Raw genomic sequence first — 61,074 nt, forward strand, 5'->3', positions numbered from 1 at the left:
GATCCCATGAAAAATATGGCCTCTAGAGAGGTCACAAGGTTTTTTCATTATTTGACCTACTGACCTAGTTTTTGAAGGCACGTGACCCAGTTTCGAACTTGATCTAGACATCATCAAGGTGAACATTCTGACCAATTTTCATGAAGATCTTGTGAAAAATATGGCCTCTAGAGAGGTCACAAGGTTTTTCTATTATTTGACCTACTGACCTAGTTTTTGAAGGCACATGACCCAGTTTCGAACTTGACCTAGATATCATCAAGGTGAACATTTTGACATATTTTCATGAAGATCTTGTCAAAAATATGGCCTCTAGTGAGGTCACAAGGTTTTTCTATTTTTAGACCTACTGACCTAGTTTTTGACCGCACGTGACCCAGTTTCGAACTTGACCTAGATATCATCAAGATGAACATTCTGATTAATTTTCATAAAGATCCCATGAAAAATGTGACCTCTAGAGTGGTCACAAGCAAAAGTTTACGCACGGACGCACGGACGCACAGACGCACGGACGGACGCACGGACGACGGACGACGGACGCTGCGCGATCACAAAAGCTCACACTGTCACTTTGTGACATGTGAGCTAAAAATGATAAGTCTCCAGGTTCAGATGGATTTACTGTAGAATTTTTAAAGGTTTTTTGGATGAAACTTGGTCATTTTGTTGTAAGATCTATTAATTATGCATTTACTATTGGTTCCCTATCTGTTACTCAAAAACAAGGAATAATAACATGTATCCCAAAAGAAAATAAACCCAGAAAATTTTTAAAAAACCTCAGACCACTTACATTGTTAAATGTTATCTATAAGTTAGCCTCTGGATCTATTGCAAATAGACTGAAGTCTGTATTACCAAAACTAATAAATCATGACCAGACTGGTTTTTTACAGGGTAGATACATAGGAGAAAATACTAGGCTACTGTATGATATAATGAAAATAACAGAAGAAAGAAAGATTCCTGGACTATTAATTACAGTAGATTATGAGAAAGCATTTGATACATTATCCTTCAATTTCATTGAAAAAGCTTTCGATTTTTTTAATTTTGAAATTCGATGAATTGGTATCCCCCGCCGAAAGGGTTTGTGGTGAGGAATGGCAAAAAAATATATCCGGCAAAAAGTTAAGGATGTTAATAAGAAGCAAATAATTTCATTAGTCAAAATCAATTTAACAGAAAACAAATGTTTAATAAAAGAGTACATAATAAATGTATGATACTTTGATCCTGACTAAAGAATTTATTTTGAATGGGATATGCTTACTGTAGTAAGCTTAGCTTTTAAAATTAAATGCAGTTAACTGAAATGTGAGCTTGAAGTTTAACTGGAACGAAATATTGTCTTTGAGTGGTTTGGCACCAGGTGTTGTTGTGTTAACATGTATATTTGAACTTAAAAGAACAGATGTTCTTAAGAGAACACAGGTAAGATATCTTGAACATGGCTGAGGACAAGGTTTGTGCAGTCACAACTTAATATATTTATTTTTTTAGGGGGTGGGGGTGTGGGGGAACAGGAGAGGAAACAAAATTTCACATGTTGATTATAAATATTGATGGAAAATTAAAAATTAAAAAAAAAAAGGGTAAAAGAAAGGGTGAAGTTGGCGGGGGGGGGGGGGGGGGGGGGGAAAAGGGGGCAGAGGATGCATGATCAGTGGTGGGCATGACTGGGTGGAGGAGTGAGGTGGGGAAATGGTACAACTTGCATGTTGATAAACAATCATGGAAGGTTTGAAAAAAATCTAAAACAAGAAATGAAAAAAAAAAAAAATTTTTTTTGGAGGGGGGTGGGGGGAGGGAAAGTGGGGGGGGGGGGGGGGGGGGGGGGGGGGGGGGGGGGGGGGGGGGTTGGGAGGGTGTGTGACCAAGGCAAGTGGGTGACCAGGTGTGGGTGTGCAACTTCACATGTTTATAATAAATGTTCACAGAAAAGAATGAAAGAAATTTAATGAAATTCTGCCAAATGGTAAATTTGTTATGTACAAATATGTGGATTTTTAGAAAATTAAAGGGCAATAACTCTAAAGTTACAAAACAAACCCGTTCGAAATTGTGTGTGCACAACCACATTATAGTGCTTTAATTCTGTTAAAGTTTCATAGTTCAAGGTCAAATATATCAAAAGTTATGATGCAGAAATTGCCATACCTATAGATCTATAGTACCCTATATAGTTAACACTGGAAACTTCTAAGGGCCATAACTCTGGCATTACTTGGGCAATCTGTCTGAAACTTGATGGGCCCCATAACCTCATAGTGGTGAACACGTATATAAGTTTGTTTAAAAAAATTTAAATAAGAATTTTTTTTTTTTTTTTTTTTTGGGGGGGGGGGGGGGGGGGGTGGTGGGGGTGGTGGTCGGGGGATAGGGAGGGATGTAATCAAGGTAAGGGGGTGACCAGGTGTGGGTACACAACTTCACATGTTTACAATAAATTTTCATGGAAAAGAATGGAAGAAATTTAATGAAATTCTACCAAATGGTAAGTTTGTTATGTACAAATATGTGGATTTTTATACAATTAAAGGGCAATAACTCTTAATTTACAAATAAATCCGAACAAAATTGTGTGTACACAACCACATTATGGTGATCTAAATTCTGTTTAAGTTTCATAGTTCTAGGTCAAATATATCAAAAATTATGATGCAGAAATTGCCATATTTATAGTACCCTATATAGTTAACACTAGAAATTTCTAAGGGCCATAACCCTGGTGTTACTTGGGCAATCTGACTGAAACTTGACGGGCCGTAAGAACTCATAGTGGTGAACATGTATATGAAGTTTTAAAAAAATATTCCCAACCATTTCCTAGATATGGCTCTGGACGGATGAGCGGACGGAAAGACGGACGGACAACGCCAAAACTATATCCCTCTGACTTTCATCAGGGGATAATAACAAGAGGGCCATGAAGGCCCTGTATCACTCACCTGACCTAATCAAGATTAACATTCTGACCAAGTTTCATTAAGATATGTTCATAAATGTGACCTCTCGAGTGTAAACAAGCTTTTCTTTTGATTTGACCCGGTGACCTAGTTTTTGACCCCAAATGACCCAGATTCAATTTTGACCTAAAGATTATAAAGGTTAACATTCTGATCAAGTTTCAAGAAGATACATCATAAATGTGGCATCTTAGAGTGTTAACAAGCTTTTCCTATGATTTGACCCGGTGACCTAGTTTTTGACCCCAAATGACCCAGATTCAATTTTGACCTAAAGATTATAAAGGTTAACATTCTGACCAAGTTTCATTAAGATACGGTCATAAATGTGGCTTATACAGTGTTAACAAGCTTTTCCTTTGATTTGACCTGGTGACCTAGTTTATGGCCCCATCTGACCAAGATTTAAACTCCACCTAAAGATCATCAAGATTAACATTCAAACCAAGTTTCATTAAGATATGGTCATATGTGGCCTCTAAAGCGCTAACAAACTTTTCCTTTGATTTGACCCAGTGACCTAGTTTTTGACTGCACATGACCCAGATTCAAACTTGACCTAAAGATTATCAAGAATAACCTTCTGACTAAGATTCATGAAAATAAAATCATAAATGTGGCCTCTAACATGTTAACAAGCTTTTCATTTGATCTGACCAAGTGACCTAGTTTTTGAACCCACCTGACCCAGATTTAAATTTCAACTAAAGATCACCAAGATTAACATTCTAACCAAGTTTCACTAAGATATGGTCGTAAATGTGACCTCTAGAGTGTTAACCAGCTTTTCCTTTGATTTGACCTGGTGACCTAGTTTTTGACCTACATGATCCAGATTCAAACTGGACCTAGAGATCATCAAGACTAACATTCTGACCAAGTTTCATGAAGATACAGTCATAAATGTGGCCCTTACAGTGTTAACAAGCTTTTCCTTTGATTTGACCTGGTGACCTAGTTTTTGACCCCAGATTACCCAATATCGAAATCATCCAAGATTTTATTGAGGGTAACATTCTGACCTAGTTTCATTAAGATTGGGCCAAAACTATGACCTCTAGAGTGTTAACAAGCTTTTCCTTTGGTTTGACCTGGTGACCTAGTTTTTGAACCTAGATAACCCAATATCGAACTCATCCAAGATTTTATTGAGAGTAACATTCTGACCAAGTTTCATTAAGATTGGGCCAAAATTGTGACCTCTAGTGTGTTTACAAGCTTTTCCTTTGACCTAGTGACCTAGTTTTTGACCCCAGATGACCCAATAACAAACTAGTCCAAGATTTTATTGAGGGTAACATTCTGACCAAGATTCATTAAGATTGGGCCAAAATTGTGACCTCTAGGGTGTTAACAGTCAAATTGTTGACGACGGACAGACGGACAACGGACACAGGGTGATCACAAAAGCTCACCCTTAAAATACTTTCAGATTAGAATATGGCAGTTGGATACAAAACATGAGCTAAAAACTTAATAGGGAGGTTGATCATGACCAGCAGATGATCCTTATTGATTTTGAGGTCAGTAAGACAAAGGTCAAGGTCGAAGTGACCTGGAACAGTTAAAACACTTCTCGTTGATATCTTGAGAACGCTACGGCCTAAGATCATGTAACTTAATATGCAGGTTGATCATGACCAGCAGATGACCCATATATATTTTGAGGTCAGTAGGTCAAAGGTCAAGGTCACATTGACCCAGAACAGTAGAACTTTTTTTGCCAAATAACTAGAGAATGCTTTGGTCTAAGATCACATTTGATACAGAGTTTACTTATGACTGGTATTAACACATTTATATTATTGATTTGAGGTCAGTATGTCAAATGTCCAGTGCACAGTGACCATATAATTTCTGTTCCTTTTGCAATTACTGAATGCATCAAGGGGGGCATTTTTGTATAGCTCTTGTTACAATTTTATGTAAAGATCTGTAAAATTAACTGTGCTAAACATAAAACGCATATAAAAAAACTTACATTTTTTATCTGAAGGCTTTTGTATATTGGCTGAGAAAAGATGCATTTTACCTTGAATCATAAACTTGTCAATAACTCTGTGAAATACACTTCCTTTGTATCCAAAACCAAGTTCAAAGGTAGACAGTTGCACAAAGTTTTCAACTGTTTTAGGTACTATGTCTCCAAATAAACCAATTTCAATTCTTCCAGCAAGTTCATCACCAATTGCTATATCGAAGTAGACAACTTTTGTCACATGCGCTTGTTTTGCAGTCTGAAAATAAAGTAGTATGATCCATGATGATGTTACGTCTAAGGGTAACAATTGCCTGTTACTTAACAAGAGCTGTCACAGGAGATAGCTCGATCTACTATTTCAGTGCTGGATAGTGAAATTGGGCACATCTGAGGAAGCTGAAGCTGTCACTGGAGTGTTTAATGACTCAAATGTGGATGAAGATATTGGACAATAGTTTAAGTCTCAAAAAATTAAATCAGTATTAAAAGGAACATAATTCATAGAAAACTTCTGCAAAAGTAATGCACCATGTGTCATATCATGCGGCTATTTCGGAACAACTATTTCAAGTTTGAATCAAATCTATTTAGTAATACTGGAGATACAGCAAAAGTGCATCACAACTTGAACCGGAAATTCTATTAGTAACAAGAGTAGCAGACTGTCACAAAATACGCTCGTCATCGAACTTGACCTAATTCAAGGGCCATAATCCAAGAGTGCCTGGGGTGATTTGGCTGGTTATCGAACTTGGCCAAGATATTTAATATGCCCACAAACACTGTCAGCAAGTATGGTGGAGATCGGATGAAGACTGTTCAATTTTGAGAGCGGAAAAAGCTAAATTCGCAGATTTGAAGTAATCCAAGAGTGCCTGGGGCGATTTGGCTGGTTATCAAACTTGGCCGAGATATTATGCCCAAAAATATTGTCACCAAGTTTAGTGAAGATCGGATGAAAACTCTCTGACTTAGAGGGCAGACAAGGCTAAATTTGCAGATTTCGAGTAATGCAAGGGCCATAACTCAAGAGTGCCTAGGGCAATTTTGCTTGTTATCGAACTTGGCCGACAAACATTGTGAAGATCAGATGAAAACTCTTTGACTTAGAGGGCGGACATGCTTTTGGACACCCGACCGCATGCCTGCCCGCCACAGGTGTTCACATAATAATATAAAAAGAGGGCGTAACTCAGAACAGACTCATACCAGCATTATCAAACTTGTGTTACATGATGTGAATGATGATGTGGAACAACCATTTTCAGTTTGATCAAATCCATAAATTTAAACTGAAGTTCTAAGTAACAAGGGATCACAGAGTGATCTTGGCTCCCACCACTGAGCCACTTTTGATTGTTCCAAATTTCAAGACTAGCTCAAGGTCAAAATCAAGGTCAAATTTCCTTTCAGTACACATCATTGTGCATGTGGTCCATGCATATGGTCAAAATTTGGAAGCTGTAGCTTGAGAAATGTGAAAGTATGTCACAAGATCAATTTCAAGGTCAAAGTTCATTTCGGTATACAAAACTATGCATGTGCTTCAAATTTGGAGGCTGCAGCTTGAGAAATGTTGAAGTAGGTACTAGATAAAAATCAATGTCAAATTTCAATTCTGAACACAAAAATATGCATGTGGTCCAAATTTGAAGCCTGTAGCTTGAAAAATGTGAAAGTAGGTCACTAGGTCAATCTCAAGATCAAAGTTCATTTCGGTACACAAAACTATGCATGTGGTCCAAATTTGAAGGCTGTAGATTGAGAAATGTGAAAGTAGGTCACTAGGTCAAAATCAAGGTCAAATTTCATTTCAGAACATAAAACTATGCATGTGATCCAAATTTGAAGCCTGTACCTTCAAAAATGTGAAAGTAGGTCACTAGGTCAATGTCAAGGTCAAAGTTTTTTTTTCGGTACATAAAACTATGCATGTGGTCCAAATTTGAAGGCTGTAGCTTGAGAAATGTGGAAGTAGGTCACTAGGTCAATGTAAGGTCAAAAATTTTTTCGGTACACAAAACTATGCATGTGGTCCAAATTTGAAGGCTGTAGCTTGAGAAATGTGGAAGTAGGTCACTAGGTCAATGTCAAGGTCAAAAATTTTTTCGGTACACAAAACTATGCATGTGGTCCAAATTTGAAGGCTGTAGCTGGAGAAATCTGAAAGTAGGTCACTAGGTCAAAGTCAAGGTCAAATTTCATTTCAGAACACAAAACTATGCATGTGATCCAAATTTGAAGCCTGTACCTTCAAAAATGTGAAAGTAGGTCAGTAGGTCAATGTCAAGGTCAAACTTTTTTCCGGTGCACAAAACTATGCATGTGGTCCAAATTTGAAGGCTGTAGCTACAGAAATGTGAAAGTAGGTCACTAGGTCAAAATCAAGGTCAACTCATGTCAATGTTCATCTTGCCACTCAAAACTATACATGTAGTCCAAATTGAATGTTGTAGGTTATTGACAGGAAGATTTTAAAAGCTTTTCCCTATTTAAGTCTATATGAACCATGTGACCCCCGGGGCGGGGCCATATTTGACCCCAGGGACATAATTTGAATCATTTTGGTAGAGGACCACTAGATGATGCTTCATACCAAATATCAAAGTCCTAGGCTTTGTGGTTTGGACAAGAAGATTTTCAAAGTTTTTCCCTATACAAGTCTTTGTAAACCATGTGACCCCCAGGTCGGGGCCATATTTGACCCTAGTGGGATAATTTGAACCACCTTAGTAGAAGACTACTAGATGATGTCACATACAAAATATCAAAGCCCTAGGCCATGTGGTTTTGGACAAGAGGTTTTTCAAAGTTTTTCCATACATATGTCTATTTAAACCATGTGACCCCCAGGGCGGGGCCATATTTGACTCTAGGGGGATAATTTGAACAATCTTAGTAGAAGACCACTAGATGATGTAACATGCAAAATATCAAACCCCTAGGCCCTGTGGCTTTGGACAAGAGGTTTTTCAAAAGTTTTTCCCTATATAAATCTATATAAACCATGTGACCCCGGGGCAGGGCCATATTTGACCCCAGGGAAATAATTTGAATCATCTTGGTAGAGGACCACTAGATGATGCTTCATACCAAATATCAAAGCCCTAGGCCCTGTGGTTTTGGACAAGAAGATTTTCAAAATTTTTCCCTATATAAATCTATGTAAATTATAAAAATAAACAAAGGGCCATAAGTTAACTCACTCAAAAATTGTTGAACCAGTCTGATTTTCAGGGGGACACAACTAGGGTACCAATACATCATTCTGACAAAGTTTGGTCAAAATCCCCCCTGTAGTTTCTGAGGAGATGCGATAACGAGAAATTGTTAACGGACGGACGAACGGACAGAATGACGGACAGATGGACCGCGGACGCAGTGATTTGAATAGCCCACCATCTGATGATGGTGGGCTAAAAAGGGGATTTAACTCATAAAATATTTGCACCAGAGTTACTGACTTTGTGTCATATGATGAGGATGATGATCTGGAAAAACTAATTTAAGTTTTAATCAAATTCATTAAAAGATTCAAAGATATAGTGAAAGTGCACCACAATTAACCTAAAATTCTCAGTAAAAAGGGGACATAATTCATGAAATATTGATGCAACCTAACTAGATCTTGCTGGTGACAATGTATTAAATTTAAATAAGAATTTCAATTAAAAACAAGAGATCACAGAGTGATCTTGGCGCCCACCATTGAGCCATTTTTGATTGTTCCAAATTTCAAGACTAGCTCAAGATCAAATTTCATTTAAGTACACATCACTGTGCATGTGGTCCATGCATGCGGTCCAAATTTGAAAGCTGTAGCTTGAGAAATGTGAAAGTAGGTCACAAGATCAATTTCAAGGTCAAAGTTCATTTTGGTATACAAAACTACCATAAAAACTCGAATATATCACGCTAGCATGTATATTACACACCCCCGATCTTGCATCAAAATCTTGGGAAAAATGCTTACATTGTAATATATTATGCACCAAAAAATCAGTCAGAAAGCGTTGTTTACAAACTCGAAATCGGCCATTAGCAGCATGCGTAAAAACAATTTCTCGTGAAAATTGCAATTGCTGCATAATCGGTTACAGACAACAGTGACAATATCAGAGACAAATTCTTTCTCAATCTGTCAACACCTTAGTACGCTTTAAAGCCCTGCTCCACGGCTATTCAAATTCCATTGTATGTATGCAACCAATGATAACAATAGGTAACAGTTAAGGGCCACGCGTCACACTTTATTTCATAGTTCATAGTCATGATTTTCATGCTTTTTCAGTGACAATTTAAGGTTAAAAGGTAGGACTGGAGCAGGTCTTTAACAATAACAGACGTGCTAACAAACCTCATAATTATGGGCATCAAACGAGAAAATCGCGGTTAATTGGCATGTTTGTTTGCCAATATACGAGCGGCTGTAGTGATAAGTAATAATTGGCTGGAAATAAAGAAATAACAAACAATCTGTTTCAATTGCAATTTATTTGTGCATCCTTGAAAGATAATGATTTTAATGATCAAACACCTACAACACGGAACTGCGAAATTTTATATTTTGCATAATTATTAAACTGACACACTATCCGCTGCATATTTATTAACTAAATTTACAAATACAAAAATTTAAACTCTCAATCAAAACCAACATTATCATCAGAGGTTCGGTTCCATACGTGTTTTTAGACCCACCCAATAAAACGCTCTTCAAGATGAGGTTAAAAAAGCACGGCCAAAAATGTAAACACATGAGAGGTGACAAAATTGTCCGATTTTCGCCGATATTTTCGGGTTTTCAAGCTGGGAAAAAATGTTTGAAGCTCTACCTTGGTGTATACACAACCCTTTGAGAAAATGAAAAAAAAATCGTAAAAAAACTGCGTAATATTTTCGAGATTTTACGGTATGCATGTGCTTCAAATTTGAAGCCTGTAGCTTTAGAAATGTGAAAGTAGGTCACTAGGTCAATCTCAAGATCAAAATTCATTTCGGTACACAAAACTATGCATGTGGTCCAAAATTGGAGGCTGTAACTTGAGAAATGTGAAAGTAGGTCACTAGGTCAAAATCAAGGTCAAATTTCATTTCGGAACACAAAACTATTCACGTGGTCCAAATCTGAAGCCTGTACCTACAAAAATGTGGAAGTAGGTCACTAGGTCAATGTCAGGGTCAAAGTTTTTTTTGGTACACAAAACTATGCATGTGGTCCAAATTTGAAGGTTGTAGCTTGAGAAATGTGAAAGTAGGTCACTAGGTCAATGTCAAGGTTAAAGTTTTTTTTTTGGTACACAATACTTTGCATGTGGTCCAAATTTGAAGGCTGCAGCTTCAGAAATATGACAGTAGGTCACTAGGTCAAAATCAAGGTCAAATTTCATTTCGGAACACAAAACTATGCATGTGGTCCAAATTTGAAGCCTGTACCTTCAAAAATGTGAAAGTAGGTCACTAGGTCATTGTCAAGGTCAAAGTTTTTTCCGGTGCACAAAACTATGCATGTGGTCAAAATTTGAAGGCTGTAGCTACAGAAATGTGAAAGTAGGTCACTAGGTCAAAATCAAGGTCAACTCATGTCAATGTACATCTTGCCACTCAAAACTATACATGTGGTCCAAATTTATTTTGTAGGTTATTGACAAGATTTTGAAAGCTTTTCCCTATATAAGTCTATATGAATCATGTGACCCCCTGGGGCGGGGCCATATTTGACCCTAGGGGGATAATTTGAACAAACTTAGTAGAGAACCACTAGATGATGCTACATAACAAATAACAAAGCCCTAGGCTTGGTGGTTTAGACAAGAAGATTTTCTAAGTTTTTCCATATATAAGTCTATATAAACCATGTGACCCCCAGGGCGGGGCCATATTTGACCCTAGGAGGATAATTTGAACAATCTTAGTAGAAGACCACTAGATGATGTCACATGCAAAATATCAAAGCCCTGGGCCCTGTGGTTTTGGACAAGAGGTTTTTCAAAGCTTTTCCCTATATAAGTCTATATAAACCATGTGACCCCGGGGCGGGGCCATATTTGACCCCAGGGATATAATTTGAATTATCTTGGTAGAGGACCACTAGATGATGCTTCATACCAAATATCAAAGCCCTAAGCTCTGTGGTTTTGGACAAGAAGATTATCAAAATTTTTCCCTATATAAATCTATGTAAATTATAAAAATAAACAAAGGGCCATAACTCACTCAATAATTGTTGAACCAGTCTGATTTTCAGGGGGACACAACTAGAGTACCAATACATCATTCTGACAAAGTTTGGTCAAAATCCCCCCCCAGTAGTTTCTGAGGAGATGCGATAACGAGAAATTGTTAACGGACGGACGGACGGACCACGGACGCAGAGTGATTTGAATAGCCCACCATCTGATGGGCTAAAAACAAGAGGGCCATGAAGGCCCTGTATCGCCCACCTGACCTACTGTCCTAAAGATCATCAAGATTAACATTCTGATCAAGTTTCATTAAGATATGGTCATAAATGTGGCCTCTAAAGCGTTAACTAGCTTTTCTTTTGATTTGACCTAGTGACCTAGTTTTTGACCCCACATGACCCAGATTCGAACTTGACATAAAGATCATCAAGATTAACATTCTGACTAAGGTTCATGAAGATACAGTCATAAATATGGCCTCTAGAGTGTTAATAAAGGTTTTCCTTCAAACTGACCTAGTGACCTAGTTTTAGACCCCACCTGACCCAGATTTGAACTTGACCTATAAATCATCAAGATGAACATTCTGACCAGGTTTCATTAAGATATGGTCATAAATGTGGCCTCTAGAGTGTTAACTTGTTTTTCCTTTGATTTGACCTGGTGACCTAGTTTTTGAAAACTGGACCTTGATATCATCCAGATTAACATTCTGACCAAGTTTCATGAAGATACAGTCATAAATGTGGCCTCTACAGTGTTAACAAGCTTTTCCTTTGATTTGACCTGGTGACCTAGTTTTTGACCCCTGATGACCCAATATCGAATTTTTTCCAAGATTTTATTGAGGGTAACAGTCTGACTAAGTTTCATTAAGACTGGGCCAAAATTGTGACCTCTAGAGTGTTAACAAGCGTTTCCTTTGATTCTACCTGGTGACCTGGTTTTTGACCCTAGATGACCCAATATCGTACTTGACTAAGATTTTATTAAGGGTAACATTTTGACCAAGTTTCATTATGATTGGGCCAAAATTATGACCTCTAGAGTGTTAACAAGCTTTTCTTTTGATTTGACCTGGTGACCTAGTTTTTGACCCCAGATATCAAACTCATCCAAGATTTTATTGAGGGTAACATTCTGACCAAGTTTCATTAAGATTAGGCAAAAATTGTGACCTCTAGAGTGTTAACAGTCAAATTGCTGACGACAGACAACGGACGTATAGACGACAGACACAGGGCGATCACAAAAGCTCACCTTGAGCACTTCATACTTAGGTGAGCTAAAAAGACTTTTAAAGGTATTTCTATTTTAAGCTCTAGCAGCCCCTAACAGGGGCCAAGTACCCCTAACTGAACAAATTTGGGAGAGGACCATACACATTGTAATGATGCTACAGACCAAGTTTGATGAAGATTCATCAAGCGGTTCATGAGAAGTTGTTTAAAGGTATTTCTATTTTTAGCTCTAGTGGCCCCTACAAGGGGCCAAGTGCCCCCATTTGAACAAAGTTGGGAGAAGACCTGATAATGATGCTACAGACCAAGTTTGATGAAGATCCACCCGGCAGTTCATGAGAAGAAGTTGTTTAAAGGTATTTCTATTTTTAGCTCTAGCGGCCCCTAAAAGGGGCCAAGTGCCCCCATTTGAACAAACTTCATAGAGGACCTCACCAGGATGCCTCATACCAAATTTGGTGTTATTCTGACCAGTAGTTTCAAAGGAGATGTTTAAGGATAAATGTGGATGCCAGACCATCCACACCATACTACCAGTCTGTAGAATGTCCAGGGATTTCCATGGAAAAGTACTCTGGTACACCTGGAAATATTCCCTAGTATCCCTGGAAATATTCCCTGGTATCCCTGCAAATATTCCCTGATACACCTGGAAATATTCCATAGTATCCTGGAAATATTCCCTGTTACACCTGGAAATATTCCCTGGTATCCCTGAAAAATATTCCATGGTACACATGGAAATATTCCCTGATACACCAAGTTTCTTACTGAAAAATCATGTTGTTAGTAGCTCAGTCAGAAACAAAAGATTTCTAATGATTAATTTCTTTGTTCAAACTTTGACATGTGCACAATTTGTATTGAGTCTCAGGTCAGTCTGAGATATCTTTTCATCTTTTAGCATGTTCATTGAAGCACTCAAATTTCTCTGACCATATAAATTCATACATATGTGTTGAGGACATACTTCTTATAAAACTTTATATGCACACACTATTATTTGAAAGTTAAAATTATAACATTTAAAATGCAATTAAGACAGTGGTTCAAAGTGATTTAAGTAATAATTACCTTAATTATGTACTGAATATGTCATCAAGTATTAGATAAACTGTTGCTAGAGAAGTATATTTATTATCTATCATTCACACATACCTGAATAGAAATTACCTGAAACCAGATGAAAGTTTATGCCATTGAGATGAAGAGTTCCTGCTTCAATCTATAATTTCGGTTCAGGTGAGCTAAAAACTATCGTGCAAGAGTTATTGTCCTTGTGTCATATGATGTGGATGATGATGTGGTACAATTGTTTAAAGTTTGAATCAAATCTGTTTGGTAATATTAAACAAGGATAGAGAGAAAGTGCATATAAGAGGGTCATGATGACCCTGGATCGCTCACCTGAGTAATATGAGCTACATGTTTCAAATGTCAAACTGATGATAAAATATTAAGAAAGTCAGTAGGTCACATTCATGGTCAATAAAATTCAGTTATATGATTTGTGTGCAAAACTGTGTATGTCATCGTGCTTCGCACTCGTGATTTAATTATTACGCATCCAAACTCCTGCCCATATTTTATTAACTGATAAAATATAGGAACAGATTTATTATTTCTTAAATAAACATAGGGGGAGGACTTCTTAAACCTTAGCAACTTGTATGTGAAATGGTGGCAATCAAGCTAAGACTCCTAGAAGAGTCTAAGAGATTACAAATCAACAAGTTAAAAATACTAAGTGACAGTCAGTCTGCTATAGACATTGTTAACCTTGGATGGGAGAACAAAATGCACAAATTCTTGTCATCAGAAATACTGCAACTGTGGCAAGATCTTAAAATGACTGGAGTAGACATCCACCTTTGAACCCCTGGACATGCTGGTATCAGTGGGAATGAGACAGCAGACAGACTGGCCAAAGAGGCAGTTATAGAGGCAGAAAGCATGACAGATGATGAGATAGTTACAAGTCAAGCAGATATCTGTTATGCTGCTAGGGATTCGGTGAGTATGAAATGGCAAAGAAGGTGGGATATCAGTGAGAATGGATGTCATCTATATCAGTTCAGGCAAGAAGTTAAACCTAAACACATCAATTTCCAGAGATTAAAAAATCAGAAAACACTGCTCCAGCTGCACAGTGGTTATTTCTTTAAAGAATATCAAAATAAAGTTGGAAATAAAGAAACGCCATTCTGCAGATGCCAGAGAACCAGACAGAGACTGTGATCCATTTTATAGATGAGTGTCCAATATATGAAGCCCACAGAGAAAAGCTGAAGCAGGAGTTTTTCCTTAACATGGGTATCAGAGACTTCAGCGCTGAACTTTTTCTTGCAAATACAGCAGATGATCCCTAACAAAGAACACTGGGAAAACTTGTCAGCTATAATTGATGACTTCATTGAAGCATCCAAAAGATTTGTTTAAGTCTTTTTTTATTATTTATAAAATAAACACAACTGAATTTTGCGAAATATTATACTAAGAGTCTTCAAGAGTACAAACTAGAGAAGAAAAACGTATAATGTGTACGGTATATACTGGAGAGATGGTGAAACATCAGAGGAAGTTCCAGTAACGTTCGGAGTCCCACAGGGCTCTGTCCTAGGCCCCCTTCTATTCTTACTCAACATTAATGACCTGCCTGAAAATCTGATTTGACAGGTTTGCTTATTCGCCGATGACACTGCTGTCTATTTAACTGTAAATAGTTCTGCCCAAGAAAACATCCTCCAGCAAGACTTAAATAGGTTACAGCTATGGGAAAGTTAAGTGGGACATGGAGTTCAACCCCTCAAAATGCACTGTTATGAACATAACAAGGTCAAAAAATCCTTTCAAATCAAAGTACACACTCCATGGCCAAGTCTTGGAAACAGTTCATGATGCAAAGTACCTTGGGGTCACTATATCCTCAGATCGTAATTGGAATAAACACATCAATTTAGTCACGTCCAAAGCTACCCGAACACTTAACTTCATCAAGCGAAATATCCCATGCAAAAACCTGAAAGTTCGAGAAGTAGCTTATAAAGCCCTAGTCAGGCCACAGCTAGAATATGCTAGCTGTGTTTGGAACCCTTACACCCAACAAAACATCCATCAGATCGAAATGATTCAGCGGAAGGCAGCGTGATGGGTTAATCATGACTACTCCCCTTACAGCAGTGTCACAAACATGCTATGTCAGCTGAGATGGCATACCCTTGAAGACAGGAGATCTGATTCACGCCTCCTTATGTTCTACAAGATAGTGAATGGTTTGGTTGCTGTGCCACTCCCTCCCTATGTCAGCCCCCATCCTGTCTAACAAGACATATGCATCCCCACTCTTATACTCAGATCCTCACTCCCTGTAATTACTATAAGTACTCTTTCTTTCCAGCCACCATAGTGCTTTGGAATTCCCTTCGAGTCTAACTTGTGCAAGCCCCCACCGTGAACCAGTTTAAGCAGGGTGTGACCAAACTTGTACACAAATGCTTAACATGATAGACCTGTTTTTAAACTGCTTTTATCTGTAAATCTTTCTTGTTTTTTAACACTATCAACTGTATTCATGCTTGCAATACACATTGTGTATTATTTTTATCCTCCTATCCAATCTACTTTTAACTTCTTGTACAGCTGCACATAATTATACTCACAAAGAGGAGTGCTGCAGTATAAATAGATAGATATAGACAACATGGTCATTAGTAGCAACTTGATGCAGGCGCAGTAAAATGTTTTTATGTTTCACTGTTACCAATCAAGATCAAGAACTCTCAGTTTTGGGTTTATGAGACAGGGTCATTCCTTCTAACTGCAGCCTATCGAAAAACAATAGCAGTGTCTGACCTAGAAGTTCAAGAGATCCGATTAAGACCAATGTCCGGGCATTAGACAACTTGCAATGAATTTTCATTGCGTTTTATTATTTTATCAGTAAACGCTTCTTTAGTAAAACCGTAAAAGAAATAAAATAAAACTATACCGATCCTAATGACAAACAAGGAAAGAATAGAAAAGCAAAGTAGACCGATGAAACAATCATTTTTCTAAGTTTCAACGTCGTGTCATCAAGTGGGATAGACGCTTTTTAGGTCACCGCTTCGACCTCGTAATTACACGTACTGCGAAATAGTACCGCACTCCATCTAAATGGAAAGCAATGTCAGGTCATCACATTTTATTTAGTAGCAGGGCCTTCTAGCAGTATGAATTGCTGTGACATAGTCATATTTCGTTCTTGAAGAAAATTTCATCTTCCGATCTTACTGAAGCTATTTTTAGTTTTGGGAATTTCCTTTTTGGAATTCCTTAATTACTTTTAGGGAATGTTGTGTGTAATCAAAGGTTGAATATCATGACACCAAGGTACTGATTTTACAATGTCTAGTGAAAGATTCTGTATACTGTTAACAAAATGCCTGGGTAAGAAGAAAGAGAAGAAGTTCATGAAATCATCCACTTCAAAAGTAGAAATACTACCAGGAACATTGTTACTACTTTTGGATGTTATCAAAAACTCTGCTCCACCAAATCAATTACAGTTTGTTTTAGAAACTCTTGACCAGGAAGATGTGGAGGTGACGTGTTCCCGTGATGATTTCAATGATATTAGCAGAGATGAATATGAACTTTTAATAAATGTGCCAACTTGTGCAGACAGGTATCAAATATTTATGAATAAAGAATGGATGCAGGAAGGTCAGAAAATGAAAGTTGGAGATTATGTTGAAGTTTATGATAAAGCCTCCGCAAAAGATTTGATAGGAATACTGCGATTCAGAGGTCATGTGCATGGTCTTAATGGAATCCACTTCGGTGTTGAGCTTGTGGTAAGAGTTTAAATAAATAGTGGTAAAGCTACAATGTATAAATACTCACACATGATGTAGACATATTATACCAACTTCCTGCAGACTACAATGTTTGATGACTCTTGGATTTAGGTTCAACTGGTTGAAAATGAAAATTTATGTTTTTAGACTTTACACTCAGACATCATTACAATATTGTTTGAAACCAGATGCTAAGTATGTCTGTTGTTTAAAACAGAGGACTTTTTGTTAGGTAATTAATATTGTGTTATCAACTGTAATCCTGATTCATCAGTTAGGTAATATTGTGTTATCAACTATAATCTTTATTCATCATTCAAGATTTTAGCTAGCCCGCCCGCTTAGCTCAATAGGTAAGAGCATTTGTCTACGGATCTCGGGGTTGCGAGTTCGATCCTCGGGCGGGGCATATGTTCACGGTGACTATTTGACAAACGACATTATGTCTGATATCATTAGTCCTCCACCTCTGATTCATGTGGGGAAGTTGGCAGTTACTTGCGGAGAACAGGTTTATACTGGTACAGAATCCAGGAACACTGGTTAGGTTAACTGCCCGCCGCTACATAACTGAAATACTGTTGAAAAACGGCGTTAAACCCAAATCAAACAAACGAAAACAAGGTTTTAGCTCACCTTAGCAATGCTCAGGTGAGTTATTGTGATCGCTCGATGTCCAGCGTACATCTGTTTGTCGTTTGACAACATTTAGCTTGTGTATGCGATAGAGGCTGTATTTTTCAATTGATCTTCATGAAATTTGGTCAGAATGATTGCCTTGATGAAATCTAGTTCGAGTTCGAATATGGGTCATCTGGGTTGAAAAACTGGGTCACTAGGTCAAATCAAAGAAAAATTTTGTGTATACGCGATAAAAGCTGTATTTTTCAATTGATTTTCATAAAATTTGGTCAGAATGATTGCCTTGATGAAGTCTAGGTTGATTTCTAATATGGGTCATCTGGGATTAAAAAGTAGGTCACTAGGCCAAATCAAAGAAAAACCTTGTGTATGTAATAGCGGCTGTATTTTTCAATTGATCTTCATAAAATTTGGTCAGAATGATTGCCTTGATGAAATCTAGGTCAAGTTTGAATATGGGTCATCTGGGGTCAAAAAGTAGGTCACTAGGTCATATCAAAGAAAATACTGGTTTAAACTCGAGACCACATTTTTGGTCCAATCCTAATGAAAATTGGCCAGAATATTTGTTTCCATGAAATCACTACACTATTATGGTGTGTTTCTCAGGTGAGCGACCTAGGGCCCTCTTGTTTAAGGTACATAAATGTACAAGGTGAGCTGTCGTGACTGGTCATTGTCTGGCATCCGGCGGCGTGTGTCGTCCAACACCTGTCAACATTTGTCTTGTGAACACTCTGGAGGCCACAATTGTTACCCAATATATATGAAACTTGGTCAGAATGTTTATCTTGATGATCTCTAAGTCAAGTTCAAAACTGGGTCATGTGGGATCAAAAGCTAGGTCAGTAGGCCAGATCAAAGGAAAAGCTTGTGAACACTCTAGAGGCCACAGTTGTGACTCAATCTTTACGGAACTTGTTCAAAAGTTTGTCTTGATGATCTCTAGGTCAGATTTGAAACTGGGTCAAGTGGGGTCAAAAACTAGGTCACTAGACCAGATCAAAGGAAAATCTTGTTAACACTCTGGAGACCGCAATAAAGTTTGAAACTCATGAGAATTAGTCAGAATGTTTGTCTTGATGATCTATAGGTAAAGTTTGAATGTGGGTCATGTGGGGTCAAAAACTAGGTCACCCAGTCAAATCAAAGGAAAAGCTTGTGAACACTGTAGAGGCCACAGTTGTGACCATATCGTTATGAAACTTGGTCAGAATGTTTGTCTTGATGATCTCTAGTGAAATTTGAAACTGGGTCATTTGGGGTCAAAAACTACAGATGACCCCTATTAATTTTGAGGTCAGTAGATTTAAGGTCAAGGTCACAGTGACCCAGATCAGTTAAACCAATTCTGGACGTTAACTTGAGAACGCTTTTGCCTAGGATCACAAAACTTGATAGGGAGGTTGGTTATGATCAGCAGATGACCCCTATTGATTTTGAGGTCAGTAGGTCAAAGGTCAAAGTCACAGCGACCCGGAACAATTCAACAGTTTCTGCATGATAACTTGAGAACACTTGGGCCTAGGATCATGAAACTTGATAGGGAGGTTTTTCATGACCAGCAGATGATCCCAATTGATTTTGAGGTCAAAGGTCAAGGTCACATTGACCCAGAACAGCACAACTTTTGTGTACAGTGACCAAAAAATTTCTGTTCCTTGTGCAATTACTGAATGCATCAAGGGGGGCATTTTGTGTTCTACAAGCTCTTGTTAAAATTAGAGTTAAAGTGTTAAATGAATCGGTATTCCATGTGAAAGAGACGTCATGGGCATTCATGAGAAATGAAACATATTGCAATTTTTATTAATTCAGAGGCAATAACTACTGTGTTAAAGTGCAGGTTATGGATAGGTTAGCTGAATGTACTTCTCCTCATTAACTAAATATTATCTCTGTATGACTTTTGTACACACAGCTAAGGCTGTAGTATGACAGACAAATGGATACAGACATTGGTAAAACTATATCCCTCCTATTTTAACAGGGGATAAATATCTAAAAAAACGTGACATTTTCGATTTGATTATTATCTTAAGACCAATTGGGATACTAACTTTATGTCATCTATTTTCATATTTCTTTAGTCAAACTATTAGAAAGTCCATCAGTAAAACTTAAGTGTGGATTAAGTTTTATTACTCACCTGTCACGCAGTGACAAGATGAGCTTAAATTGGGATCGCCCTTTGTCCGTCGGCGTCTGTCCGTCCACAATTTCTTGTGAACACGATAGAGACCACATTTTGCAACTGATTTTAATCAAACTTGCATGCAATTTGTACTGGTGTAATGTCTCAGTTTCTTTTGAAAACTGGCCAGATCCCATCATGGTTTTTAGAGTTATGGCCCCTTAAAGGGCCAAAAGTTGCTGTTTTGGCTTGTGAACACGATAGAGACCACATTTTGCAATGGATTTGAATCAAACTTGCACACAACTTGTATTGGCTTATTATCTCGATTCCTTTCGAAAACTGGCCAGATCCCATCATTGGTTCCTGAGTTATGGCCCTTTAAAGGGCCAGAATTTGCTATTTTGGCTTTTGCAGCCATATAGAGACTTCATTTATGGTTTGATTTGATACAAACTTGCAAAATATATAACAGTAGATCTTGGATTCCATGAAGAATCCTTCAGATCCAATCATAGGTTCTGGAGTTACGGCCCCTGATGGACCTCTGAAAGAGTCAAAATTTGTTAATTTTTACCTTGTGAACATGATAGAAGTGACATTTAACATTCAATTTTAACCACACTTATACACAATTTAAGTCATAATAAGATCTCTGTTCCTTTCGAAAACCGGCTTAAGATTACCTAATGGGTTCTAGAGTCACTGCCCCTTAAAGGTGCATATTTTCTATTTTGGCTCTTTCAGCCATACAGAGGTTTCATTTATGCTTTGATTTGACACAAACTTGCACAGAATGTTTACTGTGAAATCATTAATATTCGTGGGGAACTAATTTTCGTGGATTTCGTGGTTGATTTAATCCACGAAATTTAATCCCAACGAACAAGTAAAATTCCCATTCATTTTATGTCCAAAGGTTGAAATCCACGAATTCATATCCCCACGAAATTGCCGATTTGACCAAAACCACGAAAATTCATGTCCACGAAATTTAATGATTTTACAGTATCTCAATGATCTCTAGGCCAAGCTAAACTGGGTCATGTGGGGGTCTAAAATTAGGTCACCAGGTCAGATCAAAGGAAAAGCTTGTTAACACTTTTGAGGCCACATTTATGACCCTATCTTCATTAAATTTGGTCAGAATGTTTATCTTGATGATTCCTATGCCAAGTTCAAAACTGGGTCATATGGTTTCAAAAACTAGGTCTCCACTGAAATCAAAGGAAAAACTTGTTAGCACTTTAGAGGCGATATTTTTGACCATGTCTTCATGAAACTTGGTAAAAATGTTTATCCTGATGATTCCTAGGCCAAGTTCGAAACTGGGGCATGTGGTGTCAAAAACTAGGTCACCACTGAAATCAAAGGAAAAGTTTTAACACTAGAGGCCACATTTATGACCCTATCTTCATGAAACTTGGTCAGAATGTTTATCTTGATGATTCCAAGGCCAAGTTTAACAGGTGAGCGATATAGGGTCATTATGACCCTCTTGTTGATAGTCTTATTGATAAATTTAAAATAAAAGAGTAATTTCAAGAATAAAATAAAAGTAATCATAACCATTGCCACATAGTCATTGACCATGAAAACTGTTGTTGAGTGGGAGATTTCCCTTACATGGAAAATATCATATACAACTAATCAGTTTAATGACCCTATATTCTAGCACTATTAGACATTTACAATCATGCCTGGTAATCTCCAGAATCATAGCAAGTGGCTTTTGTATGGAAATGCTTCTGCTTTGATTTCCGGTTATGATGGTTCTAGCATGAAAACATAGACACAAGTAAGCAAATCTTACGTTATTTTCTTATATTACTGCGTATGAAAAATCAGCGAATGCTATTTGATGCCCGATTAAATAATGATTACAGGCAAACATACATTGTCAATTTCCCTTGCTGAGACCGACTGTTTACTGCCTGTTAACTTTAGAAGTTGTACACCTGATGACATTTCAGCGATTCAGAACCACAAGCATTGCATTTTGCTAGTGTTTTCGAACATATATAAGTTTTCTGGCAAATAGTGGCGTCAATCGATTAATGATTCCCAAACGTTTCAATTGTTGTTCTCTCAAAATGTTTTGAGAGCATAGTTTACGAATGAAATGCTGCAGTATACTCAGTGTTATGATTCGGTTGATGATGTCATGATTTTTCAGAGGTGGTTATGATTCTTCGTAGCATATAACTGCCATAGGCTTACCTGTGTCTGTTTTCATGCTAGAACCATCATAACCAGAAATCACAGCAGAAGCATTTAGAAATGCAAACATCTCTCATACAGTTTAAAGACTCACCACGACCAAGTGACCTACTTTTTCCTCCCACATGAACTTGGTGCAAATCATTCTGATAATACTGGTATTATACATCTATTCTATGTAGACAATTTAGGCCCTCCTTGAATTAATGTGTTTTCACAACTTCATCTGCAAACTTATTCAGTCATTCTCTTCTCAGTATAGTTTTATAAACATAGAATAATAACTATCTTACACTGTAGAAACGAAGTGTGGTCTAAACACATTGTCTTGGCCTTATATATGTCACTGTCAATTTGTAACTAGATGCTTGTTATTTCTCATTTTTCTTCAATAATGCAAAGCATGTATAATTACCATCTTGGAAATACAAAAGAATACAGTTATTTTGTGGTGCATCTTAAAAAAAAACTGGATAGCATGATGAGCATCTGGTTCAAAATGCCACCTCTGCAGCGCTGACTCCTGCTTCCGGTCACAAATGCACATAGGTGGATGAAACCTATCTGTAAATCAAGTAGATTATACAATTATAAGACATTCTTTTCAACAAGATCCGTACGATGACTTTTCAATCTTTCATTTGCGTACACTAGTGTGAAATATATAGTCACATGCCTACTTTTGGTTCCAACCAGTCCTATTTCACAACTTTAAAAGGTCCTCTCGTCAAGAAATGCTAGCTCTCTGAAAGTCGACCTGCATAAATAAAAAGTATAACAATTTCTTGGTGGAACGTCATTGCTCGTTTTTTTAAATAAAGTCTTAAATTTGTTACAGAAAGTAAAAAGGCATATCACCTTTTTTGTTTATTTACATTTCTTTTATAGTTCTGGTCATTAGCGACGCCTCGGAAGTTGAATTGGCTCTTATTTTCAACTCACCTCCATAAGGCCAGTGTTTACAGGCCGTATATTGGAGGAAGATAAATGTAATGTAGGCTTCTGAGATACTGTTAACAATATCAGTATGGAGGGACAAGCATACTGTCTCTTGACACTTTTTCTCTGACTCAGCAGCAAGCTGACCATGGAGTGAAATCTAATATAAATTAGCTAATACTAAATTAAACATTTTACACATTGACTGTATTTATCTCATTCAGTACAACAAAGGTCAAGGTCACAGTGATGGAATGTTCAGGAATCAGCGTTACTTTCAATGTGCTCCAGAGTCAGCATTATTTGTGGGTCTTCACAGAATTCGGCAACATAAAGGGCCACCTCCACAGCGTCAGTCAGACATAGCCGGAGCCAGCGCTGCAAACGTGTACAGTCAGTACGGGAAAGAAAATGCTTACGGATTAAAGATGGGTGATAGAATTGTGTGGATAAGTGATGAAGGACCAGAAGCAGGAGTTGTCAAGTGGATTGGGCTACTTCCAGATTGCAGAGCAGATGACGACATCACTGTTGGAGTTGAATTTGTATGTTATTTCGTCATCCGTCCCTATTAATGATTTGTCAGTTTCCAGTTACTGCATCAGATATATGAAAGAATTCTATATGCCTAGTTTAAACAAAAGACATAACATACTGTAAACTAGACTTGGCCTTATTCATGTCATAGGTCAAGGTCATGGATAGAACTTGTAATCCATAGATCTGCACTCTCCATATTGAGCTAAGTGGACTGGCTACCTAGTCAACGCTCTAGAATCCTCATTTTCCATTTGATCTTCATAAAAATTATCAGATTGTCTTCCTCTCTGAAATTTAGATCTTAAACTAGGTCATCAGTTCATGGTTTATGCCAAAATGGTTATCTCATTGGGATATGAATCCATGGATTGCAACTTTGATCATAAAATGAATGGGATATTAAAAGTACTTTCCTTCATATTTAACCAGGTTTTCATAGAAAACCGTTTATTAGATTGGGTTGTGTCATTTGATGGGCGGGCAGGCGTCAAACTTGGTTTTGGCACAATAACTATAGTTTGGAACAAGCTATAGACACCAAACTTGGCCTGTAGATAGATGGTAAGGAGGCGAAGGTTGGGATTGCATTTGGGTCAAGGTCAAGGTCGCTGTTGCTAAAAGAAGAAAAATTGGTTTCCGCACAATAACTTTAGTTTATATTGATGTATTGAAATTAAACTTGGTCTATAGGTAGCTTATAGGAAAACCAAGGTTGGGATTGTATATGAGATGATTGGGGTCAAGTTCAAGGTCAGGATAACTTATCTAATCTTCAAATTCCACGTTAATCTTTACACTTAGAAAATTCCATGGTGGCGCAGTGGTCTAGAGCGTTGGGCCAAAGCTACTTTTTAGTTGGTGGGACTGATCTATTTCTTATAGACTCAGACCTCTGGCTCAAGGTAAATGTTGACTTTAAGATAAAAGATCTTTTTTTTTGTCTGGTATGCATAAATGTACATCCAAATAGTTTGGTTTAGATATTCACCATTACAACCCATGCCTCAAAGGTCAAGGTCACAGGCACCTAAGTTATCTTTCTTTTTTCATAGGTAAATGAAATTACTTCTCTTTTAACTCATAAAGTACAGTACATGTGATCTTTCATCAATTTTCTCACAAATTTAAAAATGAAATTATGTTTAAAGTAAGATGATTTGTGTTAAAGACATATGGGCCAGTTTTCTATAATTATGTACAGTACCGCCAGCGCAGAACCTTCATTTGAATACCTGTTGCCGTGATTCAATTTCGCGTGTTCGTTTTTACGTCCATATCGGATATTTTGGGTGGTCAGGAATGGTCATAGCTGGAAGCAGCGAACGCCGTGCGTTGCAATGGACGGACGCGATGGTCCGTGGTGGTCAGCCGCGAGGAACCCTGGTGTTCATTTAATACTTTTTGAAAGAATTTTTTTTTTCATAATTTGTAAATATAAATGCTTAAAATGTCTATACATGTACTTACTAATTATTTTGAATGTATATCTCGTTCGTATACGCGTAATCAGTCACAATGTGATGATATATAATAGTACATATCATATTGTTTTGTATTTTCTGTAAAATCTAATTAGAGTCGCATATTCTTTGTTTTGTTTCAACAGTTTTATTTCTGTTTTCAGGTCATTGTAAGTGTATAAATCTTTGATCTTATTGTTCATTTCTAAATTGATTGTTACTTAAATTTTATGTTATTTGCACCTCTTCTAACAATTACATTACAAATTATGTTTTACTAACACCTGTTTCTTACTCTGTTTTATTTATTACGGTACCTAATACGCTCTTTTGTTTCGCTTGTTTGTCAGTTTTCAGATGTTTAGAAATTATTGGTAAGTTTCTTTACACTGTTTAACAATTACTACTAATCAAATTATTGTAATTTGTTTGTAATACGTTTAATAATATAATAACTATCTTATTTGTTGACAACTTATTTGTTAACAACCTTTGATAAGATGACTGTACTCGAGTCTTTGATTTAATATTTTCATTACATATTAAAGGAATATTTAATATACACTTTTGTAAGACTTAGTTACATATCTTTCGTTTACGGAATTCTGCATACTGTCGTAATATTTGCTTTTTCTGTAAACAATAGACACAGTTGCATTTTTTCTAATTACAGGTAAACGTCAGCGGTGAATTTGGTGTTTGAGAAAAAGACGAATATGAAGTTTTTGTTCAAATTCAAATAGACAGAGTCTGTTATTTTACATCCTCTTGCTTATTTATTAACTATTACAACAGTCTTAAGTGCCATGTGGTGACCGAAAAAATTCTCCCTTTATTTGGTCTCAGTGTTGTTTATTTTTTCTCTGGTCCTTCGGGATGCTTGAGTCAATCCAATATCTCTACATACTGTACTGTAAAGTGAAGTTCCGCCTTATTGGGTGAGGGATGCTGCACATTTCATTACCCCTCAAGCTATAATTAGTTTACATGTTAGTGTTCTGTGTACTTAAAAGGTTTTATTAACTGTTACAATAGCAGTCGTTAAATAACATTTAACATGGGTGGTTACACCCTAAGAAAATTCAAACATCTTTAAAATATCCATCATATCAAAATTGTTTGTTTTTACAAAAAATTTATATTTGACGATACTAATATCATATATTGATGATAATTAATATCTACACATTTGTATCCTTATAAATGACCTTTGCTCCTGGAGTTAACTAAACATGATGAAACAAAAATATCAGTCTGAATGAGAAGTCTTTTGGAGGGATGTCAGGTAAGCACCATAAATTCCCCCAAGGATATTTTAGTCACAGACAAGTACAAGTAGTATATATAAGCTGCATAAGGCAATATTTCTAAATCATAGTTGTGTATCATTGACGTTATATATCTCTGACGTTATATATCTCTGACGTTATATGTAAATGACGTTATATATCTCTGACGTTATATGTATCTGACGTTATATATCTCTGACGTTATATGTATCTGACGTTACATGTCTCTGACGTTAGATATCTCTGACGTTATATATCTCTGACGTAATGTATCTTCGACGCTACGTTTTTTCGACACAATTATGTTCTGTCAGCGCTGTTACTAGTGGTGCATCCAGTTGTCGTCCCGCCGTTTTTCATGTTCCTGTCATTGCTTGTTCTGGCCTTGCCATATATAGCTCATAATTTTAATGATAATAAAACTAATTTTGTGTCCACAAAGTTCTAGATATCTACCTTTTCTCAGTTCGTCAGTTGTGTCTTATCTTCCAGTTCGTCAGAGGCCCACATACTTGTAGTACTAATACTGCCTAATAATAATGTGCCATATATGGTAAGGACAGAACAATGACGGGAACACGTTAGGTAAATATGTATAACCAGAAAACTGTTAAAAACTCCTTGTGCAGGAATATTGCAGGAAAACTAATCAGACACTAATTCTTGTGTAGTCTTTACCTGAAAAAGACAAGAAAAAACATACAGAATTTGTGCTCAGTACTTCCGAAGACCACTCAAACTTTTCACCCAACATATCATTTTACATTAATTCCTCAATGAAAATAATTACTGAAATATTAGCAGTTTGTACTTCACACAAATATATAGAAATGTTCATTGATCATTGAACCTTAAGCACTGGACCTTCACTTTAAAAAAACATCAAAAGAGAACCTATGTGCACTGTTTCTGTATATTCACGTGGAAAAGTTGTGCACTTTTAAAAAATCTATAATGCAGACGTTTTCGAACCAAACAGAACATTGTTACTGGCAACAAAAATTTGTTACAAAACAAAACGTTTTTGTCGAGCCGGCTTGTGGAAGCGAAGATATAGTTGTCCAAATGGCTGTTCGGTGTATGTGCATGCGTCCCTGCGTGCGTCCGTCCGGATTTGTTTGTCCGGACCATAACTTTGACATGCATGGAGCAATCTTGTTTATATTTGGCTTGAATGTAAACCTCAGTGAGACAGAGTGTCATGCGCAAACCCCAGGTTCCTATCTCAAAGGTCAAGGTCACACTTAGAGGTCAAAGGTCAGATTCAATAATGACTTTGTCCGGAGCATTTCTTCTTCATGCATGGAGGGATTTTGATGTAACTTGGCACAATTTTTTACCATCATGAGACGGAGTGTCGTGCGCAAAAATCTAGAATTACTTCCCTTTGTTGTTACTATAAATAGCTTATATTGTAACTTTTTAGCTCACCTGTCACATAGTGACAAGGTGAGCTTTTGTGATCACCCTTCGTCTGTCGTGTGTGCGTCCGTGCGTCCGTCAACAATTTCTTGTCTGCACGATAGTGGTTTCATTTATGATTTTATTTTAACCAAACTTGCATACAACTTGTATCACCATAAGATCATGGTTCCTTTCTTGAACTGGCCAGATCCCACTATGGGTCCCAGAGTTATGGCCCCTGAAAGGGCCAAAATTAGCTATTTTGACCTTGTCTGCACAATAGCAGCTTTATTTATGATTTGATTTTTACCAAACTGGCACACAACTTGTATCACCATGAGGTCTTGGTTCCTTCCTTGAACTGGCCAGATTCCGTTATGGGTTCCAGAGTTATGGTCCCTGAAAGGGCCAGAATTAGCTATTTTGACCTTGTCTGCACAATAGCAGCTTCATTTATGATCTTATTTTAACCAAACTTGCACACAACTTGTATCACCATAAGATCTTGGTTCCTTTCTTGAACTGGCGAGATTCCGTTATGGGTTCCAGAGTGATGGCCCCTGAAAGGGCCAGAATTAGCTATTTTGACCTTGTCTGCACAATAGCAGCTTCATTTATGATTTGAATTTAATCAAACTTGCACAAAATTTGTGTCACCATAAGATCTCGGGTTCCTGACTTGAACCGGCCAGATCCCTTAATGGGTTCCAGAGTTATGGCCCCTGAAAGGGCCAAAATTAGCTATTTTGACTTTGTCTGCACAATAGCAGCTTCGTTTATGATTTGATTTTAACCAAACTGGCACACAACTTGTATCACTGCAAGATCTTGCTTCCTTTCTTCAACTGGCCGGATTCCATCATGGGTTCCAGAGTTATGGCCCCTTAAAGGTCCAAAATTGGCTATTTTGGCTTTTGCAGCCATATAGAGACTTCATTTATGGCTTTTTTTTATACAAACTTCCAAAATATCTTCAACAACAATAAATCTTGGATTCCATGACAAATCAGGTCCAATCATAGGTTCCAGAGTTATTTTATGTCTGATTACCTCCCCTGATTATAATCAAAATGGATATTTGTATCAGTAAGTACTTACAGGACTTATTTGAAATTTCATTATTGTTATTAGTTGGACTGAGACAATCAGGGTAGATAACTATGGACTGTTTTATGTCAAATTACCTCCCTTTATTTCAAATTAAAATTGTTATATCTCCATACCTACTGAAGATACTGATCTGAAATTTCATTTATGTCAACAGATTTATTTGGCAGATCCTTCTTTTGTCCACTTACAATATTTTTTTTAATTACTTCCTTTTTATGTTACTATAAATTTTTATTATTGGCCGTAGGGAAAACAAGAGACCAGTTTTCTGTGGTACAACATGGATGGTACCTCCAATTTTTAGGTGTATTTTAACATATCTATACCTTGTAAGATTTTTTTTTTGTTTTTGGTTAAATTTCTTCCCATTGTTGTTCCTTGGACTTAGATATTGTTTCTGAGGACCTTCTTGTCCTCAAGTGCAATGATAACAGGTGAGCGATATAGGGCCATCATGGCCCTCTTGTTTTATTACTGGTCATAGGAAAAATCAAGACCTTTTTTCTGTAGTACAACATGCATGTTACATCCAATTTTGAGGTGTATTTCGACCTATCTCTACTGGTAAGAATTTTTGTGTGGACTTAGAATATTTATTTTTTTAAGATTTACTTCCCTTTGTTGTTATTACTAGGGATGGGAAAGAATACTGAAATCAATATTCGAATATTCGGTTTGCCATATTCAAATATATTCGAATATTCGGTTTGTTTTAATGGAAGCTTTGAATTCTTATTAAGTGATTGGCATATACACAACGTATTCATTTGTTTAATGCGTGGATCATCGTACGTAATAAGGCCAAAAAGATGTTTGTTTCGGGTAACCCGATCCTACCTAGCAAAACCCGCTGATCCTAGCGTTTTATTACACGATTATGTCAGTATAATCATGAACATATTTAACTAATTCAGTTTTTTAGCTTCAAATTAATACAAAAAATCAAAACGATTATAATTTAGACGGTCGCAATTTTATCTAAAAATAGCAGGTCATCCCATTTAAACATGTGACGCGCTGTTGTATTACTGCCGCCATTTTGGAAATTTTCAATCGACGTGTAAAAATTGTTGTGTTAAAAGCAAGTAAGGCAGACTTAAATCTCCTTCATTATGAACTTATGCATCAATCATATTTTATTTCTTGATTTTATTATAAAGTACTTCAAAATTTAATTCAAATACGGCCGTTTGCGGATGAAAACTGATTCTGCGGATGGTCTGAAACGTCGTATAAAATATTGTGAAAAGATCGACAATATCTACAAGTTTGGTATTGTTTTCCAAAAAAAAAAAATTCTAGAACTTGTTACATAAAACAGGCGCCAATAAAAATGAACAAAAGATAAAAAGATATCACATTTACGCCTAATACAAACTGTTAATCCGTAGCGATGACCCCAGGTAATTATGCATTGCAATTTTCTTGTTAATTGGACATATTTTGACATGCATCTGACACATTGACACCTGTTGCAAACTGTTAATCCGTAACGATGGCCCCTGCCAATTATGCATTGCTATTTTCTTGTTAATTGGACATCTTTTGATACGCGATAAACAAATTGACATGGTTTTTTTCTGTAGAATTAGCATACTCATATTGCCCAATATCAATGATACTTATTTTGAAAAAAAAAATACAATAATTTACGAATATTCGAATTTGATTTTCCTATTCGAATATTCGACCGATTTTCAAATATTCGAATATTCGTTCCCATCCCTAGTTACTACAGATAACTTATATTGTAACTTTTTGCATCTAGTTTGATTTTAAAATAACTTTTTAGTCGTTAATGCAAATAAATTCATTAAAGAAAGAAACCTAGCAACTTACCTCTATAATAATCTTTTAATTTTATGCCAAATTACGAACAAAGATAAACCGTTAGGTGCTAAACAGTATAACTGTTAGGTATTGTTAGTATAAAAACACAAGATTGCAACAAAAATAAATTTAACAAAGCAAAAAGATATACGTTGGCAACGGCTGTACCTGCAAAATATATAAAAATCAATGTGTTGTAGGACTGAAACAATTGCTCAAATCCTCTAGCTAATATAAGAGAAAAAATAAAAATATGTTCATCACATTAGAAGTTCTAAAGTGATATACTTTGAGATTTGATTTTGGGATATGATAGTATATCTTATTTGATACCGATCGACGGATTAATTATTTCTTACATGCATATTGTGGTCTGACTGTATCTAGATTTTGTAACAGTTGAGAAAACAGAGAACAAAATTATATTCACTCTTTTATAGGCTATTTTATTTTGTTTATTTTGTTATTAACACTTACAATTATGCGCGAACCATTTCTATTTAAAATATATTTCACATAATTACTTCAATTTGGATATAATTTATTGAAAAAGGTATTATTGTCAGTGACAATAAACTAAAATCAAAACATTGAAAATATCGAACACAGATAACAACAGTTCCTATACAAAAGAAAGGCGCGATAAATGTAGACGAGTAAAATGAATAAATGATATAGATAATTATATTTTATAATAAATACATTATAGATAATAAATTTAACAAGTAACTGCTACAATACACTGTTATACAGTTAATGTTAAAATAAAACATTGACCGCGATGGTGCCTTGCATGAACACTGCGAATCCTCGCGGCCGTCCAATGTGAACCACTGTGATCATGACCGCGAGGGCTGATCGGGTGTCCGGCCATTGCGACTGAACATCCGTATTTTTTTTTTACTGCGAGGGTCAAAGGGTTTTTGAAGGTTCCGCGCTGGCTGTACTGTATATAGGTAAAAATTTTCCTATGTACCGAATTTCTTTAAACTGATTGACAGAAAATCAAGTTTAAAACAGAAAGATGTATTAAAAATCATAGGTGCCCAGGCTTGACCCTGGAAAATAGATTTTTTCAGTGTTTTCCGGCTTTCAGGGGCTGATAATTCATGACCAAGGCTGGGTATCTATGATTTGTTTTATTTCATATATTTGTTTTTGATTTGATTCTCTGTCAGTAAACACAGTTTAAAGAAAAGATTCTGTCCGTAAGAAAATTTTGCCCCATGTCAATATAGATATATGAAAATGACAAAATGATACCACAAAGTCCTGATCTTTCCCATGGACTGAATTTCTTTTAAACTTTGTATACTGATTGCAAATGAAGTCTGAAACAGAAATATAAATTAAAATGCACAGTTTCCTTGCCTTGATATTGAATTATTTGCCCTTGAAAATTGGATTATTTTTATGCCCCCAAAGGGAGGCATATAGTCTGTCGGTCTGTCAGTCTGTCCGCAATTTTCGTGTCCAGTCCATATCTTTGTCATCCATGGATGGATTTTCAAATAACTTGGCATGAATGTGTACCACAGTAAGACGACGTGTCGCGCGCAAGACCCAGGTCCGTAGCTCAAAGGTCAAGGTCACACTTGGACGTTAAAGGTCATTTTTCATGATAGTGCATTGATGGGCGTGTCCGGTCCATATCTTTGTCATCCATGGATGGATTTTCAAGTAACTACGCATAAATGTGTGGCACAGTAAGACGACGTGTCGCGCGCAAGACCCAGGTCTGTAGCTCAAAGGTCAAGGTCACACTTAGACGTTAAAGGTCATATTTCATGATAGTGCATTGATGGGCGTGTCCGGTCCATATCTTTATTCATGCATGGATTTTAAAAAAATATTGGGCATGAATGTGTACCACAGTAAGACGACGTGTCGCGCGCAAGACCCAGGTCTGTAGCTCAAAGGTCAAGGTCACACTTAGACGTTAAAGGTCATATTTCATGATAGTGCATTGATGGGCCTGTCCGGTCCATATCTTTATTCATGCATGGATTTTAAAATTATTGGGCATGAATGTGTACCACAGTAAGACGACGTGTCGCGCGCAAGACCCAGGTCAGTAGCTCAAAGGTCAAGGTCACACTTAGACGTTAAAGGTCATATTTCATGATAGTGCAATGATGGGCATGTCTGGTCCATATCTTTGTCATTCATGCATGGATTTTAAAATAACTACGCATGAATGTGTGGCACAGTAAGACGACATGTCGCACGCAAGACCCAGGTCCGTAAGGTCAAAGGTCCTAAACTCTAACATCGGCCATAACTATTCATTCAAAGTGCCATCGGGGCATGTGTCATCCTATGGAGACAGCTCTTGTTTTTTCTGATTTTTAAAGGCAGATAATTCAAGATCAAGCGTGGGTACCTATGATTTTTAGCTCACCAGAGCCAAAGGCTCAGGGTGAGCTATTCTGATCACTCGCCGTCTGGCGTCCGTCGTCAATCGTCCGTTGTCCGTCTGTAAACTTTTACTTTAAACGACATCTCCTCATAAACCGCTAGGCCAGTTTCATCCAAACTTCACAGGAATGTTCCTTGGGTGAAGCTCTACAAAAATTATTCAAAGAATTGAATTCCATGCAGAACTCTGGTTGCCATGGCAACTGAAAGGAAAAACTTTAAAAATCTTCTTCTCAAAAACCAGAAGCCTATAGCTTAGATATTTGGTGTGAAGCATTACCTAATGGACCTGTACCAAATTTGTTCAAATCATGACCCCGGGATCAAAATTGACCCCGCCCCAGGGGACACTTGATTTTACATAGGAAAATCTTAAAAATTCTTATTCTCAAAAACCAGAAGCCCTAGAGCTAAGATATTTGGCGTGTAGCATTGCCTAGTGGACCTCTACTAAAATTTTTCAAATCCTGACCCCGGGGTCAAAATTGACCCCGCCCCAGGGGTCACTTTATTTCACATAGGAAAATCTTCAAAAAATTTCTAAAAATAAACCAGAAGGCCTAGAGCTTAGATATTTCACATGTAGCATTGCCTAGTAGACTTCTACAAAATTTGTTCAAATCATGACTCCCGGGGTCAAAATTGACTCCGCCCCAGGGGTCACTTGATTTTACATAGGAAAATCTTCAAAAAATTTCTAAAAATAAACCAGAAGGCCTAGAGCTTAGATATTTCACATGTAGCATTGCCTAGTAGACCTCTACAAAATTTGTTATCCCCCGACGAAAGTCGGAGGGATATAGTTTTGGCGTTGTCCATCCGTCCGTCCGTCTTTCCGTCCATCCGTCCTTCCGTCCGTCCGTCCGGAGCCATATCTAGGAAATGGTTGGGAATATTTATTTAAAACTTCATATACATGTTCACCACTATGAGTTCTTGCGGCCCGTCAAGTTTCAGTCAGATTGCCCAAGTAACACCAGAGTTATGGCCCTTAGAAGTTTCTAGTGTTAACCATATAGGGTACTATAAATATGGCAATTTCTGCGTCATAACTTTTGATATATTTGACCTTGAACTATGAAACTTTAACAGAATTTAGAGCGCTATAATGTGGTTGTGCACACACAATTTCATTTGGATTTCTTTTGTAACTGCAGAGTTATTGCCCTTTAATTGTCTAAAAATCCACATATTTGTACATAACAAACTTGCCATTTGGCAGAATTTCATTAAATTTCTTTCATTCTTTTCTGTGAACATTTATTATAAACATGTGAAGTTGCGCACCCACACCTGGTCGCCCACTTGCCTTGGTCACCCCGGGGTCAAAATTGACCCCGCCCCAGGGGTCACTTGATTTTACATAGGAAAATCTTTAAAAATCTTCTTCTCAAAAACCAGAAGCCCTAGAGCTTAGATATTTGACTTGTAGCATTGCTTAGTGGACCTCTACTAAAGTTGTTCAAATCATGACCCCATGGGTCACTTGATTTTACATAGGAAAATCTTCAAAAATTTTCTAAAAATAAACCAGAAGGCATAGATCTTAGATATTTGACATGTAGCATTGCATAGTAGATTTCTACAAAATCTGTTCAAATCATGACCCCCGGGGTCAAATTGACCCCACCTCATGGGGTTACTTTATTATACACAGAAAAATCTTCAAAATATTCTAAAAATAAACCAGAAGGCCTAGAGCTTAGATATTTGACATGTAGCATTGCCTAGTGGACCTCTACAAATGTGTTCAAATCTTGACCCCCCAGGGTCAAATTGACCCCGCCCCAGGGGTTACTTGATTGTACATAGGGAAATTTTCATAAATTTGCTAAAAATAAACCAGAAGGCCTAAATCTTAGATATTTGATGTGTAACATTGCCTAGTAGACTTCTACAAACTTTGTTCAAATCATGACTCCCTAGGTAAAATTGGCCCCGCCCCAGGGGTTACTTGATTGTACATCAGAAAATCTTCCAAAAAATTTCTAAAAATCATCAGTTTAACATTTGAAACATGTAGCTCATATTACTCAGGTGAGCGATCCAGGGTCATCATGACCCTTTTGTTAATACATATTTTCTTGACTCTCAGTCAGTACACAAAGTTAAAAGAAACCTAAGCATAAGTTATAAATTTATTAATCCCCGGCCACGAGTGGTGGTGGCTCCATCCGTCAGTCCGTCCCGCATTTTGTCCGAGATATTTCTCCGTAACCACTGGTTGGAATTTAGTGAAACTTCATAGGCAGCTTCACTATCAAGAGGAGATGCGCATACTGTCTTTGTGTTCCGGTCGGATGATTTTCCACAGAGTAATTGCCCTTTGATTATTCAACATTAGTAAACTATTGCGCCATCATAGTTGGGAATATTTCTCAGCGACCACTGCCTGGAATTCAGCAAAAAATCATAGGACACTTCACTCTCAAGAGGAGGTGTGCATATTCTTGTCCGGAGTATTTCTCAGCAACCATTGGTTGGAATTAAGCTATACTACATAGGAAGCTTGACTATCTATCAAAAGGAGATGCGCATATTTTCTTCGTGTTCCAGTTGGATGAGTTATTGCCCTTTGAGTATTCAACAGTAGTATACTATAGTGCAATTCTTGTCCGAAGTATTTCCTGGAGAAACAGGTTGGAATTTAGCCATACTTCATAGGAAGCTTCACTATCAAGAGGTGATGGGCATATTCTCTTAGTGTTCCGGTCGGGTGATTTTTCATTGGGTTTTTGCCCTTTGATTATTCAACAATAGTAACTATAGTAAAATTCTTGTCCAGAGTATTTCTCAGCAACTTCACTATCAAGAAGAGATATATTATTTTAGTGTTCCGATCAGATGATTTTTTAGCTCACCTGAGCACAAAGTGCTCAGGGTGAGCTATTGTGATCACTCACTGCCCGGCGTCTGTCCGCCCACATTTTCCTTTAATAAACATCTCCTAAACCACCTGGCCAATTTTGATGAAACTTCACAGGGATGTTCCTTGGATGGTATGGTCTTCTTTAAAAAGTGTTCAAAGAATTTAATTCCATACAGAACTCTGGTTGCCATGGCAACGAAAAGGAAAAACTTTAAAAATCTTTTTGTCCAAAACCACATGTCCTAGGGCTTTTATATTTGGTGTGTAGCATCATCTAGTGGTCCTCTACCAAAATTATTCAAATTATCTCCCTAGGTTGAAATATGGCCCCGCCCTGAGGGTCACATGGTTTATATAGACTTATAAACAGAAAACTTTGAAAATCTTCTTGTCAAAAACCACATGGCCTAGGGCTTTGATATTTGGTATGTAGCATCATCTAGTGGTCCTCTACGAATGTTGTACAAATTATCCCCCTAGGGTCAGATATGGCCCTGCCCTGGGGGTCACATGGTTTATATAGACTTATATAGGGAAAGATATTGTTAGATTGTTATAATTCCCCACCCCTTCTCCCCCCCGGGTTAAAACTGGCCTCGCCCCAGGGGGCACATGGTTAAAATAGACTTGTATACAGAAAAACCTTTAAAAATATTCTTGTCTTAAACCATAAGACTCAGAGCTTAGATATTTAGTACAGTGAAATACCGCTCGCTTGAGGTCGCAAGAGGATGAGCAAAATGCTTGAGTTATCCATGGATTCAAGCAACCCAAACATTGACAAACATACAAAGAAAATTGAAGTTTGTCTTACCAATTGTCATCGGGACCATTTACAAAAACGTATTACAAACTTATCTATGATAGACGTTTCAATATGTAATTTGTAAATGGCACATGTGAAGAAACAACTAGGACTTTTTATTTTGTTTTATTTTCATTTATCAACAAGCGCATATAGAAATTAGATTTTCATTTAATCATTCATTTCATTCATTCAGGAAAGCGTATTGTAAAACATATACTTGAATTTGAAAACTGTAAAATTTTGATCAATATTTGATTGATAAATTTTTTCTTCAACCTTTCACCAATAACTTATCTAATTATCAGATCAAATAATTATACAGACAAACAAACATTTAGGCAGTCGGGGAATAGACCACGCAATTCTCATGGTGTGCAAAAAAATTTAATTAACTGATTCATTTTGACCGCCGGAGGTGTGAAAGATTTTGAGACCTGTGCTTGAGTTTGCCAGAAGCAACAAAGAGTAAATTAATACGCAGGGACCAGGTGTCCTGCTCGAGCGATCGAGTTATCGATGCTCGACGCAGCTATGGTAATTTCAAATAGAAAATAGAATGAAATCGGCCGGGACCACATGAATTGCTCAAGCGAGCCCGGTTGCTCGAGTCATCGATGCTTGAGCGAGCGGTGTTTCACTGTATGTTGCATGCTCTAGTAGGTTAACCAGATTATGCAAATCATGACCCTGGGGTCAATATATGCCACGCCCAGGGGGCCCCTTGTTATACAGTGACTTATATAGGAAAAATCTTTAAAAATCTTCTTCTTCTTGTCAACTATCAATTCTGTTCAAATCACGACCCTGGGGTCAATATAGGCCATGCCCGGTTGGTCCCTTGATTTACATAGGCTTATTAGTCCCCTGCTGGTTGAACACCAGTTTCGGGACTATAGGAATGTGCTTTTCTGTCCGTCCGCAATTTCGTGTCCGGTCCATAACTCTGTCATCCATGAAGGGATTTTTATATTACCTGGCACAAATGTTTCCCATGATGAGATGACGTGTCATGCGCAAAACCCGGACCGCTGGCTCAAAGGTCAAGGTCACAATTGGAGGTCAAAGGTCAACAGGGCTTTTTTTCTGTCCAGTCCACAACTCTGCCATCCATAAAGGGATTTTAATATTACTTGGCACAAATGTACCTCATAATCAGACAATGTGTCTTGCATAACTTTCAGACCTCTAGCTCAAAGGTCAAGGTCACACTTGGCAGTCAAATGTTATCATGGCATGAACAGGGTCTGTTTCGTGTCCGGTCCATAACTCTGTCATTCATTAAGGGATTTTAATATCACTTGGCACAAATGTTCCCCATGATAAGACGACTTGTCCTGCGCAAAACCCGGACCCCTAGCTCAAAGATCAAGGTCACAATAGGAGGTCAAAGGTCAACAGGGCTTTTTTTCTGTCCAGTCCACAACTCTGCCATCCACAAAGGGATTTTAATATTACTTGGCACAAATGTACCTCATAATCAGACAATGTGTCTTGCACAACTTTCAGACCCCTAGCTCAAAGGTCAAGGTCACACTTGGCAGTCAGATGTTATCATGGCATGAACAGGGTCTGTTTTGTGTCCGGTCCATAACTCTGTCATTCATTAAGGGATTTTAATATCACTTGGCACAAATGTTCCTCATGATGAGACGACTTGTCGTGCGCAAAACCCAGACCCCTAGCTCAAAGGTCAAGGTCACAATAGGAGGTCAAAGGTCAACAGGGCTTTTTTCCTGTCCAGTCCACAACTCTGCCATCCATAAAGGGATTTTAATATTACTTGGAACAAATGTACCTCATAATCAGACAATGTGTCTTGCACAACTTTCAGATCCCTAGCTCAAAGGTCATGGTCACACTTGGCAGTCAAATGTTATCATGGCATGAACAGGGTCTGTTTCGTGTCTGGTCCATAACTCTGTCATTACTTAAGGGATTTTAATGTCACATGGCACAAATGTTCTCCATGATGTGACGACGTGTCGTGCGCAAATCCCGGACCCCTGGCCCAAAGGTCAAGGTCACAATTAGGGGTCAAAGGTCAATAGGACTTTTTTCCTGTCCGGTCCATAACTCTGCCATTTTTGAAGGGATTTTAATATAACTTGGCACAAATGTTCCCCATGATGAGATAACATGTCTTGCGCAAAACCAAGACCCCTAGCTCAAAGGTCAAGCTCAAAATTGGAGGTCAAAAGTCAATAGGGTTTTTTTCCTGTCCGGTCCAGAACTGAATAATCCATAAAGGGATTTTAATATTACTTGGCACAAATGTTCACCACCATGAGACGGAGTGTCATGCGCAAGAACCAGGTCCCTAGGTCTAAGGTCAAGGTCGAACTTAGAGGCTAAAGGTCAGATACAAGAATGACTTTGTCTAGAGCATTTCTTCTTCATGCATAGAGGGATTTTGATGTAACTTGGCACAAATGTTCACCACCATGAGACAGATTGCCAGTGCAAGAACCAGGTCCTTACGTCTAAGGTCAAGGTCACACTTAGAGGTCAAAGGTCAAATTCAAGAATGACTTTATTCAGAGCATTTCTTCTTCATGCATAGAGAGATTTTGATGTAACTTGGCACAAATGTTCACCACCATGAGACAGATTGCCATGTGCAAGAACCAGGTCCTTACTTCTAAGGTCAAGGTCACACTTAGAGGTCCAAGGTCAAATTCAAGAATGACTTTGTTCAGAGCATTTCTTCTTCATGCATGGAGGGATTTTGATGTAACTTGGCACAAATGTTTACCACCATGAGGCAGCCTTATTTTTAGCTCACCTGTCACATAGTGACAGGGTGAGCTTTTGTGACCGTCCGTCGTCCGTCCACAATTTCTTGTGAACACTATAGAGACCACATTTTGCAAGCAATTTTGATCAAACTTGTACAAAACTTGTACTGGCATGATGTCTCGATTCCTTTTGAAAACTGGCCAGATCCAATCATTATACCCCCACCAAACATGTTTGGAGGTGGGTATATAGGAGTCAGTTTTGTCGCGTCCCATCCCGTCCCGTCGCATCCCGAAATCTATTATCTCAGTTATTACTAAATAGATTTGATTCAAACTTAAAATAGATGTTCCACCTTATCACCCACATCATGTGACACAAGGTGCATAACTCTGACACCAAGTTTTCATGAATTATGTCCCCTTTTACTTAGAATTTAAGGTTAATTTTGTTGTATTTTCACTATATCTCAGTTATTACTAAATGGATTTGATTCAGACTTAAAATAGTTGTTCCACCTCATCACCCAAGTCATGTGACATAAAGTGCTTAACTCTGACATCAATTTTTTATGAATTATGTCCCCTTTTTACTTTAAATTTAAGGTTGATTTTGATGTATTTTCACTATATCTCAGTTATTACAAAATGGACTTGATTCAGACTTAAAATAGATGTTCCACCTCATCACCCACATCATGTGACACAAGGTGCATAACTCTGACACCAATTTTTCATGAATTATGCCCCTTTTTACTTAGAATTTAAGGTAAATTTTGATGTATATTCACTGTATCTCAGTTACTACTAAATGGATTTGATTTAAACTTAGAATAGATGTTCCACCTCATCACCCATATCATGTGACACAAGGTGCATAACTCTGACACCAATTTTTCTTGAATTATGTCCCCTTTTACTTAGAATTTAAGGTTAATTTTGATGTATTTTCACTATATCTCATTCTGATTGGCTTAGAGCCAAAGGGAAGTAACCTTTTTTTTAAACTTTTGTACTGAGTTTCTTCCCCTTAAATTCCAGGAAATAGTCTATTTTTAGAAATCCTATTTTTAGATTTTCAATATTTTTGGTATTTTTCTAACTTTTTTATTATCAGTCCGATGTAAAAAGTAAATACATTTTTCTGTGGTAACATGGGTCGGTAAGACACATTTTTGTATTCACTTTTAGTGTATCTCTAATATTAGAGATTTTTTATATTTACCTCATCCCTCATCCAGGGCACATAATTATACTAAAGTGTATTACTTACATGTGGAAGCCCAGGATAAAGTACTCCAAAGACGAGTAAACTTCTTTTTAAGTATTAAGCTTTTTTGACATTTTTATATTATTCTAAGTATTTTTAAGATTACTTATGGTTGCCATTCTTCTGTGACAAGACCGTATGGTGGGGGTATGAGTCACTCCTGTGACAGTTCTAGTTGGTTCTAGAGTTAATATCCCTTAAAGGGCCAGAATTTGCTATTTTTGTGCGTCAACAATTTCTTGTCTGCACGATAGTGGTTTCATTAATGATTTATTTTACCCCCCCCCCCCCCCCCCCCCCCCCCCCGACAACAAAGTTGTAAGCGGGGGTATACTGGTTTCAGGTTGTCTGTCTGTCTGGCCGTCTGGCCGTCTGTCCGTAGACGCAATCTTGTGCGCACCATCTCTCCTTATCCCCTTGACACAATTTAATGAAACTTCACACAAGTGATCAGTACCAACAGTAGTTGTGCATGGGGCATGTTAGGTTCTTTTAGAAAAAAAATTTGCAGAGTTATGGGACTTTGTTTTTTGTTACTATACTATATACATAGACACAATCTTGTGCGCACCATCTCTCCTCATCCCCTTGACACAATTTAATGAAACTTCACACAAGTGATCAGTAACAACAGTAGTTGTGCATGGGGCATGTTAGGTTCTTTTAGAAAAAAAATTTGCAGAGTTATGGGACTTTGTTTTTTTGTTACTATACTATATACATAGACACAATCTTGTGCGCACCATCTCTCCTCATCCCCTTGACACAGTTTAATGAAACTTCACACAAGTGATCAGTAACAACAGTAGTTGTGCATGGGGCATGTTAGGTTCTGTCAGAAAAAAAATTTGCAGAGTTATGGGACTTTGTTTTTTTTGTTACTATACTATATACATAGACACAATCTTGTGCGCACCATCTCTCCTCATCCCCTTGACACAATTTAATGAAACTTCACACAAGTGATCAGTAACAACAGTAGTTGTGCATGGGGCATGTTAGGTTCTTTCAGCGACAAAAATTGCAGAGTTATGGGACTTTGTTTCTTGTTAACATACTATGTACATACAGTCTGCATATGCAATCTTGTACGTGCCTAATCTACCAAACCCTTACACACAATTTAATGAAACTTCACACAAGTGATCAGTACCAACCCTAGTTGTGCATGGTGCATGTTACATTCTTTTAGATAAATATTCTGCATAGTTATGGGACTTTGTTTTTTGTTACTATACTATATACATACAGTCTATATACATACAGTCCACATAATTGTGCAATCTTGTGTGAGTCAAATTGCAATGTACTGTGTCAGTGCATGCGGGGGGTACATTCATCACCTTTAGTGATAGCTCTAGTTTTAACCAAACTTGCACACAACTTGTATCACCATAAGATCTTGGTTCCTTTCTTGATCTGGCCAGATCACATTATGGGTTCCAGAGTTATGGCCCCTGAAAGGGCCAAAATTGGCTATTTTGACCTTGTCTGCACAATAGCAGCTTCATTTATGATTTTATTTTAAGGCGTAAAAAAAAAAATTGTTTGTTTCCGGTGGCCCGACCTACCCTATTTTTTTACCGCCGACCCTAAACTTTTTTAGCGGTAAAATCGGGCCGCATATTTTTGCAAATAAGTATATTATTATTTTTATAGCTCTTTGCACGAATGGACTACTCCACCGATCGGGCGAGTGGTTTTTACGTGGCAACTTTACCAAATTGAGAAATTAATACATCAGGCAAAATTACCTGGATTGACTGGAATTTACCCGCGAATCGTAAAAATATCAAAACGTCATGCTGGTAATTTTCCATTCCACAAACACGTGCGCCCTATCGTAATATCTTATTTACATCGCGGTTACTTTTGACACAATAAACGCGCATGGTGCATTCATTTTTCAATGTAATCGCTTCAAATTTTCAACACCGCTTGAGAACTAATACAGTTTGAGTTCTATAACAATTTTAATAAGATATCGACAAGAATGTAGGCAAAATTCTTTAAAAACGATCAGATTTTCATATAATGTTTTGTAAAATTTCAAACAGCGCGATCTTGATTATTTACTTCTTTCTTAAAGTAAATAAACGGTACATACTATGGTAATAAAATTCAGACTCTTGACCAGAATGTACAAAAAACAAAATTAAAAAATCTTAAATAATGAAAAAGCGGCAGCAATTTAAATAAATGGAGTAAAACGATTTTTGGCAAACAGATTTCTGTTAGCACGGCAGAATAGGTTACGTGACCTCGTGAACGTAAATAGAAATGTGGTTTTAAAATAAAGCAGTATGATGTTGTTGCGGATTTTGATAAGTTTTAAATTATTCATAGTACATGTATTTTTTGACACAACACTTTGTTAGATATTCTTTTCAAACAATAATGTAAATTCCTTGAGGGCAAACAGGTCACAGAGGTAGGCTATCCACTAACATCGTTCACGACACATTTACATGTCAGTTTATTCGGGATATTGCACATTCGCTTTTAAAAAAAGATAAAGAAAAAACTTTTTTATTGATTTCTTCTCAACAATTTAAGGAATCGAGAAAGTACGATCAGACAGTGATGTGTCACATGGCGCGAAAACATGACGTAATGCCATGACAATCTCGGGCAACTATACCGCTTTGATCTCCACTTCAGATGCCATAATAACCGACACACTTCTTTTAGTTCTTTGAGGGGGTGTTAATTGATGATGAAAACAAGGCTGATTACTTAGTTTATCATCAGAATAATTACCGATAATTATCAATGTTTTTTTTTTCACTTTCAGCACGGGTCGACGTCGGGTGGATGATGATTATTGTGTCCATATTTTGGGACACTTTTCAAAATAATTATTTTTCGGGATAACAGATTGCTACAGTCTTCCATTTTTAATTATTTTAGAAATAAGTCCTGTTTCTTTGAGTCATATGAAGTTATGACGTCTACAACATCACAATTTATGTGATAGAATTGGAGGTCCACTAAAGTCTGAGCAGCTCTCCTAGATTTCAGCAGTTGGTGGACCTGCTGAAAAAAGTTAAGGTCGAGGCCTGCAGAGTCTTGAAGTCAGGTTTTAGATGGGATTTACAGGGTTTTCCCTAGCCCCTAAAAAGGTGGTAAATTTACCACTTTTCGAGGTCCATGTCCCCCTTTTCTTAGCAAAGGGGGGCATGAGTTTTCCCAAAAAAAAACAATTTTTCCAATTAATTAAAAGTTAATTTCAGTCAATTTAAACTATTAAAAGCCCAAAAGAGTATCAAAGTATTCAAGCAAATCCTAACATGTCCCCCAAAATAGTCTCTTTTTTCCAGAAAAATAAATTTAGGGGGACATGATGTCCCTCAAAATAAATTTCCTAGGGAAAACCCTGGATTTATAGTAGTAAGACGTTGAACAACCACTTGCAGCTTTATTAATTCACAGTTTGGGCATACCAGTCAAAACTCCATTGTCTAGCATTTCCAGTTAATCCAGAATTTTAGACTGGGGTAGGGGGTGATGGTATTAATCTCAATGCAGATCAAAGATGCAAATCATATTCCTGGCCAGTGTGCTTTTACTTGGTTTTAGTTTGAAATATAAATGTTGGTTGTTGAATAATATTCAATATTAAAATTATTATGTAAAGAGAGAATCCACAGCAAGATTTCATTCAAGTTTCATGTTTAATCAAATATAAACCATTGTCTCCGCAAGTAATTGCCAACTTCTCCACATGAATTAGTGGCGGAGAATGAATGATATAGGACACAACGATTCTATGACCACTTGATCCGTAGATCGACTGCTCTACCTGTTGAGCTAATCGGATGGGCTACTCTGGAAATGAAAAAACAACAACAACAAAACACAAACATAAAGCATATATTTATTTCATAATATTTAAATACACAATCAAATGGCATTTTATATTGCTAAAACATCATCAAAGTCATTGTACATTCAGGTGTAAATCAAACATAACAACAGGATGCATGTTTATAAGGTTTATTATCTCCCTGTTTGAAACTAGGGTGGTTTTAGGTTTAAAAAAAAAAAAAAAAAAAAAAAAAATAACTACCTACCTACCCTATTTTTTTTGGCCATGTCACTGGAAACAAACAATTTTTTTTGTTAGGCCTAACCAAACTTGCACACAATTTGTATCACCACAAGATCTTGGTTCCTTTCTTGAACAGGCCAGATTCCTTTATGGGTTCCAGAGTTATGGCCCCTGAAAGGGCCAGAATTAGCTATTTTGACCTTGTCTGCATAATAGCGGCTTCATTTATGATTTGATTTTAACCAAACTTGCTCACAACTTGTATCACCACAAGATCTTGGTTCCTTTCTTGAACTGGCCAGATTCCATTTTTGGTTCCAGAGTTATGGCCCCTGATAGGGCCAGATTAAGCTATTTTGACCTTGTCTGCACAATAGCAGCTTCATTTATGATTTGAATTTAATCAAACTTGCACAAAACTTGTGTCATCATAAGATCTTGGTTCCTTTGTTGAACTGGCCAGATCCCCTAATGGGTTCCAGAGTTATGGCCCCTGAAGTCTGTCTGTCTGTTGGTTAGCAATTTCCCATCCACTCTGTAACTCTTGAACCTCTTGAAGGATTTCAAAGAAACCATGACACAAATGTTCACCTCATCGAAACGACATTCAGAGCACATGTTTCGGATGGCTCACTTCATGTTCAAGTCACACTCAGGGGTCAAAGGTCATATGACTTTGTTTTGTTTGTTTATTGCTCTGCATTTGCGTTGCATTGCAGTGCTCTTGTTTTTATTTGGCAGATCCTTCTTTTGTTCACTTACAATAATTTTTTTTTAATTACTTCCCTTTTATGTTACTATGAATAGCTTATTTAGTAACTTTTTTATTATTGGCCGTAAAGAAAAGCCGAGACCACTTTTCTTTGGTACAACATGGATGGTACCTCAAATTTTTAGGTGTATTTTGACATATTAGTTAAATTTCTTCCTTTTGTTGTTCATGTCCTTTGGACTTAGATATCTTTTCTGAGGACTTAGATTTATTTTTAATTTCTTCCTTTTGTTGTTCCTGTCCTTTTTGCTTATTCAGTCAAAATTTTGCTCCAATCCTCCTCTGATGTAATCCTTCGGGCATGAAACTACTGGCCTGATTTGAAAATAATTTTATTTGGAGTAACTTTAAGAAAATTTCAACTAATTTTCTCATAATTCTTTTGATTGATTTTGATTATGATTTTTAGCTCGACTATTCAAAGAATAGGGGAGCTATCCTACTCGCCCCGGCATCGGCGTGAGCGTTAGCGTCACACAAATGTTAAAGTTTGCGTACCACCCCAAATATTTTCATAGTCCATTGAGATATTGCTGTCATATTTTGCATCATGACCCCAGTCTGTAAAAAGGAGGAGGCAACTCTATCACGCATTTTGACTGAATTTTGGCCCCTTTTCGACTTAGAATAAATGTTAAAGTTTGCGCACCACCCCAAATATTTCAAAGTCCATTGAGATATTGCTTTCATATTTTGCATCCTTGTTTACCATCATGACCCCAGTCTGTAAAAAGGAGGAGGCAACTCTATCAAGCATTTTGACTGAATTATGGCCCTTTTTCGACTTAGAATATGCTTATTATAATGTTAAAGTTTTACTCATATCTTATACTATCAAGCACTGAGAATAGTCGAGCGCGCTGTCAACTGACAGCTCTTGTTTGACCTTCCTGTCCTTAAGTGCAATGATAACAGGTGAGCGATATAGGGCCATTATGGCCCTCTTGTTAGAATTACCTGCCTTTTTTTGTTACTATAAATAGATTATATTGTAACATTTTTAGCTCACATGTCACAAAGTGACAAGGTGAGCTTTTGTGATCGTGCAGCGTCCGTCGTCCATCTGTCCGTGCGTCCGTGCGTAAACTTTTGCTTTTGACCACTCTAGAGGTCACATTTTTCATGGGATCATTATGAAAGTTGGTCTGAATGTTCCTCTTGATGATATCTAGGTCATGTTCGAAACTGGGTCACGTGCAGTCCAAAACTAGGTCAGTAGGTCTAAAAATAGAAAAACCTTGTGACCTCTGTAGAGGCCAATGATTATATACTTTTCAATGGATCTTCATGAAAGTTAGTCAGAGTGTTCAACTTGATGATATCTAGGTCAAGTTTGAAACTGGGTCACGTGCGGTCAAAAACTAGGTCAGTAGGTCATATAATAAAAAAACCTTGTGACTTCTCTAGAGGCCATATTTTTCATGGGATCTGTATGAAGGTTGGTCTGAATGTTCATCTTGATGGTTTCTAGGTCAAGTTCGAAACTGGGTCACATGCGGTCCAAAACTGGGTCTGTAGGTCTAAAAATAGAAAAACCTTGTGACCTCTCTGGAGGCCATACTTTCCAATGGATCTTCATGAAATTTAGTCAGAATGTTTACCTTGATGATATCTAGATCAAGTTCAAAACTGGGTCACGTGCCGTCAATAACTAGGTCAGTAGGTCAAACAATAAAAAACCTTGTGACCTCTCTAGAGGCCATATTTTTCAATGGATCTTCATGAAAATTGTCAGAATTTTTATCTTGATGGTATCTAGGTCAGGTTCAAAACTGGGTCACATGAGCTCAAAAACTAGGTCACTATGTCAAATAATAGAAAAACACGACGTCATACTCGGTTCAATTTCAAAACTGGGTCATGTTGGGACAGGTGAGCGATTCAGGACCATCATGGTCCTCTTGATATTACTGGCCGTAGGGAAAAGTTGAGACCACTTTTCTTCGGTACAACATGCATGTTATATCCAAATTTTAGGTGTATTTTGACCTATCTCTACCTGGTAAAGAGTTTTTTGTGGACTTGTATTATATAGAATTTTTTTTTTAGGAGTGATTTCCCTTTGTTTTTACTATAAACAACTTATATGGTAACTTCTTTATAAACGGCCAAAAAAAAATCCATATGAAAACAACTGTAGGTTTTTATATTTATATTTGCAAATTTTAACCCAAGTGTTTTGTTATAACGTATTGTATATATTATGCAATATTGTTTATACATCATTGACAGATATCAGTTCATTATGTTTTACTGCAGTAAAGAAAATTAGGGGCCTTCCAGTAGGGGACTTTGTATTGCATGGCAATGCATTATGTTATTCATAACTTTATCATGACATCACAGTGCTTTAGGGATTCTAACTGACCAATCAGAGCGCTACATTTTCGAGTACCTGCCAGTTTCCACTTGAGCATAACAAAGTATATTTACAATGAACATATAGTGACTTAAGAAATAAATATCACACTATTTTAGAATTCAAATTAAAATTTTTCACTGCACATGCTCCAGATGATGCTTCAGACAACAAAACTTTGAAGTTTCACTGAAATATTATATGGATTTAATACCTTTATTTTAGTTAAAAGTTTGAGATTTTACACAGGGAGTCTAGGATAAAGTCCAAGTAAAAAGTAATCAATACCTAAGTAAAATAAGTATCATTATGTCTCCCACCACACAGTGGTGTGGGAGACATATTAATTTACTCCTGTGTGTGTGTCTGTCTGTCTGTTACAAAGCTTGTCCGCACTCTAAGTCGAACATTTCTCACCTGATCTTCACCAAACTTGAACAAAATGTGTCTGACCATAAGACCTCGGCCAAGTTTGATAACTAGCCAAATCGGCCCAGGCACTTTGGAATTATGGCCATTGAATTACCAAAAAATCGTCATTTCGCATGCGCTTTCCTGCAGGCAAAACATACCCTATACTACTAATTAGTTAGTAGTATAGGGTACGTTTTGACTGCACGAAAGCACATGCGAAATTAGTAGTATAGGGTACGTTTTAAGTAAACAGTATATAAAGACTGACTTACTATTTAGATGATTAGGCAGTTGTGGGAGACATGCGCTTTTCTCAAAAGCATCTCTAGTTCCACAATGTTTTGAACATGTTAAAATTATGAATACTGCAGTAGAGAAAATTAGGGGCCTTCCAGTAGGTGACTTTGTATTGCATGGCAATACTTCATTCACTTGTTTATTTTTGAAGCAATGGTGAAGAAATTTGAACCACAAGTATAATGTTTGATACAGATTTCAATACTCATCTTGAATAGTCTTGATCATGACCTGCTGACCTACTTTCTTGTTTTTGAAGGTACAGCATAGAAATTTGGACCACATTTATAACTTTTGATACAGATTTTGATACTCATCTTTAATATTCTTAACCCTGACCGACTGACCTACTTTCTTATTTTTAATATACAGCAAAGAAATTTGGATCACTTGTATAATGTTTGATACACTGATACAATACCCATCTTGAATAGTCTTTTAGCGTGACCTACTTTCTTGGTTTTTGAAGTTACAGCATAGAAATTTGGACCACTTGTATAATTTTTGATACAGATTTCAATAATTATCTTGAATACTCTTGCCCTACTGATTTACTCTCGTTTTAAGCTCACCAGAGCATGAAGTGCTCAATGTGAGCTATTGTGACCGGTCATTGTCCGGCGTCATGTGTCGTGCATCAATGATTGCCTTGTTAACACTAGAGGCCACATTTGTGACCCAATCTTTATGAATCTTGGTCAGAATGTTTGTCTTGATGATCTCTAGGTCAAGTTCCAAACTGGGTCATGTGGTCCCTAGGCCAGATCATTGGAAAATCCTGTTAACACTCTAGAGTCCACAGTTTAAGTTTGAAACTCATGAGCACTGGTCAGAATGTTTTTCTTGATGACCTCTAGGTCAAGTTCAAATCTTGGTCATGTGGGTTCAAAAACTAGGTCACCTGGTCATATCAAAGAAAAAGCTTGTTAACACTCTAGAGGCCACATTTATGACCCTATCTTCATGAAAATTGGTCAGAATGTTTGTCTTGATGATCTCTAGGGCAAGTTTGAAACTGGGTCATGTGGGGTCAAAAATTAGGTCACTAGGCCAGATCAAAGGAAAATCTTGTTAACACTCTTAGAGTCCACAGTTTGTCAGAATGTTTGTCTTGATGATCTCTAGGGCAAGTGTGAAACTGGGTCATGTGGGGTCAAAAATTAGGTCACTAGGCCAGATCAAAGGAAAATCTTGTTAACACTCTAGAGTCCACAGTTTACGTTTGAAACTCATGAGAATTTGTAAGAATGTTTGCCTTGATGACCTCTAGGTCAAGTTCGAATCTTGGTTATGTGGGGTTAAAAACTAGGTCACAATCTAGAGGCCACATTTATGACCCTATCTTCATGAAAATTGGTCAGAATGTTTGTATTGATGATCTCTAGGGCAAATGTGAAACTGGGTCATGTGGGGTCAAAAATTAGGTCACTAGGCCAGATCAAAGGAAAAACTAGGTCACACGGTCAAAGCAAAGGAAAAGCTTATTAATACTCTAGAGGCCACATTTATGAACCTATCTCAGTGAAACTTGGTCAGAATGTTGATCTTGATGATTCATTAATCTATATCAAATACTATTTTAGCTTTCAAGCATGTCACAAACTTGTTTCAGACGGACGCACGGACAAGACCAAATCTATATGCTCCCTCCACTGAGTGGTGGGGGCACAAAAATATGCGCACCTCCTCTTGAGAGTGAAGCGTCCTATGAATTTTTGCTGAATTCCAGGCAGTCAGTAAATTCCACTTTCGTTCTTTTGTTATGCAAATTTTGGGGAGCATCCATCGGTTTTACAGATATTTCTTGTTTGAAATGTTGCGTAACTGACTATTTACAGGATCATCCGGTGGGTTCAGGTACAGGAAAATACCGAGATCAGCGACTGTTCACAGCCAAACAGAACCATGCTTCTCTTGTACCTATACTAGGACTTATGAAAGAAGAAGAGTATCGAAATGAATCTAGGCCAGGTATAATGTACACAAAATCTCTTTCACATTCAGTTGATGGGTATTGTCTCCCCTGTTGTACTTACTTTGTCCCAGGACTTTAAAGTTGCACTGATTCGGCATTTACTGAAACAAAATAATGATAAGAGGTATTGAGAAAAAAAAACAACATAACAATTTCCTGAATAAATTATGAATTTATTTCTCTTTTTAGCTTGACTATACGAGTTATGGAGAACTGTCCTACTCGACCAGGCTTCAGTGTCCTTCCAAGTCCGCACCTTGGTTAAAGTTTTGATGCACTTTATCTTTGTAATTACCTGATGGATTTGTTTCAAACTTAAAATGTTTTTTCCTCATCATCATCCACATCATATGGCACAAGGGCCACAACTCTCCCACCAATATTTCATTAATTATCTCCCCTTTTTACTTAGAATTTCAGGTTAAAGTTTAGATGCACTTGCACTCTATCTCAGTTAATACTAAATTTTTTTTTTTTTTTTTTTTTTTTTTTGAGGCCCCAAATGGGTAACCCCGTTTATTTTCCCCGTCTTAGGTATAACTAGGGTCGGAGAACCATCCCTAATTAACCTTACACACAACATATTACAACTGTTACATATATATATTATAATATTGTACTTATTTTAAACATCAATATTTTCATTTAACAATACTATCAATACTATTACAAGTATGGTTAATACTAAATTTGATTAAAACTGAAAGTAGTTGTTCCACATCATCTCCCACATCATATGACACAAGGTCCATAACTCTGGTACCAATATTTAATGAATTATCCCCCCTTTTACTTAGAATTTCAGGTTAAAGTTTTGATGCACTTTCACTCTATCTCAGTTATTACTAAATGAATTTGATTTAAACTTAAAATAGTTGTTCAACATCATCACTCACATCATATGACACAAGGGCCATAACTCTTGCACCAATATTTCATGAATTATCCCCCCGTTTTGTGCCCCCCCTATGTGTGGGGCATATAGATTTGCTCTTGTTCGTCCGTCCGTGCATACGTCTGCAGCCATTTCTCAGTAACTAGCTGGTAGAATTTCATAAAACTTGAAATAAACATGAACCAACATACTGCGATGATGCCCGTCAAGTTTTTTTTTTGGATTGGTACATTTCCCTTAGAGTTGTTGCCCTTGATTTAATGAAAAATGTCCGTCCACAGCCATTTCTCAGTAACTAGCAGGTAGGATTTCATAAAACTTGAAATAAACATCAACCAACATACTGCGATGATGCCCGTCAAGTTTTTTTTTTTTGATTGGTCAATTTCCCTTAGAGTTATTGCCCTTGATTTAATGAAAAATGTCTGTCCACAGCCATTTCTCAGTAACTAGCAGGTAGAATTTCATAAAACTTGAAATAAACATGAACCAGCATACTGCGATGATGCCCTTCAAGTTTTTTTCGGATTGGTCAATTTTTCTTAGAGTTATTGCCCTTTAATTGTTTCAAAATCCACAGATTTGTACATAACAAACCAACCAATTGGTAGAATTTAATCAAACTTCTTTCATTCTTTTCCATGGACATTTATTATAAACATGTGAAGGTGTGTACCCACACCACCTTGCTCTGGTCACCTCCCCCAAAAAAACAACAATTTTTCATTCCTTTTTAGCTCACCTGTCACATAGTGACAAGGTGAGCTTTTGTGATCACCCTTCGACCGTCGTCAGTCCGTCTGTCTGTGTGTCAACAATTTCTTGTCTGCATGATAGTGGTTTCATTTATGATTTTATTTTAATCAAACTTGCACACAACTTGTATCACCATAAGATCACGGTTCCTTTCTTGAACTGGCCAGATCCCATTATGGGTTCCAGAGTTATGGCCCCTGAAAGGGCTAAAATTAGCTATTTTGACCTTGTCTGCACAATAGCAGCTTTATTTATGATTTGATTTTTACCAAACTGGCACACAACTTGTATCACCATAAGATCTTGGTTCCTTTCTTGAACTGGCCAGTTCCCAGTATGGGTTCCAGAGTTATGGCCCCTGAAAGGGCAAAAATTAGCTATTTTGACCTTGTCTGCACAATAGCAGCTTTATTTATGATTTGATTTTTACCAAACTGGCACACAACTTGTATCACCATAAGATCTTGGTTCCTTTCTTGAACTGGCCAGATTCCATTATGGGTTCCAGAGCTATGGCCCCTGAAAGGGCCAGAATTAGCTATTTTGACCTTGTCTGCACAATAGCAACTTCATTTATGATTTTATTTTAACCAAACTGGCACACAACTTGTATCACCATAAGATCTTGGTTCCTTTCTTGAACTGGCGAGATTCCATTATGGGTTCCAGAGTGATGGTCCCTGAAAGGGCCAGAATTAGCTATTTTGACCTTGTCTGCACAATAGCAGCTTCATTTATGATTTTATTTTAACCAAACTGGCACACAACTTGTATCACCATAAGATATTGCTTCCTTTCTTCAACTGGCCAGATTCCATCATGGGTTCCAGAGTTATGGCCCCTTAATGGTCCAAAATTGGCTATTTTGGCTTTTGCAGCCATATAGAGACTTCATTTATGGTTTTATTTGATACAAACTTCCAAAATATCTTTAACAACAATAAATCTTGGATTCCATGACAAATCAGATCCAATCATAGGTTCCAGAGTTATTTTATATCTGATTACCTCACCTGATTGTAATCAAAAATGGATTTGTATCAGTAAGTACTTATAGGACTTATTTGAAATTTCATTATTGTTATTAGTTGGTCTGAGACAATCGGGGTAGATAACTATGGACTGATTTTATGTCAAATTACCTCCCTTTATTTCAAATTAAAATTGGTGTATCTCCATAACTAATGAAGATACTGATCTGAAATTGCATTTATGTCAACAGATGTATTTGGCAGATCCTTCTTTTGTTCACTTACAATATTTATTTATTTATTTTTTTTATTTTTTTTTTTTTTTTAATTATTTCCCTTTTACGTTACTATAAATAGCTTATTTTAGTAACTTCTTTTATTATTGGCCGTAGGGAAAAACCGAGACCACTTTTCTTTGGTACAACATGGATGGTACCTCCAATTTTTAGGTGTATTTTGACATATCTATACCTTGTAAGAATTTTTTTTTTCTTTCTGGTTAAATTTCTTCCCTTTGTTGTTCCTGTCCTTTGGACTTATGGTCGCGGGTCCTGTTTTGACGATGACCTATTTTGACGCCATCTTTGTTTTCTTTCCTGATCGCACAAGCGACATCGCTGACGTCACTTACTATACACATTACTACAGTACACACGTATATCTATCGCTTCCGAAAATTATGTGGAAAGTGAGGATGCAAAGGTAAGAATTATCAAATTTGATCTAATCCATTAGATTTTTACCTGTTTTAGCTAATGCAAAAATTTCTTAAACTTTTAAAGCTATTTTCTTTGCAAAAATGAGCGTGGGAAAATCCATGGCCTCCGTCTGCTACGCTCATTGTTTTCTTTATTTGGTCACGTGACAGTCATGTGACAAGCTAGTCTATTTTTGTATTTTTTTTCACCCTTAAGCATATGGTACGCGCTATGTCTGTTAAGTGCGTTATAATACTATTAACTGAAATTTAATTGGATGTATATAGCTGGTAGTTGCATGAATGGTTGGGGATGAGTTAGTTTAAATATGATTTATTTATTTCAGGTTCCACAGAGGAAGTACAGATGTTACTCCCCAACCTGAATGAGTTTTTATGTAAATACTGTTCTACTGAAGAGTAAATGAACAGTAAAACAAGTTAATATAGTTAAATCATGTACATGTTTGTATAACTATGTTGTAACTATGAGGTAAACATAGAAATAAAATTTAGAAAACCCATTTATTTATGTGTTTACATATTGCAGAAACAGGTTGCCCATCACATTTATCTTGTACTTGATCCAACACTGTGTTATAAAGATATAATAAGGCAACCAATCAGAGGCGTCGTTTCAGGTCCCTCTCAACAAATATGGCTGCTTTCATGCATGGCTGAATATGTCAGCTCAATGAAAAATAAATGGATAATTTGGCTAGATTGTAATATTTTTCTTTAGTTCAAGCTTTGTTAAATCTGAATAAGACATTTATTAATTGAAATTAGGTATTAGCACTGTAAGGTGACAAATAATTCCTTAAGGGCGTCAAAACTGGTCACGCGAGGATAGATATTTTTTCTGAGGACCTTCTTGTCCTCAAGTGCAATGATAACAGGTGAGCGATATAGGGCCATCATGGCCCTCTTGTTTAAATTTTTTTTTCAAACCTTCCATGAATATTTATCAACATGCAAACTTGTACCGTTCCCCCACCTCACTCCTCCACCCAGTCACCACCGCCTTGGTAGCCTAGTGGTAGAGCGTCCGCTTCGAGTGCGGGAGGTCGTGGGTTAGATCCCCGGCCGCGTCATACCAAAGACGTAAAAAATGGTACTAGCAGCTTCTTCGCTTGGCGCTCAGCATTAAGGGGATAGTGCTAGGACTGGTCAGCCCGGTGTCAGTATAATGTGACTGGGTGGGGTATCATGCCACGTGTCTACGGCTTGATATTCCAGTGAGGCAGCACTATAAAGTTGGGCATTGTGCTCACTGCTACAAGTAGACACCGTCGTTTATATGACTGAAAAGTTGTTGAAAAAGACGTTAAACCCGAACACACTCCACCCAGTCATGCCTACCACCCAGATCATGAACCCGCCCCCCTCCCTCCCCTACCCCATTTTTTTTTTTTTTTTTTTTTTTTCATTTTTCATTTTCCATCAGTATATATAATCAACATATGAAAAAGCACTCATTTCCTGTTAAATTGATTTTGACTAAATTATTTGCTTCTTAGTAATATCCTTAACTTTTTGCCAGATACATGTATGTTTTTTTGCTATTCCTCACCATAAACCGTTTCGGCGGGGGATACCAATTCATCGAATTTGCTTGTTCAAACATGTAGATACATACATTCTAGGGAGAAAGAACCATCTAGTCAATTTTGTTCCCCTTCACCATCCATTATCATTTAGGTATGTAGATACATACATACTAGGGGGTATAGAACCAGCTTGTCAGTTTCTTCCTGCTTCACTTTGTATTTTTCAGGCATGTAGATATATACATACTAGTGGGAAAACAACCAACTAGTCAGTTTCTTCTCCCTTCATTGTCTATTTTTCAGACATGCAGATACATAACTACAGTGGAAAGAACCAACTCTATTATTTTTGTACAGCAACTAAGGTGGAGACAACTAACCAGGGGGTGGGGGAACAACTTTCCCTTTTGTACAAAAACTATGTCAGAAAAATATAACTGGTTTTTATTCTCCTTTTTTTGTGAAAAGAAAAAAACAAGGGGAAAAATTAACCAGGTGGAGAAAAAACAACTGGTCAGTTTTTTCTCCCTTGTTTGTGGGCGGGGAAGTAACTAAGGGGGGGAAAAAAGCAACCAGTTGTTTTTTTCCCTGCTGAAGAAATTAGCCGGTTGTTTTTTTCCCTGCCTGTTACAAAAAAACTGCCTGTTACACCGGTAAATACCAGTAGGAATTCCCGCCCCTGGGTATTATCGCCCAACCCTCATTAATATATTGTTCTTGATAATTAGTTGACAGTGAGAATGCATTGGCTGCTTTCACTGAAGCGGGTTGTATTGGGAAAACCCAAGAGGAGGTTATTGAGGAACAGAGACGCATCATGGAGGAAGCTCGCTTACAGAAGTTCTCTCCAAGGCTACCAGCAGATGGAACACAACAACCAGACATCAAACATGAGAAGAAAAACAGTTTTGAAGTTGTAGAGCATGCCATGGTTCATGCTGCTCCATCCTCAAATGTACAAACTCCACCAGCTGCTTGCAAAGGCTTCCCTGACACTAAAGGCATAAATCCTTTGTATGAATATTCAAGGTCGAAACATGGTAGGTTACTCTGAAGCTAAAGGCATAAATCCTTTATATGAATATTCAAGGTCGAAACATGGTAGGTTACTCTGAAGCTAAAGGCATAAATCCTTTATATGAATACTTGAGATCAAAACAGTAAGATTTCTTTAATGCCGATGGATAAATTTTTTATATGAATACTTGAGATCAAAACAGTGAAATTTCTCTAATGCTGATGGATAATTTTTTTATATGAATACTTGAGATCAAAACAATTAGGTTTCTCTCATGCTGATGGATAAATTTTTTATATGAATACTTTAGATCAAAACAAAAAAGGTTACTCTGATGCTAAAAGCATAAATCCTTTAAAAATGAACACTTGAGATCAAAAATAAAAGGTAAGGGTAGATTTTCCGGAAGCAAAGAGCACCCCAATTACACCCAGAGAGCCATGCATCGCAAAGAAGGCCCGCAACAAGTAACTGTAACAGAAAAATGTAGCAGACGGGTTGCTTCAAAAATCTAATAGCAAGTACATTTTAATTATATGCATAAACAAAGAAGGTTTAAATACTCTGAAGCTAAAAGCATAAATCCTTTTTTAAGTTCGACTTATCGAAGAAAAAGTAGAGCTATTGCACTCGCCCCAGCATTGGCGTTGGCATCATAGTTGGTTAAAGTTTTTGATAAAGTCAAATATCTCTGGTACTATCAAAGCTATTGACTTGAAATTTAAAATACTTATTTACTATCAAAGTCTACACCAGGAGAAACAGTCAGAATTTTGACAGAATTATGCCTGTTTTTAACTTAGAACTTTCAGTTAAAGTTTTTGATGAAGTCAAATATCTCTGTTACCAAGAAAGCTGTTGACTTGAAACTTAAAATAGTTACTAACTATCAAAGTCTTCACGAGGAGAAGCAATCCCCATAACTCTGTTTAAATTTTAAACATTTTTTGGTTAAAGTTTTTGATAAAGTCAAATATCTCTGTTACTATTAAAGCTTTTGACTTTAAACTTAAGGTAGTTCTGCATGTTTGGATCAAAGTTTTTTCTACCACGTAGAATTTGATTAAACTCTGTGTAGTCATAGGGAAAGGCAAAGGGAAGCCCGAACAGAAAAAGGGAAAGGCAGACAAGTCAATGAATTAATGACATCAGAATGCATGAAACAGAGTCTTAAACTACATGAGCTACAGACAGCTCTTAGGCAGTTGAAGACAAAGAAGTCTCCTGGACCAGATGGAGTCACAAATGAAATGCTGACCCATTTAGGCACTGCAGCAATTTGCAAACTCCTGGAAATTTACAACTACAGCTGGACACAAGGATTACTTCCACAGATATGTAAAGAGGCAGTCACGATCCCATCCATAAGAAAGGGAAGGATCCAAAGAAGGCTGCAAGCTATCGTCCAATCAGTCTAACCAGATGTGTTGGAAAGAACATGGTGAGGATTGTGAATGCACGACTGAATTGGTACATGGAGACTAGGAACCTGCTCGCAACACAACAAGCTGGCTTCAGACAGTTCTGCTACACTGAGGGCCAGACCACTTAGCTGTTGCAAGAGATAGAAGACGCCTTCCAAGAGCAGAAAGTCATGCTTACAGCATGGATTGATCTGCAGGGGGCGTTTGACAAAGTCTGGACTGATGGACTCCTCGTCAAACTGATGAGGAGTGGAGTAGGATGTCACATGCTTAGGTGGATTAAGTCATACCTCTACAACAGGAGAGCAAGAGTCAGCTTAGAACATGCCAGCAGTAGGAAATTCATGTTGCGTCATGACCGAAAGGAGTTAAGGGTGCACTCTACGTGATGACCTGGTGTTATGGTGTAAGGAAGAACATGCCATAACAGCCACACACAGGATGCAAGAAGCCATCAACAAGCTTTCAGTTTGGTGTGTCTCGATCAATACAGAGAAATGGTTCACTACACTATTCTTCCCTGTCATCGAAGCAGAGGGCGGGTAAAATCAAGATGGGAAATACTTCGCTTACTGAAGCAGATGAGGCAAAATACCTTGGAGTGACCTTTGACAAACAGCTAACCTGGAGACCCCACATTAGTCAAGCAGAAGGGAAGGCCCGTAGGAAGCTTGCCATGATGCGTAAACTTGCTGGAACAACGTGGGGAGCAAATGAGCACATACTCAAGACAATATATCAGGGAACAGTGAGACCCTATTTAGAGCATAGCTCAACTGCCTGGCCCACTACTGCCAAAACTAACCAACAGGCTCTAGACAAGGTTCAAAACCAAGCCTTGCAGATCATGACAGGTGCTACAAAGTCTACACCAATCTCCTTCATGGAAAAGCTAACAGGAACACAACTGTTACAAGACATAGTCTGCCTATATCCTGGGAAAATGTGACTTCTGATGGCATTTTTTGTAAATGCTCGAATATAAGTATTAAAGTGTTCCTTAGGCTCGAACATGAAATTTAAAAGGGGCTGTCACCTTCTAGGGTTCCTCATTACAGTACAATGGGGTCAAAGGTCAAATATGTGCATTTACAAATAAACTGCCACTGTGCCCTCGTTTCATTTTTCATGTACCATCTAAATTAGTTTAAATTTTGTGTCTCAATGCCCTTTAGTATTTTGTATATAAAACTGATGATAATATATAAAATGTTATCTTATATATATTTATATAGAATAATATATATCTGGAAAAAGTGGCATACGATGGCCAAGTGTGTTTTACTTGACATATTTGCTAATCTAATGTGGATGAACTAGAGAAATATTTTTAGAACTGTCATATCCAAGGGTTATTTCAAGGTAATGTCAAGGTCATAGACATGTCAAGGTCAAAACTGAACTTTTAAAAATGACTTCTATAAGTTATTAAAGGTAGCAAAATGGTGCGTATATTAACAATATACTCAACAATTTTCTAACTCCACACCTGTTTTTTCCCATTATCGCCAAATTTTGACAGATTTGAATGAATGTTTTACACAATGTTAAATGAGTATTCTATTATTATTTAACATAAAACGATCATAGCCTGATGTAAATTCATTTAACTGTAAGGGTAACAATAAGGTAACCCTTAAATTAAAAGTCATATTAGTAAATTCCAAATCACAGTAATACACTTTGATCCAATTAATTCAATGAAATTAAAATTATTATATTCTGAATGTTCATCTCTGTTTAGTTTAATGGAACATCTGTTGATATTTTCAATATGTACATGTTAATTTTCATCAGGTTTGTGACGTCATTAATGACACTCCATTAATGACAAAATTGTTTAATCCCGCAGATGACAGTACTTGCCGCATACAGACCAGCACCAAGTTGCATTCATTCAGTGACATTTTTTTGGAGGGGGTGCCTTATTTAAATTATCATGGTACAACGAATAAACACACAATTGATATCGCTGTTACGTTTATTTAATAGAAGTGGTCATTAAACAATGTGTCCAATTTTCATTCACATCTGTCAAAATTTGACAGAGATAAAAACAAAAGTCAGGTGTGCTAGAAAAAGTGTTGAGCAAATGATTACAAAATGACACTGCAAATGCATTTCTTGCATTTCAGGCAGCAATAAAACTTGAATTTAAGCTTTGAACTGACTATAAAAAGAATATTTACATATTGTACACCTTTGGAGAAATGTGTACGAAAGAGAACGTACAATAGCTTTTGAGGTAGAAGACTACAGCGGAAAATGAATTACATATAAATGTATAAAATTCTCATGTAAATAGTTAAAACCACTTTACTGCCATGTATACAAACAAGCATTTTTAGCTCATTCAGTAGAGCGCAGATCTAAGGATCGCGGGGTCATACTTTTGATCCCCAGGAGAGGTGAATGTACTCCATGACGATTTGATAATAGATATTGGCAGGAGTGCAGGAGTCCTCCACTTCTGAATCATATGGAAAAGTTGGCAGATACTTGCGGGGAAAAGGCTACTACTTGTAGAGACTCCAGAACACTGATTAAGTTAATTGACCGCCGTTAAATGACTGAAATACTGTTGACAGTAACATTTGTAATATTATATGGAATCTTTCTCCAGCCCCTAAAGAAATGATTTCAAATCTGGTGATGATTCATTATATGATATATTATATTTATGTTAATTTGTCCACGTTGCTATGGTTAAATAGGACCATTTTAGAAGAATAACTGGAATATAAGTCACAACATAGGTTTACACAGTACATGTACGGTAATAAACTAAACAGAACGGATCTGTAGGATTTCAACAAGTTAATCTATACACTATTCACTTGATTTGCTGTAATATAGGATTTTTTTCACTATCGGTCAGGCATTTATCATCATATTTTATGTATTTGCAATTAAGCAGCACATTTCAAGAACTAGATTTTCTATCACCGAAGATCTTAATGCGATATCTGCATCATTTTATTCTTAAAATTCAGCACACTATTTCTGTTTC

General features: G+C 37.1%; 1 protein-coding gene across 1 annotated transcript; it reads left to right on the forward strand.

Annotated features, from left to right (window-relative positions):
* Positions 1–16,648: 16,648 nt before the first annotated feature.
* LOC128552652 (CAP-Gly domain-containing linker protein 3-like) lies at positions 16,649–56,662 on the forward strand (the record flags this gene model as incomplete). Its single annotated transcript, XM_053533694.1, has 4 exons — positions 16,649–17,214; positions 23,377–23,697; positions 50,617–50,749; positions 56,351–56,662. Coding segments are annotated over exons 1-4 (1,216 nt in total), but the record flags the coding sequence as incomplete, so codon positions are not given.
* Positions 56,663–61,074: the final 4,412 nt, after the last annotated feature.

This window comes from Mercenaria mercenaria, unplaced genomic scaffold, assembly GCF_021730395.1.
Source record: "Mercenaria mercenaria strain notata unplaced genomic scaffold, MADL_Memer_1 contig_3002, whole genome shotgun sequence".
NCBI classification, from domain to species: domain Eukaryota; kingdom Metazoa; phylum Mollusca; class Bivalvia; order Venerida; family Veneridae; genus Mercenaria; species Mercenaria mercenaria.